General features: G+C 44.7%; 1 protein-coding gene and 1 long non-coding RNA gene across 2 annotated transcripts; both read left to right on the top strand.

The window, feature by feature from the left end:
* The first annotated feature begins 25,037 nt into the window (after positions 1 to 25,037).
* Positions 25,038 to 26,949, top strand: LOC123399080. The gene is made up of 2 exons (XR_006610316.1): positions 25,038 to 25,731; positions 26,717 to 26,949. It is a non-coding gene; the product is annotated as an uncharacterized LOC123399080 (long non-coding RNA).
* Positions 26,950 to 47,892: 20,943 nt separating this feature from the next.
* Positions 47,893 to 48,612, top strand: LOC123399079 (agamous-like MADS-box protein AGL61). The gene has a single exon (XM_045093500.1). It carries the CDS (start codon positions 47,893 to 47,895, stop codon positions 48,397 to 48,399), a length of 507 nt encoding a protein of 168 aa, XP_044949435.1. The 3' UTR covers positions 48,400 to 48,612.
* Positions 48,613 to 72,089: the final 23,477 nt, after the last annotated feature.

Here is a 72,089-nt window from a genome sequence, read left to right as displayed (position 1 = left end):
CATGATCATCATCATTAACTTCCTCCTCAACCGGCGTCGCAATGACAAAGGTTTCCCCTTGCCCTGCGCCACCATCCAGAGGGATGAAAGGTTCGACAACCTCGTCAAGTTCTATCTTCCTCCCACTCAATTCTCTCTCGAGAAACTCCTTCTCGAGAAAAGCTCCGTTTTTAGCAACAAACACTTTGCCCTCGGATTTGAGATAGAAGGTGTACCCAACTGTCTCTTTTGGGTAACCTATGAAGACGCACTTTTCCGCTTTGGGCTCCAGCTTTTCAGGCTGAAGCTTTTTGACATAAGCATCACATCCCCAAACTTTAAGAAACGACAACTTTGGCCTTTTGCCATACCACAGTTCGTATGGTGTCGTCTCAACGAATTTTGGTGGTGCCCTATTTAAAGTGAATGCAATTGTTTCTAATGCATAACCCCAAAATGATAACGGCAAATCAGTAAGAGACATCATAGATCGCACCATCTCTAATAGAGTACGATTACGACGTTCGGACACACCATTACGCTGTGGTGTTCCAGGCGGTGTTAACTATGAAACAATTCCACACTGTCTTAAGTGAGTACCAAACTCGAAACTCAGATATTCACCCCCACGATCAGACCGTAGGAACTTGATCTTCTCGTTACGATGATTTTCCACTTCACTCTGAAATTGCTTGAACTTTTCAAATGTTTAAGACTTGTGCTTCATCAAGTAGACATAACCATATCTACTTAAATCGTCAGTGAAGGTGAGAAAATAACGATATCCGCCGCGTGCCTCCACGCTCATCGGACCACACACATCGGTATGTATGATTTCCAACAAGTCACTTGCACGCTCCATTGTTCCTGAGAACGGAGTCTTAGTCATCTTGCCCATGAGGCATGGTTCGCACGTGTCAAGTGAATCAAAGTCAAGTGACTCCAAAAGTCCATCAGCATGGAGTTTCTTCATGCGCTTTACACCAATATGACCTAAGCGGCAGTGCCACAAAAATATGGCGCTATCATTGTTAACTCGAACTCTTTTGGTCTCAATGTTATGTATATGCGTATCGCTATCAAGATTCAATATGAACAATCCTCTCACATTCGATGCATGACCATAAAAGATGTTACTCATAGAAATAGAACAACCATTATTCTCTGACTTAAAAGAGTAACCGTCTTGCAATAAACAAGATCCAAATATAATGTTCATGCTCAACGCAGGCACTAAATAACAATGATTTAAGTTCATCACTAATCCTGACGGTAACTGAAGTGACACTGTGCCGACGGCGATTGCATCAACCTTGGAACCATTTCCTACGTGCATCGTCACTTCATCTTTCGCCAGCCTTCGTCTATTCCGCAGTTCCTGTTTCGAGTTGCAAATATGAGCAACAGAACCGGTATCGAATACCCAGGCACTACTACGAGAGCCGGTTAAGTACACATCAATAACATGTATAACAAATATACCTGATTTTTCTTTGCCCGCCTTCTTATCTGCCAGATACTTGGGGCAATTGCGCTTCCAGTGAACCATACCCTTGCAATAGTAACACTCCGTTTCAGGCTTAGGCCCAGCTTTGGGTTTCTTCGTCGGATTGGCAATAGGCTTGCCGCTCTTCTTCGAATTGCCCTTCTTGCCTTTGCCGTTTCTCTTGAAACTAGTGGTCTTATTCACCATCAACACTTGATGCTCTTTACGGAGTTCAGACTCTGCGACTTTCAGCATCGCAAATAACTCGCCGGGAGACTTGTTCATCCCTTGCATGTTGTAGTTCAACACAAAGCCTTTATAGCTTGGCGGCAGTGATTGAAGGATTCTGTCAGTGATAGCTTCTTGCGGGAGTTCAATCCCCAGCTCAGCTAGACGGTTTGAGTACCCACACATTTTGAGCACATGTTCACTGACAGATGAGTTTTCCTCCATCTTGCAAGCATAGAATTTATCGGAGGTCTCATACCTCTCGATCCGGGCGTTCTTCTGAAAGATAAACTCCAACTCCTGGAACATCTCAAATGCTCCATGACGCTCAAAGCGATGTTGAAGTCCCGGTTCTAAGCCATACAAGACTGCACATTGAACTATTGAGTAGTCCTCCTTACGTGCTAACCAAGCATTCTTAACATCCTGATCAGCCGTAGCGGGTGGTTCATCTCCTAACGCAGCATTAAGGACATAATCCTTCTTCCCAGCTTGTAAGATTAGCTTAAGATTACGAGCCCAGTCTACAAAGTTGCTTCCATCATCTTTCAACTTAGCTTTCTCTAGGAACGTATTAAAATTCAGGATGACTGTCGCGTGAGCCATGATCTACAACACAAATATATTCAAAGTGGACTTAGACTATGTTCAAGATAATTAGAGTTTAACTTAATAAAATTATTCGCTAAACTCCCACTCAAAAAGTACATCTCTCTAGTCATTTGAGTGGTTCATGATCCACTTACACTAGCTCAAGTCCGATCATCACGTGAGTTGAGTATAGTTTCAGTGGTAAGCATCCCTATGCTAATCATATCATCTATATGATTCATGATCGACCTTTCGGTCTCATGTGTTCCGAGGCCATGTCTGCACATGCTAGGCTCGTCAAGCTTAACCCGAGTGTTCCGCGTGCGCAACTGTTTTGCACCCGTTGTATGTGAACGTTGAGTCTATCACACCCGATCATCACGTGGTGTCTCGAAACAACGAACTGTAGCAACGGTGCACAGTCGGGGAGAACACAATTTCGTCTTGAAATTTTAATGAGAGATCACCTCATAATGCTACCGTCGTTCTAAGCAAAATAAGGTGCATAAAAGGATTAACATCACATGCAATTCATAAGTGACATGATATGGCCATTATCACGTGCTTCTTGATCTCTATCACCAAAGCACCAGCACGATCTTCTTGTCACCGGCGCCACGCCATAATCTCCATCAACGTGTTGCCATTGGGGTTGTTTTTCTACTCATGCTTTTACTACTAAAGCTACATCCTAGCAAAATAGTAAACGCATCTGCAAGCACAAACGTTAGTATAAAGACAACCCTATGGCTCCTGCCGGTTGCCGTACCATCGACGTGCAAGTCGATATTTCTATTACAACATGATCATATCATACATCCAATATATCACATCACATCGTTGGCCATATCATATCACAAGCATACCCTGCAAAAACAAGTTAGACGTCCTCTAATTTTGTTGTTGCATGTTTTACGTGGTGACCAAGGGTATCTAGTAGGATCGCATCTTACTTACGCAAACACCACAACGGAGATATATGAGTTGCTATTTAACCTCATCCAAGGACCTCCTCAGTCAAATCCGATTCAACTAAAGTTGGAGAAACCGACACTTGCCAGTCATCTTTGAGCAACAGAGTTACTCGTAACGATGAAACCAGTCTCCCGTAAGCGTACGAGTAATGTCGGTCCAAGCCGCTTCAATCCAACAATACGAGTAAGGAGGGCAGCAAAACGCACATCACCGCCCAGGAAAATTTTTGTGTTCTACTCGAGAAGACATCTACGCATGAACCTAGCTCTGATACTACTGTTGGGGAACGTCGCATGGGAAACAAAAATTTTCCTACGCGCACGAAGACCTATCATGGTGATGTCCATCTACGAGAGGGGATGAGTGATCTACGTACCCTTGTAGATCGTAAAGCAGAAGCGTTAGTGAACGCGGTTGATGTAGTGGAACGTCCTCACGTCCCTCGATCCGCCCCGCGAACAATCCCGCGATCAGTCGCACGATCTAGTACCGAACGGACGGCACCTCCGCGTTCAGCACACGTACAGCTCGACGATGATCTCGGCCTTCTTGATCCAGCAAGAGAGACGGAGAGGTAGAAGAGTTCTCCGGCAGCGTGACGGCGCTTCGGAGGTTGGTGATGACCTTGTCTCAGCAGGGCTCCGCCCGAGCTCCGCAGAAACGTGATCTAGAGGAAAAACCGTGGAGGTATGTGGTCGGGCTGCCGTGGAAAAGTCGTCTCAAATCAGCCCCAAAACCTCCGTATATATAGGTGGGAGGGAGGGAACCTTGCCTTGGGGCTCAAGGAGCCCCAAGGGGGTCGGCCGAGTCCAAGGGGGGAGGACTCCCCCCCCCCAAACCGAGTTGTACTTGGTTTGGTGGGTGGGAGTCCTTCCCTTCCTTCCCACCTCCCTTTTTTTCTTTCTCTTTGATTTTTATCTCTATGGCACGTAGGGCCCTTTTGGGCTGTCCCACCAGCCCACTAAGGGCTGGTGCGCCACCCTTATGGCCTATGGGCTTCCCCGGGGTGGGTTGCCCCCCCCCCCCCCCGGTGAACTCCCGGAACCCATTCGTCATTCCCGGTAACTCCGAAAACCTTCCGGTAATCAAATAAGGTCATCCTATATATCAATCTTCGTTTCCGGACTATTCCGGAAACCCTCGTAACATCCGTGATCTCATCCGGGACTCCGAACAACATTCGGTAACCAACCATATAACTCAAATACGCATAAAACAACGTCGAACCTTAAGTGTGCAGACCCTGCGGGTTCGAGAACTATGTAGACATGACCCGAGAGACTCCTCGCTCAATATCCAATAGCGGGACCTGGATGCCCATATTGGATCCTATATATTCTGCGAAGATCTTATCGTTTGAACCTCAGTGCCAAGGATTCATATAATCCCGTATGTCATTCCCTTTGTCCTTCGGTATGTTACTTGCCCGAGATTCGATCGTCAGTATCCGTATACCTATTTCAATCTCGTTTACCGGCAAGTCTCTTTACTCGTTCCGTAATACAAGATCCCGCAACTTACACTAAGTTACATTGCTTGCAAGGCTTGTGTGTGATGTTGTATTACCGAGTGGGCCCCGAGATACCTCTCCGTCACACGGAGTGACAAATCCCAGTCTTGATCCATACTAACTCAACTAACACCTTCGGAGATACCTGTAGAGCATCTTTATAGTCACCCAGTTACGTTGCGACGTTTGATACACACAAAGCATTCCTCCGGTGTCAGTGAATTATATGATCTCATGGTCATAGGAATAAATACTTGACACGCAGAAAATAGTAGCAACAAAATGACACGATCAACATGCTACGTCTATTAGTTTGGGTCTAGTCCATCACGTGATTCTCCTAATGACGTGATCCAGTTATCAAGCAACAACACCTTGTTCATAATCAGAAGACACTGACTATCTTTGATCAACTGGCTAGCCAACTAGAGGCTTGCTAGGGACGGTGTTTTGTCTATGTATCCACACATGTAAATGAGTCTTCATTCAATACAATTATAGCATGGATAATAAACGATTATCTTGATACAGGAATTATAATAATAACTATATTTATTATTGCCTCTAGGGCATAATTCCAACAGCTATATGGGTGAAATGATGATAGCATGCCAACTTTCAACATTTTCAGAGTTCATTTGTAGTGCTTTTCAATTTCAGGGTCAACTAGCTCAAAAAAATAAGTAAATGCACGAAGAATACCAAATGAAGTCAGAAATTGTTGAAATTTTGTGATGTGCTTTTCAATGGTGCATTTTGAACACACAAAAAGTATGGAGTTCAAATAAGTTCAAAAAAATGAAATCCCTTTGTAAGAGATGAGTTCTTGTTCGAAACCCTGATACTTCGAGAGAGATTGTCTGTTTTGTACACGAAGTGCATCCAGTTTTTGTCGTAGCCCTCTCAACTTTTTAACACATGCTATGTGGGTGAAATGATGATAGCATGCAACCTTTCAACATTTTCAGAGTTCATTTGTAGTGCTTTTCAATTTCAGGGTCAACTATCTCAAAAAAAATAAGTAAATGCACGAAGAATACCAAATGAAGTCAGAAATTTTTGAAATTTTGTGATGTGCCTTTGAATGGTGCATTTTTAACACACAAAAAGTATGGAGTTCAAATAAGTTCAAAAAAATGAAATCCCTTTGTAAGAGATGAGTTCTCGTTCGAAACCCTCATACTTCGAGAGAGATTGTCCGTTTTGTACACGAAGTGCATCCAGTTTTTGTCGTAGCCCTCTGAACTTTTTAACACATGCTATGTGGGTGAAATGATGATAGGGTTCCAACTTTCAACATTTTCAGAGTTCATTTGTAATGCTTTTCAATTTCAGGGACAACTAGCTCAAAAAAAATTAATAAGTAAATGCACGAAGAATGCCAAATGAAGTTAGAAATTGTTGAAATTTTGTGCTGTGTCTTTGAATGGTTCATTTTGAACACACAAAAAGTATGGAGTTCAAATAAGTTCAAAAAAATGAAATCCCTTTGTAAGAGATGAGTTCTCGTTCGAAACCCTGATACTTCGAGAGAGATTGTCCGTTTTGTACACGAAGTAAACCCAGTTTTTGTCGTAGCCCTCTCAACTTTTTAACACATGCTATGTGGGTGAAATGATGATAGCATGCAACCTTTCAACATTTTCAGAGTTCATTTGTAGTGCTTTTCAATTTCAGTGTCAACTATCTCAAAAAAAATAAGTAAATGCACGAAGAATACCAAATGAAGTCAGAAATTGTTGAAATTTTGTGATGTGCCTTTGAATGGTGTATTTTTAACACACAAAAAGTATGGAGTTCAAATAAGTTCAAAAAAATGAAATCCCTTTGTAAGAGATGAGTTCTCGTTCGAAACCCTAATACTTCGAGAGAGATTGTCCGTTTTGTACACGAAGTGCATCCAGTTTTTGTCGTAGCCCTCTCAACTTTTTAACACATGCTATATGGGTGAAATGATGATAGCATGCCAAATTTCAACATTTTCAGAGTTCATTTGTAGTGCTTTTCAATTTCAGGGTCAACTAGCTCAAAAAAATAAGTAAATGCACGAAGAATACCAAATGAAGTCAGAAATTGTTGAAATTTTGTGATGTGCCTTTGAATGGTGCATTCTAAACACACAAAAAGTATGGAGTTCAAATAAGTTCAAAAAAATGAAATCCCTTTGTAAGAGCAGTTGTCGTTCGAAACCCTGATACTTCGAGAGAGATTGTCCGTTTTGTACACGAATTGCGTCCAGTTTTTGTCGTAGCCCTCTCAACTTTTTAACACATGCTATTTGGGTGAAATGATGATAGCATGCCAACTTTTAAATTCTAAATATTACTAACCTTAATATTCTTTTCTTCTCCTTTTTCTTCTTTTCTTCTCCTTTTTCTTCTTTTCTTCCCTGAAATATGATAATGAAAAGTGTTTGAAATTTGGCATGCTTTCATCATTTCACCCACATAGCATGTGTTAAAAAGTTGAGAGGGCTACGACAAAAACTGGATGTACTTCGTGTACAAAACGGACAATCTCTCTCGAAGTATCAGCGTTCCGAACGAGAACTCGTCTCTTACAAAGGGATTTCATTTTTTGAACTTATTTGAACTCCATACATTTTGTGTATTCAAAATGCACCATTTAAAGGCACATCACAAAATTTCAACAATTTCTGACTTCATTTGGTATTCTTCGTGCATTAACTTAAACTTTTTTTAGGTAGTTGACCCTGAAATTGAAAAGCACTACAAATGAACTCTGAAAATGTTGAAATTTGGCATGCTATCATCATTTCACCCATATAGCATGTGTTAAAAAGTTGAGAGGGCTACGACAAAAAATGGATGCACTTCATGTACAAAACGGACAATCTCTCTCGAAGTATCATCGTTTCGAACGAGAACTCATCTCTTACAAAGGGATTTCATTTTTTTGAACTTATTTGAACTCCATACTTTTTGTGTGTTCAAAATTCACCATTCAAAGGCACATCACGAATTTCAACAATTTCTGACTTCATTTGGTATTCTTCGTGCATTAACTTATTTTTTTTTAGGTAGTTGACCCTGAAATTAAAAAGCACTACAAATGAACTCTAAAAATGTTGAAATTTGGCATGCTATCATCATTTTACCCACATAGCATGTGTTAAAAAGTTGAGAGGGCTACGACAAAAATTGGATGCACTTCGTGTACAAAACGGACAATCTCTCTCGAAGTATCAGCGTTTCGAACGAGAAGTCATCTCTTACAAAGGGATTTCATTTTTTTGAACTTATTTGAACTCCATACTTTTTGTGTGTTCAAAATGCACCATTCAAAGGCACATTACAAAATTTCAAAAATTTCATATATGGTGGACACTAGCTCACCTATGGTATATGGTGGACATTCTTCTTCTCTCATATATGGTGGACACTAGCTCACCTGATTTTTCAACCGTCGATGATGGTCGCTACTCCTACTTCCCCTAGTGCATAACCAATATCTAGCACAAGGAGAAGAAGGAGAAACGACCCCCCACAGCAACAGTCGACATTCTTCTTCTCTCATGTATGGTGGACACTCCCTCACCTGATTTTTCGACCGTCGATGATGGTCGCTACTCCTTCTTCCCCTAGTGCATAACAAATATCTAGCACAAAGAGAAGAAGGAGAAGCAACCCCCACAACAACAATCGGCATTCTTCTTCTCTCATGTATGGTGGACACTCCCTCACCTGATTTTTTGACCGTCGATGATGGTCGCTATTCCTTGTTTCCCTAATGCATAACAAATATCTAGCACAAGGAGAAGAAGGAAAAGCGACCCCCACAACAAAAGTGGTTCCGCGGCACGCCACGTGGTTCCGCTGCCCGCCACGTGGGACTAATGGTCTTTCATTTTTAAATGATTGTTTTAATCAAAAACAGATTTGTTACAAAAGGGATTTCATTTTTTGAACTTATTTGAACTGAAGACTTTTTATATATATATGTGGTCGAAATGCATGATACCATGAAGTTAGAAAGGGCTAAACCATTCAAAAGTAGCAAATGAAGTTAGAAAGGGCTAAACCATTCAAATTTGGAAACTATAATGGCACAAACAGAAACTAGACATATATAAATTGGTCCAAGTAGTACATGATACTAGTCCAAACAGTACACAATAATAGCTATCATAGATATATATATTCGAGGTGACGCTGGCCATAGTTGACGACTCGAATCAGAATGTCCACCTTATTCGAGGTGACGTTGGCCATAGTTGACGACTCGAATCTTGCGGTACAACTCGTATGAAACGTATGCATCTTTTGCCGCATACTCAATGTTGATACGATCAAGTGGGGCCTTCTCCCAAAGTTTGTGCTGAGACTTTGGGAAATTGGTCTTCATATCACCATATTCCTCATCGATCAAGGCAACTGCCATATGAGTCATCGAAGTCCTGACATGTCGAAGCCTGAATACCGTTTGGAGATCAATGAGGCAACCAGTTGGTTTCTCAATACCGAAGCTGTACCTCATCTTCAGCTTGTCGTCCGTTATGTCAACGGTAGCAAAAGTGATGCCGCTGCGAAGGAAGTCCATGAGTTCTGGACAATGCTTGTCACTACTGCAACAGAAACAAATTAAAATGGAACAAATGTTACATACTGCTACAATAAGGAAACATGTTTCACTACAACTAAAGAGAAAATTATCTTTAGGATTCAAATAGAACATATGCAATGGAACCTAGAGAGATCACTATAGCTATCCAATGGAACCTAGAGAGATCACTAGCTATATGCAATTTTCATGACTATGACATATCATATTGCTATCCAATGGAACCTAGAGAGATCACTAGCTATATGCAATTTTCATAACCTTGGATCAAAGAACACCGCATAAAATTGTATCACTACAACTATGATTTCAATGGAACATATTGAACCAATCAGATTTTTCAGATAGTGGAACACTATTCCAATCAGATTGTGTTCCCTTCAACTAATCAAAATTGTTTCACTACAACTATTTGAAGCGAACCAACTATGATTCCAATGGAACATATTAAACACTAGTTGATTCTAATACGATTTTTCAGATTATGGAACACTATTCCAATCAGATTGTGTTCCCCTTCAACTAATCAAAATTGTTTCACTACAACTATTTGAAGGGAACCAACTATGATTGAAACAAATAAACTTACAATGTCATTACCTTGGATCAAAGAAAGCCTCAAAACTTACCTCGCCCATTGGAAGATCAAGACATGGTGTGCGAAGCATAGTTGGATGACGGCAACACCGCATTGATCGGCCGTGTACTCCAGATCAACCCCCAAGAACTTCTCATGATCCATTGCGTCGTCAAGCCATCGTTCCTTCAATTGTTCAAGAAAATACGACATCTCCCTGCTCTCGTTCGTGTACACGACATCGAGCTTGGTCTTGCCATGTGCGAGCACCTCTCCAAAGCGAGTTGGCATGGTGGAAGAAGAGAAGGGAAGAAGAGAGGAGAAGAACAGAGCGAGAGCGAGAGAGAAGAAGAAACAGAGAAATGGTGACTCTGCTTCGGTTCGTGCTTTTCATCGCCCGAACGACGCGGGATGCAAACCGTTTGGGCCTTTAGTCCCGGGTCGTGCCACCAACCGGGACTAAAGAGGTATACCAACGGTTGCCACCACTACGGCAGGCCACGTGTTAGGCCTTTAGTCCCGGATTGAGCCACCAACCGGGACTAAAGGGGGATACGAACGGTTGCCACCACCACTGCCCACCGCGTAGCCCTTTAGTCCCGGTTTGGAACACGAACCGGGACTAAAGGCTCCTTACGGGCCGGGACTAAAACCTCGAGGGAGGCATTGAGAATTGGGGCGACGTGACCGGGCCTTTAGTCCCGGCCCAGAGGCAGGCTGGGACTAAAGGATCCCGGCCAAAGGCCCGTTTTCCACTAGTGAATGCAACATGTGTGCATATATATTGCATAGCCTACCGCCATGCTTTTTGGTGATAGGATTGCATAGCCTACCGTCAAAGATTGTGACGATAGGGTATTTTTTAGTCAAACGAACGTAACGACACAGTCAAGTCCTATCGTCAGAGAACTCAACGATGGGTTGTTATACGTGGTGTCATTAATTCTAGCGGTAGTAAAAATGACAAATCCTAAAATTTTCTTAGACCAGGGTCAGATCTTCCTAAACTTTGCAAAAGGGGTTAAAACACGAAAATCGGCTGGCAGGAGCAAGGTCCACGAACACTGTTTGCATACACCTGCAGTGGAAAGCTATTTCAGTTCTGATTGAATTCACATTATTCAGAGCATCTTCAACAGCCGTGCTAAAACAGCGCCGCGCCGCACAATTGGCCTTTTTAACGCGCGCAATAGCAAAATGGGCTTCAGCGAACGCGCGATAAACACGCGCGTAGCATATAGAGTATAGCGCATTGTCTCAATCGTCATCGCGCGCTGCGCATTTGGTGCGCCCGCTTCCGCGCGCCGCACACTCGAGCGCTCGCACCGCACTCTCTCCATCGCGCCACCTTCGCCCCGCCCAGCGTCGACGCCGGCGAACTGACCCGATGAATGCCCTCGTCGGCACCCCCCCCTCTCCCCTTCCTACACACGCGACCCCTCCGCGGCCCCCACGACCACCGTCGCTGCCGCAAACCCTAGCGCGGGGAGCTTTGGCTTCGCCTCCGTCGGCACTCCTCCAAGCGCCGGCGTCGCGCGCCGCCTTTTCATGCCGCCACGGATGACCTCAGCGGCGAGTGGCCTCAGGCCGGCGCCCGCCGTGAAGCCACGTGCCCCCCTCTTGAAGCTCCCAAATGCAGCACGGCCGAAGAAGGGCAAGGTTTCCGCAAAGAAGAACAAGGCTGCGGACGGCTCCGGCTCCTCCAAACTTGTTTGTGTGATTTAAATTATACCATGTCTTTGTTTTGATGTTTGAAATTCATTTTGTGTTTAAAATGTGTCCAAATACAACATATGGCAAGCCACGGCTGATCGCGCGCGCTCGAGCTACATGCATGCTACATTTTACCACGTCTGTTCTGTTGAAGCGACACCAAAACTGGCGAACGACGCTCTGCAAACCGATTTTTAATTGGCCGTGGGTTGGACTGATGTTCGAGATGCTGTCAGTAACTTGCAGGTTGAATTAAGTTGCCTGATTCTGCAGTGCAAGTACGTACGTAGTAGACCTTTGTGAGCAAGTTCACAGGTTTGTTTCCTTGACGTGCACGAATAAAATGAACTGAAAATTTCAGGGGGAGCAGGACAGGTGAAGTGACAACACAATGCTCGGTGTGTAGCACTCCCTACTATCTCTAACTAGCTAGCTAGCTAGGACGGTGCAGCTCACTCCTGCGACTGCCAACCTAGAGCAAGGTAGGAGGAGGCTAGAGCTTGAAGCTCCAACTTAAAGGCTTAAAGCTGGCAATGCCCAGCCCAAGCATCTTTACGCTCCACCTCCTCTCTCTGTGAGTATTAACCACCCCTCCTCCGGCAGCACACATCCAAGGCTCTGAACTCTGATCTACAGCCAACGCCGCTTCCCGCTCCGCCCTTCACGATGCCACTGGCGCGCACCCACCGTCTCACCGCCGCCGGCGTCCTCTCCGACCGCCCGGAGTACCAGGACGTGTACAAGACCGCGGAGGTCCCCGCGGCCGCCACCGCGGCCCGTCGCGTGGCCGACGCTCCGGCACGAGGCGTATCACCAAGTCCAGTCTCCGTGCAGGCGCTCCACCCGATGTGCTTTGCCCACGCCTACGTACATGTACAACGGCCCGCGCCGGACTCCATCGGCGGGAGCGGGAACGCGGCGACTTTCATCCACGACGCCATCAACTCCACGGCCCCGGACCTGCCGCGCCGCTTCAGCCTCCTCGGCTCCGCCCACGGAACCATGGGCCTGCGCTTCCGCACGCCCGCCGACCGGGAGGCCGCCATGCGCTGCCAGCCGTTCGCCTCGCGGGACGGCAGCGGCACGGTGGAGCTCGTGCCCGCGTGCGGGACGGCCATCCTCGACGACTACCTCGCCCACAACATACCCGAGCACCTCGTCCGCGACGTCAACGACGTTCTCCTCCACGTCGGCCTGCGCGACTACCCGGCCGAGCAGCGGACGCACAAGGGGATCGACGCCAACTGCCGCGGCTTCGGGTGGGTCGTCGAGGTCGACCCGGCCTGCTTCGCGGCGCCGGACCTCTCCACCGTGCACGCCGTGCTCTGCGTCGGCCACCCTCGCGAGGTCCCGCGTGAGCTCCGGATCGGTTACGCCGACGGCTCCACCAGCGTCGTGCCGGTGGACGTGCTCGCGGTCTGGGATTGGCCCCTGGCCTTCCGTGGTGCCCATGGGAGGTACGTGCGCTTCTTCCAGCTCCATGACGCGGTGGCTCGGGCAGGCTCGGGATTACAGGCGCTGTAGTCCTTGTCTTAAGGCTGCATGTCATGCCATTGGCCGCAAAACTATAGTATACTAGGCTCGGGAGTAATGATGTTACGAGTCCAAGTTCTTAATAGTGATATATTAGGCTAAACTAATTAGCGTCAGTTCTCCAAATCTAGCCTCTAGGTCAGTGAGTGAGTGAGCGTGTGTTGTTTATCCAGTCCTAGACTATCTGGAACACTAAGTTTGGGAAATAGGGGAGGCTGCTGATGCATGTTTAGTGTAGCGTGTTTGGGGCTTAATTTGCGGTGGAAGCCACCTAATCATTGTAATCAAGCATCTTTTGTTGTGAAATGGAGGTGTTATAAAATTTCTGTTTGTGTGCTTCAATGCTTGACGGCCAAAGTAGGAATAAATGTACGTGCCCGTCAAAAATCAATCACAGAAGCTACAAAAATTACTCATAATCAGTACAAAAAACATATATATGAAAATTCATATACATGTGTCTACTTTCATATCATGAACAAGCAACAAAGGTGACGCAAACAAGTCTCAAATAACATCCCAGTCATGGTTCAAAATATATCCAATACCAGTGTTCACACATTAATGTTCAACTTATGTTTCGTAGAAGCTGAACTTAACAAGAGTTGTCACAAGGTCCAAAAGACACATGCTACTAGTTGACTCTTGATGCTCAACTTAACAGGAGGAGTACGTTGTCATCATGTCCGAAAGACACATACTGCTAGTAAGCTAGTTGATTCCTGAAGCTCAACTTAAACAAAGTTTGTCACCAGGTCCAAAAGACACACACTAGTTGCTTCCTAAATTGAGGGTAGAAGCAAGTGACAAATAAAGGCCACATGAACCTTGTTTATACCAGTGGCATTCCTAAGTGCGTTGGAGTACCAACGCCAGTCCGTCCAGGCAAGGCTGCCACTACGACTCCGCCGCAGGCGACGTTGGTAGTCGCAGTGGCGTGCCACAGGAGACGGAGCACCTCCTTTGCGAGCAGCAGTCGGCCGCGACAAGCTGTCTCGGCCCTCCTGCGTCGTTCTGTCGTTGGAGGGACCACGACAACGCAGTTGTCGATGACGGGGCGGCCACACATATGAGGTGATCATCCGGTGTAGGGTTTATGTTATATTTTAATTATTATTTTTTTGGAAAATGGTCGAAATACCAATCTTTTTCAGTAAATTATAATCGAATTTGAAAGAATTTTGCCGAGTTAAATGAATTTCTCTAGTTAGTTTGAATTGTTGTTGAAATGTATTGGGCAGTGTTGGGTGGCGGCCTTCCACATCTTGTTTGCGGACGCAGTTCAGACTAAAAAAACATTTGCAGGAGAAAAATAGTGACGAGCATTGAAGATGCCCTCAGATCACTATTTCAGTGATTTAAATGCTTTTATATTTCTTAAAAAAAAACAGATGACATTATTGATTGTTTAGGTACGTTCATACATATCTATAATCGAATTTGAATGAATTCTGCCGCGTTGAATGATTTTCGTCTAGTTAGTTTGAATTGTTGTTGAAATATATTGGGCAGCGTTAGGTGGCGGTCTTCCACATCTTGTTTGCGGACGTAGTTCAGACTAAAAAAACATTTGCATGAGAGGAATAGTGACCAGCATTGAAGATGGCCTTAGATCACTATTTCAGTGATTTAAATGCTCTTATATTTCTTAAAAAAGAACAGATGACATTATTGATTGTTTAGGTACGTACATACGTATCTATACCTACTAAGAGCATCTCTAGTGGATGGTGTAAATTTGGATGTGTATATCTTCATATACATGTCCATATACACCTTGCTAAGGCCCTGTTTGGAACCATCCAGATTATATAATCCGGTTTTTATAATCTATTGTATTTTCAAACAGTACAGTTTATATTGTAGATTTTATAAACTAGATGACCAGATTATTATAATCTCATAATCTGTTCTACCCCAGCTAAAATGAGATTATGGATTACAAATGACGTGTTACCCTTGTAAACTTCAAGAGAATTACGCAGTGCCGCCGCCACTTTCCTATTTTTCCTTGTAAACAGAGCGCAAACATGTCATTGTACAATTTAAAAGCTGGTTTACAGTTTATATAATCTGGCCTCCAAACATGCCCATCTGGATTATTTTTATAAACCAGATTATATAATCTATGTTCATAGTCCAGATTATCATAATCTATTATGGTTCCAAACAGGGCCTAAATTATACACCTTCTAGTTTTTCAGTGGAACGTGTAAATTAGGACGTGTATATTCCAACGGCTATATTTTCAAACGGCTATATTTCCAACGCCTATATTTTCAAACGGCTATATTTCCAACGGCCATATTTCTGATCTATATAAACCACCCCTATCACCTTTCTTCCGGCACACTTCTACCTGTGACTTCTCTTCTCACCTAGATTTCTCTATCGTCTCTCACGCAACACAATGAACACATCCACTTGGGACATGGGTTCTTCGTCATCTTCATCTGGCGACGATGAACTCATACTTGCAGCATTCGCTGAGCGCGAGGAGGAAGAGAGGAAGAACGCTCGACGCCATGGCGGTTCCAAGCATGGACGCCAGTCAATCGATCGAGGAAGAGATGCCGGATTTCTTCTTCTCTGCAACGACTACTTCAAAGAAGTTCCTCGCTTTTCCGAACATTTGTAACCAAAATCAATGGTGTCCAAGAAGGCTTGGCCATCATCCATCTGCAAATAATCCATCCATACACAACTATTTTAGACCACAATCTGAATCAAATTGACAGCAATAGACAACAATAGACAGTTTCAGTCCCCTGCTTCCTACCCCTCCCGTCGCTGCATCTGCTCCCCTCCCGTCGCTGCATCTCCCCATCCTCCCGTCGCTGCATCCCCTCCCCCTCCCGTCGTTGCATCCCCTCCCCCTCCCGTCGCATCCCCTCCCCCCTCCTCCCATCGTTGCCCCTCCCCCCTCCTCCTGTCGCTGCCCCTTCCCCCTCCTCCCATCACTGCCCCTCCCCCTCCCCTCCCTACCTCTGCCTAGGCAGCCGGCCTTCCTCTCCCCCTCCCGTCGCTGCCCCTCCCCCTCCCCCTCCCGTCGCCAGATCTGGTGCAGGGCCCCTTCCTCTCCCCCTCCCGTCGCTGCCCAGGGAGCTCGCCCGGAGAGGATCTTACCTTGGGCGGCGGCCGGAGAACAAACGTGACGACGATCTAGGCGAGCTCCTCCGATCCTTCCTCCAGCGGGCACGGGACGAAGCAGCCTCTGCTTTTCATGAGCGTGGCTTCGTCGTGTTTACTTCAACGCCTGGTACCGTCGTGGCCTGGGCGTGGATGTTTTACACGCCCTTTTACACGAGTCACTAGAGGTAAAAAACTGTTGGCATGGTATATATTTGACATACACGTCCATATACACCTTCCACTAGAGATGCTCTAATAAAGCAAAGAGTGCTTCTGTCGTACATCATTAAATTTGCCCCTGAAGTTGACCCAAATTACCCACCAATGCCACCCATAACTGACAAAAGCGATTCGTTTTTTAAACTTCGATTCGGCTCTTCTTTCTAATTTAAAGAAGGCGGTTCCCCTATCTGATCCAAAGCGCGAGGCTAGCCGAATCGGTTTGGCGCTCGCCGTCCCACCCTGAAGACCCAGGTTCGATCCCAGTTTTATCTCACCTTTTCTTCGATTCCACATTCACCTAGTTTTATCCCACCTTTTCTCATACGGTGATGTGCATTTTCTCGAGCCTGATTGGGACGGCCTACAACCCTTTTTTTTCTTTTTTGCATTTCTTCTACATTTTTTTCTCTTTTCGCTTTATTTAGATAAACTTTGCACAAATGTTAATCATGGATTAAAGAAATGTCAACTTTGTAGACAAAAAAGTTCCCATATATACAAAAAAATGTACAGTGTGTATGGATAATAAATAATATATTTTTGTTTTATTTTAAAAAATATTGATCGTGTATTTAAAAAACTTTAAATGTGCATTGAAAAATGTTTTCAGTGTATAAAGAAAACATATATACAAAAATATATAATGTGTATGGAACAAAGTAGACATAAAAAATAGAACTTTTCAGAAATGTTAATCGTGTATTTGAATAATGTAAAACATGTATATAAAAATGTTCATGATGCATACAAAATATGTAAAATGTGTATTAAAAAATTAGACATCAAAACTAAATAATGTTTCTGATGTCGCACGCAAAAAATGTACCTAATGTATAAAAAATATGCAATGTTGTTTATACAAGCTTTACGTAAACAAATGGCTTAGCTTTGATTTTTCATATATATAAACTGTTTTGCTAATTATTTTTAAAAAAATATCGATGTTGATATGCAACCTTGAACATTTGGTATGCATGTACTTACAAATTGATTTTTTTTTATGAAGCTGCCTAATATGTTTGCAATCAAAATAAGACTTCACTTAGATTACAAATGCAAACACATATATCAGCAAGATAAAAATAATGCTCTTATGCATATGCTACCATTAATTAACAAAACATATTTTGCCATTTTCATGATAATGCAAATATTTGTGTGGCATCATCGAGGAGAACAGAGACCATGCAACTTGAAACATCAAGCAAGATCATATCCATGTTTACTTATTATATGTTCATTAATAATATAAGTTCACAAGACATGGATTTAAATTGTTTGGAATACCTGCACTCAATATTCTTCCATGCTTTTATTTCTTGATTTGTTCATTAAATATGCATCGAGTTGGTGTATACTTCCTCTCTAATTAAGTATATACTGAACATATTGAATCTTTTTCTAAGAGAGAGAGAGAGGAAGAGAGATCTTAGGACTGACCATAATCAAACACGTTTTCATTGTATGAGCATTGAGGCCACTATCGACAATACAAATATGATGCCATGTGAAACTGAAAAACGTGGACCTATGAAGGTCTTAAGTCGTGGTTATTGGGTTAAAAGTGTGTGTTATTTTCTTTTCCGTTAAAACGCACAGGCTCTTTTGCTAGTATTAACCAATCCTAAAGGCAGTTAATACCATTCTCTTGACGACATAATAACATGGACCTGTTAACACTATCTCAGCTGTATTTAAATAGTTTTTATTAAGCACCCCAATTCTGGTCCACGTGATAATATGAAGGTCATTGCTGGAACAGCCGAAGGCTAGTCAAAGTGATAAAATATTTAGACTAGTATATCATAAATATAAGCAAACTTATCTTAGAATACGTTATATTACAAATTAAGACCCTCTATAACCAAATTTGACAAACCAACCTGCTAAACATCCACGGACACTAACCAGTCAAACCTTAAATTATTCTTCTCAGAGTCGGAATACTCAATTAGCAATACCTTAAACCCATACAAACACATATAACTACGACGCTGCACAACACATGTCGTCAGGTAACTACATACAACATGTCATCAGACTATTAAAATTTGACATGTTTGATTATGATCAACAAGATCATCCACAGCTTCCCTTTTCGTAGAAGACTCGATTGAAGACTAAGTACGAATTAAGCCGGATATGCTCTTCATCGAAGTTGTTCGATCCGTTGCTGTCTACTCAAACTGTAGACATCAGTAAAAATAATAAATCATTTATTTTCCAGCTATTGCGTCCGCAAACTTAGGATCTAGAATCAAATCTGGCATGACCGGATATGGCGGTTGGAAGGAGAAACAGCAAATTAGCGCCGACTTGAGCGTACAACGGGAAAAACAGAATCTGTAAGTAGCGACATTTCTGGGATTAGACCGTCTACCAAATTACAGAGGCCATCCTTGACCCTCTTTATTCTCTCTCTTCCACCTAATAAAAAAGGGAACCGTTTAGGACCGATGCGTCGGCCGAAGCTTCCGCCGGATGCAAGTCAGGCTTGCATCACACGCGCCACGCAACTACGTCCTGGGTGAGACACGTGAATTTCGTGGGTCAACGGGGACCGCTTCTTATCTTCTCAACACACGTTTTTTCATCCCCTACCTCCACATGCATCCCCTTCCCGCGCCATGTTTCATCCCCTACCTCCAGATGCATCCTTCCTTGTTGTTCATACACCCTTCGTGGCAACACTGTCGTTCCATGATCGTGTTCTTCGCCATGGCCGCACCGTCGTCCCATGGCTGCGCGTGAGAGAAGTTGCAACCGGTAACGAGAAATGCTACAACCGGCGACCAAGATAGCTTCAAAAGAGCTCAAAAAAGCTGCATCCATTTTTCAACGGGGAAGCTTCAACCGTTGAATTGAAAAGTTTCATCCCGCTTTATAGAAAGCTTCAACCGGCTTCATAAAAGCTTCAACCCGTGGGTTGCCGGCGACGGCGAATTTGCGACCGGCGATGGCATATAGCTGCAACGTATGATCAAGGAGCTGCAACCGGCGTCTAGTTTTGCTGCAACCTGCATTTTCCCATGCTACCACCAGCATCAAGTTTTGCTACAACCAGTATCAACAGCTTCAACCAGTTCTTTGAATTGCTACAACCGGTGGCAATGCAAGCTGCAACCAACATCGCTGCTCGATTTTGCTGGAACGGACTCTCGTTTTTGCTGAAACAGGCGACCGAGATGTGGCATGAGGCGTGAGCAACGACGAGCATCGCGGTGCTGTAAGCATAGAGCTCGTCAGCGAGCAACGACAAGGGGCGGAAACCAGAGACGAACGACGGTGAGAGGAGATGAAGAGGCGAGGCTATGCGAGGGGGCGGTGCGTGCAGGGGCGGCGCAAAGGAGCGAGCGCGTGCCAAGCTCGCAGTTGGGGGATAAGATTTAAACGGTCAAGGATGCGCTAATCTAACGGCCGTATGGGCCGAATCGCTCGCGCAGGTGCGCCCAATAGAAAATCTCAGGTTTTCTCTCTAAAACAAACTGGAAGTCTCACGTGGCATGCGTTATAGACGGCTGAATGGATGCCGTTGTACATGCCCAGGTTCCTGAGCCTCCCCCATGACTTGGGGCAGCTTGTAGGCGAGCCAGGCGTCGAAGTCCTCGTGCGACGACGGCGCCTCGACGGAGAGGAGGCGGAGCATCTCGGCGGGCGTGGGGCACCCGGTGTACTCCTCCACGACCGCAATGGAGGCGCCGTCCAGCGGGCCCAGGCGGTGGGCGCAGCCGCCACAGAGCGTGGCCCGGGCGCCGGCGATCTGGCAGCGGATCGCGGCGCGGACGACGCCACAGGCGTCGCACAGCGGGGCGCGACAGTGGAGGGCCGCGAGCTGGCTGGTGCGGTGCAGGGCGCTGTCGCACTCGAGGCAGAGCCGGGCGCCGTCGGCTGGGCAGTAGACGATGGCGCGCTCGGTGACGCAGTTGGTGCAGGCGAGCGACGGGGGCTGGTGCGGCTGGTGCGCCATTGCGATGGCGCGTGCATGCCAGTAGCGCATCCTCACTGGTGCGCGTACGTGCGAATGGCGGGTGGACGGCGGACAGGTGGGGCGGCGAGAGGTGGGACAAATCTATATACTATTAAAGGAGGATCGAACGTCGTGATGGTTCAACGTACCGATGGTTCGACCTCCCAGCGATCCCACCTCGTCCCCGAACAAAAAAAACGAAACGACCTCGCGACCCCAGATCTCTCTCCCCCACCCCCTCCCTCGCAACCACCCCCTCTCCCCCGTCGTTCTCCATCCCCGGATCTCTCTCCCCCCCCCCTCCCTCGCAACCACCCCCTCTCCCCCAAGACCTGGCGCCGCCTCCTTGTCCGTCGGAGCGCAGTCACGCATCAGGGTTGGGGGTTCTGCGAGCAGCACCCGCCCCGCGAGCTTGCGGCCGCCCCCGTGCCGCTCGGTGTCGGCCCCGCTCCCGTGCCGCTCGGTGCCGGCCCCGCTCCCGCGCCGCTCGGGCCGTCGCCGCCTCTCTCGCCGTCGACGAGTCACTGTGGCGGCGTCGGTGGCGGCCAGGCACCTCGTCCGCGTCCCACCATGCCGGAGCCCACCAAGCCCCTCTCCCCCACCCAAGCCGCGGCCTCTGCCTTGGCTCCGCCTCCTCGCCATCGTCATCTCCACCCTCGTCCACCTCCTCTCCCCGCCACCTCAGCCAGCCCCCTCCCCGCGCTTCTCCGTCATCATAGACGCCGGCAGCACCGGTACCCGGGCCCACGTATTCTCCTTGGGGCCCGATGGCCGACCGGATCTGGCGAGCTCCGCCGTGATGCGCGTCTCCCCGGGGCTCTCCTCTTTCGCCGCGGACACGGCGCGCGTGGCGGAGTCGCTGCGGCCTCTGATGGAATTTGCCAAGGAGAAGGTAGGTGGCGAGGGGGCCGCCGCGGCAACAGAAGTGCGGCTGATGGGAACCGTCGGCCTGCGGCTACTCGAGGAGAGCGTCCGGGAGGCGATATTGGTGTCCTGCAGGAACGCTCTCAGGGCCTCCGGGTTCCGGTTCGAGGACTCATGGGCCAAGGTGATCCCAGGTACTACTGTCGGTTTCTTCACCTTACTAAGAAAATGAATTGCAAAAACCAGTAAGCCTCCAGCAACATGTTCATTTCTTACTGGTTGATAACATCAACAAACTGAGCAAATCATGGGGCATGGAGAACATTGATTGAGTGATACAAATACTGCAGTAGTTTTTCAGGATGTGCTCCCGTAAACCCAGTAAGCCTCCAGCAACATGTTCATTTCTTACTGGTTGATAACATCAACAAACTGAGCAAATCATGGGGCATGGAGAACATTGATTGAGTGATACAAATACTGCAGTAGTTTTTTAGGATGTGCTCCCGTAAACCCCCCCCCCCCTTCATTCTTCTGGCACGGAAAGACGAGCGGCAACGGACTGGTCGCAGACCCGCTGTTAACGTAATGGACGAGGGGAATGGTAGGGCCATGGGTGGAGCACGTAGACAGAGGAGGTTGCATACATGTATTATTGTTTGAGGTTTGCCTTTTACCTAGAGGAATACTTATAGCACTGAATTTATGAATGCAGACTATGTTTACTTATTGTCGCAATCTCATGTATAGGTTGTGCTGATTCTTAAATTGCCAAAACACCCATTGATTGAAATCACCCTGGTTTGCTTTTTTGTTGTGGAAACTTGTTGTATGTGTGAATTTATTTGTACTCTCGGTCTCAGGGCGCACCGAGCCTACAAAATGTTGAATGATCATGTTGTTGCTATAAGCATTCCATTTGATTATGTTTTCACCTGAGTTCATGATAAATTGAACATGAACATCAATTATCTGTACCGCTGATTCTATCTTATTTTGGTTATGTTGATGGCAGGACCAAGTGGGAAAACACCACAAATAATTTCAACTCGGGAAAGAGCATCAAGAGGATGAACTCGCTCGGTGGCTTGTACTACGTTTTGTGGTAGAGCAACATAGAAATCTCCGTTTCTTCATTACTTTTTTCTGATGATTTATTTGCCATATGTTAGATTGGCGAGAGATGGGGTACCAGGAGGAGGCGGCATCAAAATCAGTGTGAGTGACGATGACGGTGTACATGATGAGCTAGGTGGCATCGGCCACCACAACAATGTTCTACTCGTAGGCCATGCTTTCTCAGCTCGAGAATGCCAACAACTCAGTCCTTTTGTAGTCGTGTATTCATGTTCATCGACAAGTTGTCCATACAATACCTTGGCGCCAACAACCACGGCCATGATGATGCCGTTGTGCTGGCCGACGACCCTGCTTCCATGCGCTCAGTAGTCTACTGATTTGAGATGACCGTGAGGACTGCTGGGCTCAAGGGGTTGCTTCCACATGTGGTGGCAACCTGGGTGAGCTGCCTTTTGGTGGCTCTTTCTGCTATTTGGTATCTATAGCCTGATTTTAGTGCTCTGACAGCAATTAGCGATGCTAAAGTTGAGGCCAAAAGGAATTGTAAGAAGAAAGGAGTTGTAAGAATCGTTCCTTAGAAATTGTACACTAAACTGCTTGTGCATTTCATGCAGGTTGGCACTCATCTTGGAGCAGAACTAAATGGAAATCAGCAGCAAAACACAATCTGCATAGTGGTAATCTAATCCTAGAATCAAGCTGCATTTATTATACATTTATTAGTGGTTTCATGGTTTTATATTTTCTGTACTATGTTTGACTGTAATATATAACCTGAGATTTTAAGTGTGCGCATAGTCGATATGGGTTACAATTGAAACTTACATTGGTTCAACTGAATAGAAAAGGTGTCTTCTGATTGTACTAGAAATTATTAAGAGATATATTAACTTCATTATGTAGCAATCTGTTAATTTAGAAGTGATATCTTCCCCCCGCTTTGAAGTGAATGCAAGGTGCTATTAGTGTGTTGTTTCAGCATTACTAAACTGTCTCTATGGCCTTCAAAGCAACTCTAACTTGTTTGTTTTATTTTGGTTAACCTATTTTGATTGAAACCATTTGTTACCCGAAGTAATCGTACCGTAATGTTGGAACTACAGGCACATATTTGCGACACTATCATTCATCGCTGAGACCTTTATCTTTCTTTATGTTCGAATGGATGCCCTTGACCTAGATAAATGGAAGACAACCCAAGCAAGGTGAATCCATAATTTATTTTTTGCAGTGCCAACAAAGTACTTGTCATTTCACATTTTTGAATTGTTCATAATTACCTTAAAACATTTCTCAGAGCCATACTTTGTTACTTTGCTAGCCTCGAGACCTCAGTTGGTATTTTCGGTGTTATCATTTCACTCATTTTGCTGGGACGGGCAGCATTTGTTTTCAATCTTTCAATTCTTTCAAACTTTATGAGTGGGAATTCTGAAAAAGCTTCAATCACATTCAAGCATCAGGTTGCTTCTAAATCTATGATTTTGACTCGTTCCCATGCTTTGTTTCAGTTCAAAGGCGATCTGCAATCTTCCATAGTAGAAATCCACTGAATGATCTAACTCCAAATTCTTTGATCATGTTAAGGTCTAGAATTCCTCATGAACCAATCATATTATTTATTAGATCATAATAGATGCTTCTACTATAGTCTACTCCCTCTGAGCCATAATAGAAATTCTTGGAAGTAACTCCAAATTCTTTGATCATAATAGATGCTTCTACTACTATTCACAGTTTTCTTGTGTGGATCTTTTTGTGTTCACTTATAAGTACAGTAAGTAGCAGCAATGCTGCAAAAGATACATGCCATGCGTTTCCAGTTACATGGTTTAATTGCTCAAGTCATTTTCTTCAGGCCATTGCCGCTCTCAAGAAAGGCGCCCATCTACTCAAGTGTGGGAAGAGAGGGTAGCCCAGGTTCTGCCCTTTCAGGCTATCATGTGTGAGTAGCCTCTTTGGCACTACGGAATACTACCAGCACAAGAATTTGCACGTTCTTTCACTACCTCATACACAATATATTTTGAACCGTGCCATGTTAATAGACAAATCCAAATCTAGCTTAAGTAGCAGCTGTTGAAGAAAAATGTAGTTGGCAATGTGCTAATTTCTGACACCATTTCTCTCCTTTTGCATATTTTAGGAGTTGAGCGAGAGATTGTCTCTTTGCAAATGGAGGTATGTAGTAAGTGAAGGGCCTTTTCTTTTTCTTTCCAAAAGGCAAACAATGGGCAGATTTCACAAACTATTTGTGGTGTTTTCCCACTTGGTCCTGCCATCAACATAACCAAAATAAGATAGAATCAGCGGTACAGATAATTGATGTTCATGTTCAATTTATCATGAACTCCTCAGGTGAAAACATAATCAAATGGAATGCTTATAGCAACAACATGATCATTCAACATTTTGTAGGCTCGGTGCGCCCTGAGACCGAGAGTACAAATAAATTGTAGTTGGCAATGTGCTAATTTCTCACACCATTTCTCTCCTTTTGCATATTTTAGGAGTTGAGCGACAGATTGTCTCTTTGCAAATGGAGGTATGTAGTAAGTGAAGGGCCTTTTCTTTTTCTTTCCAGAAGGCAAATAATGGGCAGATTTCACAAACTTGGTTGGTTGGGTTGAATCCACTGTTCTCACATAGTATGAGTAAACTGATTGATACAAACAATATGCTATTGTCTTTGAGCCCATAGGATTTTTTTCTTTTAGGAGTGTGATAGTAGTTCCATTGTCATACTGAACTAGAATAGAATGGATGTCAAGCTGCCACCACACAATAGAGGCAAGACAAGACTGACTCGGTTGAGATTAAGTAGCGCTGCCATTGTTGATATTATTCTATTATTATGCTTCTGGTGTGCAATGGACCAGACAGCGGGGGTTTGCTCCTGAGATGTTTTTGGATAGTACCAAAAATAACTTTTCTGGAAAATAGCTCACTATTATTTGTTTTTGGATCTTCGTTCAGGATTTAAAGCAACAAATTGCAAATCTGATCAGTGCCATATGTTGTTGATACTTCATTTTGGACCTTCTGCTTAAATTTATGCCTTGGTTTTCTTCGATAAAATTGCATTAAATTACACCAAGTGAAAATTGTGCTAAAATATGCTTATTTTTGCAACTGAAATGCTAACTTTCCGCTGAATTGACCAAGCCGACGGCCAAGCACAGATAGATGGAGACCAAGAGGCTATTATTCAAGATCGAACTGAAAGTGATGACGGAGGCTCTGATTGAATCTACTGGCAAGGTGGATCCGCAAACATCTGCATGGACTAAGAGGTAATAGGCATTTACTTATAAGAGGTCAATGGGCTGTAGCAAAGCCAGAGTTGCGATGATGTCTTGGTTATTGTAGTTTCATATGATCCCCTGAGGCACTGTGAGAGTAGCCCAATTTTTTGGTTTTCCTTGCCTGGACTATGATAAAGTAAATAGAACTGGAAATATTGTGGTGGATATGACTGTTGTAGTTGTACTGCCATGTGTTGGATCTTGCATTTCCCCTGAATTAGTTTCTGATTACACGTAAAAAAAACTAGACAGACGTGCAAAAATGGTTGGTATTTCATATATAAGAATTTTGCTTCATGTTGCTGAGTAGGGAATCAGCCATCGGATAGAGCCACATGCCCTGAAAGAGTAGGCGCGCTGGAGCAGACAATTAGGGGGTATGCAGATAAATTGGGGGACCATGTAGTTGAGCGTGCTATTGGATTAACTTTCGACTCCTTGTGTGAAGCATATGATTTTTACAACCTTGATCCATGGGAGCATGGTTTCGATATCAGGTATGGCATGCCGGTCGGCTTGTTTGTCGGGGTCCACTTCCAAAGCACTGTCTGTGACACACCTATGTCAAGTGCACACATAGTTTTCAATGTTTCAGTAAAGAGTCATCGATCGGGCATCAAGTAATACATTTATCATTGACTGAAGATTCCACAGTTTACACACGATATCTGACCAAGTGTGTCACTGCTCATGGAATTTTCAGAGTTAGTAAGAGGTCATCGGTCCAACAAAGCTAGGATATTGATCATTTTAAATTAGATTGTAGGTCATGGAGAGTGTATGAAAAAATTACTGCTCATGGATATTGATCATTTTAAATTACTGCTCATGGATATTGATCATTTTAAATTTTTGGAGGTAGAATATGGCGAAGATTAGAAACACACGATTTCATCATGTCATTTGAGAGCTTGATTAAGTTTATACAGTATATTTTATGGAGTATGCTAACTCTTTGCTCCACTGAAATTAGGACACCCTGTCCCAGCAAGCTTGGCACACTCTCCGCTCCGCTGAAATTGCAGGACAACCTGTCCAAATAGGGAGGAGCTCCCCAGCTCCATTACTCAGAAAGAAGGATGATGGTTGTCAAGTTAAGGGTTACAAGCATAGCGTAAGGCAGAAACAAAAACTAAGAAATCGCTGAGGCAACCACGTCTATCTATTTTATTACATGAGATGAAAAGAGAAATTTGCACACTATTAGGGGACTTATTTTTGAGCAGCTTCCATCTTCAAGCATAGCGCACCACAGGAGATCCGAGTGCCTCCAGAACAGAGATTGGGCTTAGTACTCCAGCGTTTTGTGTTCTGCTAAGCATCTTGAGATCAGGCCGATCGAGCTAGGTGTCATCTACTTCCACCCAATCTGCAGGGATCCTCTTAACAACTGTTGGAGATGGAGGCAGAACTCTTCTATCTTCTCCAGCATGTGGTCCTTGAAGAGTATTCACCATTTCTTTATTGTCCTTAAGAGCTGCGACCATATCTGTTTAATTGATAGCTAGACAACCAGCAGGTGATGTGGGCGAGCCTGCACCGCTCAAGGAGTACGAGCAGTGTGTCATGGTGTGGAACTCTCACAAATAGTCAAGCGGGGAAGAGGAAGTGTGCTCGTCCAGCACAAAATGTCGCCGTCTCTGCTAGCTGCTGGTGAATCGTCAATGTACATTTTAAAAAAGATATCAATGTACATAAGTTTATTGTTCCGTAGCAACGCACGCGCATTCAACTAGTAAGTCTAAAAGAGAAAATAAGAAAAGAAAAAAGGGAAATTCTATCGAGAAGCGCCGCATCATCGACATCCCGTGCGGCGGCTCTCTTCGTCATGCATGCATGCATGCAATGATGTTATCAAATTCATTTTAAATGACTGGATTTTAAAAACTTTTATCTCTTAAACCGTTAATTCGACCGATGATCCGTTTTCGCCGTTGACTTTGTTTCGACGAAATCTTCAAAACTAGATCCCATGTCGATATGTTTCGAAAACTTCTTTTTTCTCGTACTTACTACATTTATTGCACTTACTTGTCATATAAGTAAGCATTTATTGCACTTACTTGTCATATTAGTAAGTACTTACTTGTCTGATAAAAAATAACTTAATCGCTAAATTTTTAGAAATTACGTATAAATATGACGTCTCGACATAATCCAAATGGCATGCACAAACAACTTTTTTTATGCGATACGCGCAAAAATATGACAACTCAACATATTTAAAACCGGTAACCACAAAAAATTGTTTTTGTCATCATTTGTAAATATGACAACTCGGCATAGCTAAACTAAAAAAAACACAAAATAGTTTTCTGGTAAAGTTGTATGTAAATATGACAAGTTAGCATATTTAAATTGACAAACACAACCTATGACATGCTTTTGTATCATGTATAATGAAAACGGTTACAAGGCTTTATACGAAACAACATCAAAAAGTGTCAATTAAGTTATTTTTCTCAGGCAAGTAAGTGGTTAATAATATGACAAGTGGGTCAAAAAATATGGCAAGTATGAACGAAAAAAAATAGTTGACGGAACATGTCAATATGGGATCTAGTTTCGAAAAACTCGTCGTGAGAAAGCCAATGGTGAAAGCGGATCATCGATTGAATTAACGGTTTTGTAGATAAAACTTTTGAAATTTCAAACATCAAAGAGAATCTTGATGACATCGTTGCATGCATGTAGAAGTTTTCATTATACATTATGATATCATTGCATGCATGCATGCATGAGAGAGATACTTCACGACATACTAATTTGACATTAGATGAGTGATTAATAGGGTCTTAATTTTTGCATTGAAAAATGATTAACTAAGCCGCCGCACCGGAAGACGCGGGTGCGGCGCCGCTGTCTAGTAATGTCCAAGAAAAAAAGTGAAACAAATGTCAACACCGATAGATTAACAAAGCGAAGATGACCAGCAAATGCTGGACCCTTCCGAGATGTACCACCACGCTCCTAACACTCTGAGACATCGTGTATCGAGTAACATCTTTAAGAAGGAATGTGACGACGGCAAACACTGCTGTACGGACTAGTCCTAGGGCTTCCTCTAGTATACGGAGGGTGGTGGGGGAGGGGCATACCCGAAGCCCTTCAGGAAGGCCTGACAATGCTCGCACGCATCACCGCGTGGGAGCTGGATGAGGCATCAAGGTTTTCTTCCGTCCCAAACACCCACCAACACCAAAAAGGCAACGTAGTGTACCGTTTAAGCTGTCTCCCACCAGCATGCGCCACCATGGTCACTGAACCAATTTTGTCATCTCATTGAGTCCATCGACACGAGACCTGGAAGACAGACGACACTAGTAGAAAAAAGGCCTTTGGTCTGGACCCTTTAGTCCCGGCCTGCCTCTGGGCCGGGACTAAAGGCCCGGCCACGTCGCCCCAAATCGCACGAGGCTTTGGTCCCGGACCGTAAGGAGCCTTTAGTTCCGGTTTGTGTCTCGAACCGGGACTAAAGGGTTTGGAGGATTTAGTCCCGGTTCGTGTCTCGAACCGGGACTAAAGGGTTTGGAGGATTTAGTCCCGGTTGGTGTCTTGAACCGGGACTAAAGGGTAGACCTTTAGTCCCGGTTCGTGACACGAACCGGGACTAATGGTGTTCAGAATTTTTTTTCTGTTTTTAAATTCTTGTTTGTAGTTTATGTTTTAAATTGCTTATATCTTTTAGGATATTTGATATTTTTTATTGATTCTTTTTGCATTAGATTCAAATTTTGTCTAGTTTCTGTTTCTGCCATTAGTTTTCAAATTTGAATGGTTTAAATTTGAATTTGTTTAAATTTGCTTCAAACCCAGTTCTTGAATAACTTGAGTTTACAAATAGTTTTTAATTTAATTCTTTTTGCTCCCACTCATGTGTTAGATTGTTGTCACAGTAAGATTTATTTTGTTATTTTTAGAATAATTTAAATTAGGATTTTCATTAAAGAAATATTGTTTTGCTTATATAGTTGTTTTAGTCATTTAATTGTTGTTTTTTATTATTTTTAGTTAGTTCTTTCTGTAGATTTTAACATGTTGTAGTATGGTGCATATTTAATGCACAAAAAAATCTACAGTTCAATTAATTTTTAAAAAATGCCTTTGTAGCAGATGGGTTTCGTTTGGAACCTTGATACTTTGAGTTTTGTAGAAAATAAACAAAACTGATAAAATTTTCAAAAAATAAACAAAAATGATAAAATCTTTAAAAAATAAGATCATTTGAGATGTTGTTAGGTTTTAGTGTCTAAACGGTATAGAAATTTTGAGATATGAATTTTGACCGTTTTTGTAAAAAAAGGAAAAAAATAAACGGCCATAAATTTTGCATACGACGTCCAAAAAAAATTAATATATAAAAAAAACTAGAAAAAATTGGTACTCGATTTCACCCGGTGAAGTTTTCTCACATGCTCAAAATTCCAAATGGAAAAAAGTTATTTCAAAAAGAAGTTTTTTCCAAAAAAAAGAAAAATAATTTTATTTAAAAAAATTAGGTTGTTTTCATTGAAATTCACTATTATTGTTACTTATTAAGTTTATTTTAATAATTGTTTGTAATTCAAAAAATTAAATCATGTGACATGACATCAAGACCCAAGTTGTTTAGGATTGATAGCTTATTATTGTTAGGAAAACAATAAGTGCACACTTAGCAACTAGGGGCGATAGAATCAGAAAGTTAAGCGTGCTCTGGCTGAAGTAGTGAAATGATGGGTGACCGACCGGGAAGTTAGACGATTTGAAATGAGTGATCCTTTAGTCCCGGTTCGTACTAAAGGTACTCCCTCCAAGACGGCTACGTGTAGCACCTTTGGTCCCGGCTTGGAACCTTTACTCCGAGTTGGTGAACCGAGACTAAAGGCTCTATCCCCACTAGTGCGAGTTGAGAATGGGCTTGATGCATCCACAACGCATCGGACGGGAGGGACAGTCATATAGTGTTTTGCACCTCACACAATAATCTTCACACGGTCTGACCGAGTACTCATAAGTCATAACCGTGTTTGGCATACATGCATGCTCCTGTATGTTGCATTCATCCATACGCATTCATGTGTTTTGGCTAGTATCAGATTAGGTTAGAGCATCTCCAATAGCCGTGTTATATATATAAGCGTCACGCTGGAAAAAGAAAGTTTATTGCGCGCGTGCAGCCGCTTCGGACGCTCCAGTGAAGGCACCAAAAACGCTCACAGCATAAACGGTTCAGCACTAGGGGTGAAACGGCATCGCGCGCCTCATATTTCGTGCGCCCGCTATCGCGAGCTGCACACTCGAGCGACCGCGCTTCCACTCCGCTCCCACCCCGCACCGCCGCCGTCGAAACCGCTCGAGACAGCCGCGCCGACATCCCCCTCACCCCCCTACACCCGCGATCCCTCCGCCACCGTCTCCGCCGCTGCACGCGCCGGCGCAAACCCTAGCCCGACGAGCTTTGGTCTCGTCTCCGTCGGAGCTCCTCCGATCACCGGTCTCGCGCGCAGCCTTTTCATGGCGCCACGGACGACCTCGGCGGGTGGTGGCGCACCGGCGCCCACCGTGATACATGCACCCCTCTCGAAGCTTCCAAATGCACCGACGGTGAAGAAGACCGGCAAGAAGGTGTCCAGAAAGAAGAACAAGGCGGCAGATGGCTTCACTAGGCCGCTGAAGAAGAAACTTGCACGTCGTGCGATGCATGCGGCGGCGATCGAAGCACCGGCGAGCTCGTTTCTACTGCCGCCGGCCAATGCGCACAACGTGTTTGATGGAAGGCCCGCAAGGTATGTTTCCACCCACTTTTTTCGTTGTTGCTTTTACATGAATAGATATATATGGATAGCTTATATTTGTTTTTTGTATATACTTTGTAGTTTCAATGATGAGACATACATGACTACTATGGGTCCAAAAACAAGACATGGCCATTGGAGGCATGAGAGCTACTATGGGAGGCATGGGTGACATGGGAGGCAAGATTGGCTTCGGAGCTACCATGGGCGGCATGGGAGGCATGGTGGCTTCGGAGCTACCATGGGGGCATGGGAGACATGACTTTTGTGTCTCTTATGGGAGGCTTGGGAGCACCTCCGGATGGAGACATGCCTTCCGGTGTGGCTCCTCACATACCTTTGCATGATGCCGTTGAAAATCTTGCCAACACCTACCGAGCTCCACATGATGATGCGCGCGCATCAATGAAGACGAGGAGGAGGAAGAATCGTCTTCGGATGAGGATGAAGAAACGGAGGAAGAGGAGGACCAAGATAAGGCATGATTGTTGATGTGTCATTTCTTTGTCAGATTTTTTTATGCCATGAACTTGGCTAGTTGATGTGGCATGATTGTTGATGTGTCGTGGAATTAAACTATGCTATGTATTTTTCTTATGTTTGAAATATTCATATTACCTTTAAACTGAACAAGTTGCAAGTGTCGTCTGCTCGTGCCTGCTGGGTTATAGTGCGTCCACTGGAGCGGCTCGCGCGCGCAATATTTTGCCGCCACCGCTGGAGCGAGCGCACTCCGGCGCGCACAAATTTCCTATTTCGGCACTGCAAAATGGTTTTTGCACGCGCGGCGGTTGGGCGCGTGTTGGAGATGCTCTTACTAAGGACATCTCCAAGACGGACCCGCAAATCATCTGCATCCATTCAGTTCGGACCGCGGAAGCCATCCACCGTCGTCTTGTATCGGTCTATGGTGCGGTTGGAACGCGATTTGTTTCGCAATTTAGAGACAAACATGAGGGGGCTTTATGAAAGTCCAAACACGATTTCTTCCTTAAATTGGAGACAAATGTTGGAGAGCTTTACGTGAGTCTGGACGCGAGAAACGTCGCTATCCAACACCTCCGGTCCACCCAATCCCCCCTCCTCGACTCATTTCCTTGCACTTCGTCCCTTCTCCCCCTTGCTTTGCATCCCCACCCTTCACCTCCATTGCCGCTGCTCTTTGTACGCCTTCGGCCATCACAAAGGCATTGTCGGCCGTACGTAACCAGCACCGACGCGCCCGCTCACCGTTACGACGTAGATTTCCATCCTGGAGCCGTTTGTGCCCACGTACACTCCACTCTGGTCGAGGACCTCCATGGCGGACACCACACACTCGCAGGTGTTCGGTCAAATATCATTGAGCTTATTTTCAAATGTGATGTCTTTTTAGAGTTCAGAGGATGGTCAGCTACTCGACCATAGAGGATGAGTTGTTGTGCGATGTGTGGATGGTCGTATCCGTGGATTTTGTAGGCAGGACCAGAGGGGGGCCCTTCTGACAGCAAGTGCACGAAACATTTCACGCACGAAAGTACATTGTGCACTATGACATGTTTATCATTCAACCACACAATGTGAGGTTGTTATTGTATCGATGGCACACTCTCTAGTTCAATGTCCCCAAGTTTAGAGGCGTGGTTCGTTAGCTCGAGGCAAGGTATGCACGCAACAGAGGACGGGATTGTAAGTTTTTTGCTTCCTTTTTGCTCAAAGTAATTGATTCATTTACTCAATGTTGGTCTACACATTATATGTAGCCCGCACGCGCTGTCGTGGCATACCATGGGACAAAGGGACTGACTTAATTAACACTTCTTTACCTGCAACAAACAACAACTTCTTCATCCATCCTTTCACCTTTTTCCAGACACGATCTATGAGATATCTAAAAGTACCATTTCTGGACTGTCCCATATTGATTGCAATCCCAGGCAATGGTGCCAGAACAATGCTTGATGTCAACTGTTCTTCCCCTTTGCAACGGTACCAGAAGAATGCTGCTAGCACTCCCCGGCAACGAAACTAGAAGAATGTTGTTGATGGCCCACCAGCGCATGGGTTCGCAGCAGTTTTTGAGGGTAGAGTATTCGACCCAAATTTGTTGATTCGCACGACGGGAGGTGAGATAATACTCTCAAGTATTAGCAGTTGAATTGTCAGATTCAACCACACCAGAAAGATTAGTATCTGCAAGCAAAGTAGTAACAACAAAGTAGCGAGTAACGGCGGTGTAACGAGCAATAGCAGCGGCAAGGAAAAGCAGTAGTGACAGCAGTAGCAAGTAGCAACAGTAGCAAGCAACAGTAGCAGCAGAGCAAGACAAGTAACATCAGTAACAACAGTAGTACCAGCAGCAGTAGAGCAAAACAAGTGACAGCAGTAGCAACAGTAGTAGCAGCAGAGCAGCAAAACAAGTGACAACAGTAGCAACAGTAGTAGCAGCAGCAGAGCAAAACAAGTAACAGCAGTAGGACAAACTCGTAGGCAATGGGTCGGTGATTTGTTTGGATGATATTCATCATGCAACAGTTATAACACGGAGAGATATGAGGCTAGCTCCCGTTCGTCAATGTGATGTAGGCATGCATTCCGTGTGTCGTCATACGTGCTTAGGGAAAAGAACTTGCATGACATCTATTGTCCATCCCTCCCATGGCATCGGGGTCCAAAAGGAAACTACGGGATATTAAGGTTCTCCTTTTAATAAATAACCGGACCAACACATTAGCACTTGGTGAACATATAAACTCCTCAAACTATAGTCATCATCGGGAGTGGTTCCGATTATTGTCACTCCAGGGTTGTCGGATCATAACACATAGTAGGTAACTGCAACTTGCAAGATCGGATCTAAAACACACATATATTGGTGACAACATAATAATTTCAGATCTGAAATCATGGCACTCGGGCCCTAGTGACAAGCATTAAGTGTTGGAATTATGCCCTAGAGGCAATAATAAATATAGTTATTATTATAATTCCTGTATCAAGATAATCGTTTATTATCCATGCTATAATTGTATTGAATGAAGACTCATTTACATGTGTGGATACATAGACAAAACACCGTCCCTAGCAAGCCTCTAGTTGGATAGCCAGTTGATCAAAGATGGTCAGTGTCTTCTGATTATGAACAAAGTGTTGTTGCTTGATAACTGGATCACGTCATTAGGAGAATCCCGTGATGGACTAGACCCAAACTAATAGACGTAGCATGTTGATCGTGTCATTTTGTTGCTACTGTTTTTCTGCGTGTCAAGTATTTATTCCTATGACCATGAGATCATATAACTCACTGACACCGGAGGAATGCTTTATGTGTATCAAACGTCGCAACGTAACTGGGTGACTATAAAGATGCTCTACAGGTATCTCCGAAGGTGTTAGTTGAGTTAGTATGGATCAAGACTGGGATTTGTCACTCCGTGTGAACGGAGAGGTATCTCGGGGCCCACTCGGTAATACAACATCACACACAAGCCTTGCAAGCAATGTAACTCAGTGTAAGTTGTGGGATCTTGTATTACGGAACGAGTAAAGAGACTTGCCGGTAAACGGGATTGAAATAGGTATGCGGATACTGATGATCGAATCTCGGGCAAGTAACATACCGAAGGACAAAGGGAAAGACATACGGGATTATACGAATCCTTGGCACTGAGGTTCAAACGATAAGATCTTCGTAGAATATGTAGGATCCAATATGGGCATCCAGGTTCCGCTATTGGATATTGACCGAGGAGTCTCTCGGGTCATGTCTACATAGTTCTCGAACCCGCAGGGTCTGCACACTTAAGGTTCGACGTTGTTTTATGCGTATTTGAGTTATATGGTTGGTTACCGAATGTTGTTCGGAGTCCCGGATGAGATCACGGACGTCACGAGGGTTTCCGGAATGGTCCGGAAACGAAGATTGATATATAGGATGACCTCATTTGATTACCGGAAGGTTTTCGGAGTTACCGGGAATGTACCGGGAATGACGAATGGGTTCCGGGAGTTCACCGGGGGGGGGGGGGGACAACCCACCCCGGGGAAGCCCATAGGCCTTGGGGGAGACACACCAGCCCTTAGTGGGCTGGTGGGACAGCCCACAAGTGCCCTATGCGCCAAGGAGAAGAAAATCAAGAGAGAAAAGAAAAAAAAGGAGGAGGTGGGAAGGAAGGGGGACTCCCTCCCACCAAACCTAGTCCAACTCGGTTTGGGGGGGGGAGAGTCCTCCCCCTTGGACTCGGCCGACCCCCTTGGGGCTCCTTGAGCCCCAAGGCAAGGCCCCCTCCCTCCCACCTATATATACGGAGGTTTTAGGGCTGATTTGAGACGACTTTTCCACGGCAGCCCGACCACATACCTCCACGGTTTTTCCTCTAGATCGCGTTTCTGCGGAGCTCGGGCGGAGCCCTGCTGAGACAAGGTCATCACCAACCTCCGGAGCGACGTCACGCTGCCGGAGAACTCTTCTACCTCTCCGTATCTCTTGCTGGATCAAGAAGGCCGAGATCATCGTCGAGCTGTACGTGTGCTGAACGCGGAGGTGCCGTCCGTTCGGTACTAGATCGTGGGACTGATCGCGGGATTGTTCGCGGGGCGGATCGAGGGACGTGAGGACGTTCCACTACATCAACCGCGTTCTCTAACGCTTCTGTTGTACGGTCTACAAGGGTACGTAGATCACTCATCCCCTCTCGTAGATGGACATCACCATGATAGGTCTTCGTGCGCGTAGGAAATTTTTTGTTTCCCATGCGACGTTCCCCATCAATAAGCCCATAGTGCATCGTCAAGTTTGCTAGACCAGTTCTTTCGAGATCTATTGACGGTCTTTTGTAGGACCAACTTGATCTCCCTATTACTCAACTCCACTTGACCACTAGACTGAGGATGATAAGGAGATGCAACTCTATGGTTGACATCATACTTAGCTAGCATCTTGCGGAAAACACCATGACTGAAGTGTGAACCGCCATCAGTCATCAAGTATCTAGGGACTCCAAATCTTGGGAATATGACTTCTTTAACCATCTTAATAGAGGTGTGGTGATCAGGTTTTTTAGTTGGGATAGCTTCTACCCACTTAGTAACGTAATCCACAGCAACTAAGATGTGAGTGTACCCATTGGAACTCGGGAAGGGTCCCATATAATCAAAGCCCCAAACATCAAATGGTTCAATGACAAGTGAATAGTTCATAGGCATCTCTTGATGCTTACTAATGTTCCCTATCCTTTGGCATTCGTCACAAGACAAGACAAACTTACGGGCATCCTTGAAGAGAGTGGGCCAATAGAAACCTGATTGCAATACCTTGTGGGCAGTTCTATCTCTAGCATGGTGTCCTCCGTAGGCTTCAGAATGACACTTCTGCAAGATCTGTCCCTGTTCATGTTCAGGCACACAACGTCTAATAACACCATCTACTCCTTCCTTATAAAGGTGAGGATCATCCCAAAAGTAGTGTCTCAAATCAAAGAAGAATTTCTTCTTTTGTTGATAGGTGAAACTAGGTGGTATGTATTTGGCTACGATATAGTTTGCATAATCGGCATACCACGATGCACTATCTGAAGTGCGGATGACATTTAATTGCTCATCAGGAAAGCTATCATCAATAGGTAGTGGGTCATCAAGGACATTCTCTAGCCTAGACAAGTTATCTGCTACGGGATTATTAGCACCCTTTCGGTCAACGACGTGCAAATCAAATTCCTGTAGCAGGAGAACCCATCTGATCAGCCTAGGCTAAGCGTCCTTCTTCTCCATGAGGTACTTAATAGCAGCATGATCAGAGTGAATAGTAACTTTGGAGTCAACTATGTAAGATCTGAACTTTTCACATGCAAACACGACTGCTAAAAATTCTTTCTCCGTAGTGGCATAGTTTCTTTGGGCACTGTCTAGAGTTTTACTAGCGTAGTGAATGACATTCAACTTCTTGTCAACTCTTTGTCCTAGAACAGCACCAACAGCATAATCACTAGCGTCACACATGATTTCAAAGGGCAAGTTCCAGTCAGGTGGTTGAACAATAGGTGCGGTTATCAAAGCCTTCTTAAGTATTTCGAAAGCTTCCTCACAATCCTCATCAAAAACAAAAGGAACATCCTTCTGCAAGAGGTTGGTAAGAGGCCTAGAAATCTTAGAGAAGTCTTTAATTAACCTTCTATAGAAACCAGCATGACCTAGGAAACTTCGTATACCTCTGATATCTATGGGGCAAGGCATTTTCTCAATTGCATCAACCTTAGCCTTATCAACTTCAATGCCTCTCTCAGAGATTTTGTGTCCTAAGACGATACCTTCATTAACCATAAAGTGGCACTTCTCCCAATTCAATACGAGGTTGGTTTCTTCGCATCTCTGTAAGACTCGATCAAGGTTGCCGAGGCAATCATCAAAGTAAGACCCGTAAACGGAGAAGTCATCCATGAAAACCTCGACAATCTTTTCACAAAAGTCAGATAATATAGCCATCATACATCTTTGGAAGGTAGCAGGTGCATTACATAAGCCAAAAGGCATACGTCTATAGGCAAAGGTACCGAAAGGGCAGGTGAAAGTGGTTTTCTCTTGATCAGATTGTGCAACAGGTATTTGCGAGAAACCTGAATAACCGTCTAGAAAGCAGAAGTGTGTGTGCTTTGATAGCCTTTCTAGCATTTGGTCGATAAACGACAAAGGATAATGATCTTTCCTGGTTGCCTTGTTCAGTTTCCGGAAGTCTATCACCATTCTATAGCCGGTAATAATCCTTTATGGGATTAGTTCATCCTTATCATTAGGAACGACGGTGATACCTCCCTTCTTAGGTACGCAATGTACTGGACTTACCCAATCACTATGAGCAACAGGATAAATGATTCCTGCTTCCAGAAGCTTTAATATTTCTTTTCTAATGACCTCTTTCATCTTAGGATTTAATCTCCTTTGATGATCAGCAATTGGTTTAAAGTCGGGATCGGTTTTAATCTTGTGCTGACATAGAGTAGGACTAATACCCTTAAGATCATCAAGAGTATATCCAATAGCAGCGCGGTGCTTCCTCAGAGTTTCTAGTAACTTCTTCTCTTCACGCTCTGAGAGGAGAGCACTAATAATGACAGGATATATCTCCTTCTCATCAAGATAGGCATACTTAAGAGTATCAGGCAACTGTTTAAGCTCGAACACAGGATCACCCTTTGGTGGGGGAGGATCCCCAAGTAGTTGAACAAGCATATTATTCTTGAGAATAGGATATTGTTCTAAGACAATTTTATCTATCTCATCTCTCTCCTCCATATGCATATCATTTTCATGCTCAAGCAGATATTGCTCTAAAGGACCCGTAGGAGGTACGACAATAGAGGCAAGAGCAATGATTTCATCTCTACCAGACGACTCTCTTTCATGGGGTTGTCTTCCAAACTTGGAGAAGTTAAATTCATGAGACATGCCCTCGAAACTTACTGTGACAGTCTTCTTAATGCAATCAATGTGAGCATTTACATTGTTGAGAAAGGGTCTACCGAATATGATGGGACAAAATCTATCTTGTGCAGTGCCAAGGACGAGGAAATCAGTAGGATACTTCATCTTACCACACAGGACTTCTACGTCTCTCACAATTCCTAGAGGGCAGATAGTGTCTCTATTAGCTAGCGTAATAGTGACATCAATGGGTTCTAACTCAGCAGGTGCAATCTCATCTTTGATTTCATCATATAGAGAAGGGGGTATTGCACTAACACTAGCTCCCATATCACATAAACCATGGTAACAGTGATCTCCTATCTTAACAGAAACAACGGGCACGCCATCTATAGGTCTGTGTTTGTCTTTCACGTGAGGTTTAGCAATTCTAGCGGAGTCCTCACAGAATTTGATAACATGCCCATCTATGTCTTTGGCTAAGAGATCTTTGATAATAGCAACACTAGGTTCAACTCTAATCTCCTCAGGGGGTGCAAGTGGTATAATGTAACCCCTACATATCATAGTTGGAGCTTTAGAATAATCCTTTATCCTAGCAGGGTACGGTGGTTTCTCAGTGTAAGCACAAGGAACAACAGGATCACTAAAAGCTATGATTTTCTCCTCAACTAGATTGGTTTTGGCCATGTTGCTTTCTAAAGGAGGATGATATTTAAACCACTTCTCTTTGGGAAGATCAACATGAGCAGCAAAAGATTCACATAGAGAAGCTACTATCTCAGAGTCAAGTCCATACTTAGCGCTAAAATCTCTAGAAGTGTTTGTCTCAACAAAAGATTTAACGCAATCAAACTGGAAATTCATACCTGACTCCTTACCTTCCTCCAGCTCCCAACCTTCAGAGTTGCGTTTGATTCTCTCCAATAAATTCCACTTGTGATCAATATCCTTCTTCATAAAAGAACCGACACAAGAAGTGTCAAGCATGGTACGATCTTCATGAGAAAGCCGAGCATAAAAGTTTTGAGTGATGATTTCTCTTGAGAGCTCATGATTGGGACATGAATATAGCATTGATTTAAGCCTCCCCCAAGCTTGAGCTGTGCTTTCCCTGTCACGAGGCCAAAGGTATAAATAAAGTTCCGATGTACTAAATGCATAGGATAGAACTTTTGATGAAATTCCAATTTCAACCGATTGTAGCCCCATGATCCAGTATCATCACATAGCCTATACCATGTCAACGCCTTATCCTTCAAAGATAAAGGAAAGACTTTCTTCTTTACCTCATCCTCGGGCAAACCTGCAAGCTTAAATAAACCACAAACTTCATCTACATAGATTAGATGCAAGTCTGGATGTGAAGATCTATCTCCTGTGAAAGGATTAGCCAGTAGTTTCTCAAGCATACCCAAAGGAATTTCATAAAAGATATTTTCAGTAGGTACCTCAGGTTGAGGAGCAACTCCTCGTGCTTCCGTTCGTGGTGAAGATACCCCGAACAAACTCCTCAAAGGAACAGTTTCCATAGTGACAAGTGACAATAAATTTCAGCACAGTATATAAAGGTTTCCTTACCAATTTCCACTTATCAAAGACGCTTCACTCCCCGGCAACGGCTCCAGAAAAGAGTCTTGATGACCCACAAGTATAGGGGATCAATCATAGTCCTTTTGTTAAGTAAGAGTGTCGAACCCAACGAGGAGCAGAAGGCTCTGATAAACAGATTTCAGCAAGGTAATAACTGCAAGCACTGAAAGTAGCGGTAACAAGTGATTGTGTAGCGAGGTGAAACGTAGCGAGCAAAAAGTAACAAGTAACAAGTAGTAGCAACGGTGCAGCAAGTGGCCCAATCCCTTTTGTAGCAAGGGACAAGCCTGAACAAAGTCTTATAGGAGGAAAAACGCTCCCGAGGACACACAGGAATTTTTGTCATGCTAGTTTCATCATGTTCATATGATTCACGTTTGTTACTTTGATTGTTTGATATGTGGGTGGACCGGCACTTGGGTACTGCCCTTACTTGGAAAAGCATCCCACTTATGATTAACCTCTCTCGCAAGCATCCGCAACTACAAAAGAAGAATTAAGACAAAGTCTAACCATAGCATTAAACTAGTGGATCCAAATCAGCCCCTCACGAAGCAACACATAGACTGGGGTTTAAGCTTCTGTCACTCCAGCAACCCATCATCTACTTACTACTTCCCAATGCCTTCCTCTAGGCCCAAATATGGTGAAGTGTTATGTAGTCGACGTTCACATAACACCACTAGAGGAAAAACAACATACAACATATCAAAATACTGAACGAATGTCAAATTCACATGACTATTATCAGCATGACTTATCTCATGTCCTCAGGAACAAAAGTAACTACTCACAAGACATAATCATAATCATGACCATGGGTGTAATGAATAGCATCAAGGATCTGAACATAAACTCTTCCACCAAGTAATCCAACTAGCATCAACTACAAAGAGTAATCAACACTACTAGCAACCTTACAAGTACAAATCGGAGTCAGGAGACGAAGATTGGTTACAAGAGATGAAATAGGGATTGGAGAGGAGATGGTGCTGATGAAGATGTTGATGAAGATGCCTCCCCTCAGACGGGAGGAGTGTTGGTGATGACGATGGCGATGATTCCCCCCTCCGGGAGGGAAGTTTCCCCGGCAGGATCGTCCTGCTGGAGCTCTAGATTGGATCTGCTCAAGTTCCGCCTTGTGGTGGCGACGAAACCACGAAAAAGCTCCCTATTGATTTTTTTCCGGACCAGGACGCTTCATATAGCAAAAGAGGGGGGCTAGTGGGCCGTCAGGCAGCCCACAAGCCTACCCTGCGCCACCAGGGGGTGGTGGCGGTGGGCAAGCTTGTGGAGCCCTGGTGGCCCCCCTCCGGTAGTTCTTTCGTCCAGTATTTTTTATATATTCCCAAAAAATTCCACGTAAATTTTCAGGGCATTTGGAGATGTGCAGAATAGTGGACTAGGATTTGCTCCTTTTCCAGTCCAGAATTCCAGCTGCCTGAATTCTCCCTCTTCAAATAGACCTTGCAAAATAAGAGAAAAACTGCATAAATATGGTACCACAAGTAATATAACAGCCCCAAAAGGAATAAATATCAACATGAAAGCATGATGCAAAATGGACGTATCACCGGATCATAACACATAGTAGGTAACTACAACTTGCAAGATCGGATCTAAAACACACATATATTGGTGACAACATAATAATTTCAGATCTGAAATCATGGCACTCGGGCCCTAGTGACGAGCATTAAGCATGAAAAAGTAGTAGCAACATCAATCTCAGAACATAGTGGATACTAGGGATCAGTCCCCATGAAAACTAACTCGATTACATGATAGATCTCATCCTACTCATCACCGCCCAGCGAGCCTACGAATAGATTACTCACGAACGACGAAGAGCTTCATGGAATTGGAGAGGGAAGAAGGTTGATGATGACGATGGCGACGATTTCCCCTCTCCGGAGCCCAAGCCGGACTCCAGATCTGCCCTCCAGATGAAGAACAGGTGGTGGCGGCGCCTCCGTATCGCAAACGCGACGAAAACTTCTTATTTTTTTCTGGGACGAAAGGGATCTTATAGAGCCGGAATTGGGGGCAGCAGAGCCGTGTGGGCCCCACAAGCCTGTCCACCGCCACCAGGGGGGTGGTGGCGGAGCCAGGGCTTGTGGCCCATTGACCCACCTACTGAGGTGGAACTTGGCGTAGATATTTTTTATATTTTCCAAAACTGCTCCCCGTAAATTTTCAGGACGTTTGGAGAACTTTGATTTCTGCACAAAAATAACACCAAGGCAATTCTGTTTAAAACAACATCAGTCTAGGTTAGTTCCATTCAAATCATGCAAATTATAGTCCAAAACAAGGGCAAAAGAGTTTGGAAAAGTAGATACAATGGAGACGTATCACATATCAGTTGGCATACCCAAATACTTGTCACTCAGAGATTCGTTCTGAACATTTAGAGCATCTTCGACATTATTGTGAACCTGTTGGGGACAATCTTTACTATAGAAAATATAAGACTTCTCATTATTCATTGGTTGTTTGAATGCATTGCAATAAATATTCAACAAGTTTGATACCACATTTGCACCCTCAACACTCGCCTTGAAAAGCAACAGGTTCTCATCTACAAACAGAAGATGGTTAACGGCTGGAGCTGTAGGAGCCATCTTAATACCACCAAGTAATGATGTCTGAGAACGGGATTTTAAAAGGCACGAGAGGTCCTCCAATGTCATAAAAACAAGTGAGGGGAAATTGAATCTCCTTGTCGAATTCCTCTAGTAGGCTTGAACTAGTCAAGTTTTTCTCCATTGAAGAAAACTCAGAAAGATATTGACATCATCATGTTCATCATTGTTTCTATCCAGACATTAGTTAAGCCTTAGCTTCTGCATAATGGCCCTTAGGTACACCCACTCCAAACGACCATAAGCCTTCATCATATCAACCTTTAGAGCACAAGAGTTGTTTGACTTTGCTTTAGACCGCTTCATAAAATGCAGACACTCATAGTCATAAATAATACTAGATCATAGATGGCGCGCGTTGCCGCGCCCATCCATTTCTTCATTATACTTTTACGGATTTTTGTAAATATATGATGACATGACATATGAATGTTAATTATGAAATAAGGTTCATGGAATTTGAGGGTATCATTGGATTATCAAAACAGAGCACTGGTACTTGTTTATCAGTGCAATGTGTGTACTGCAGTCGTAATATCAGTCACTAAAATCTGACGAACGTGCTAGAATTTGTAGCTACAACATCATATTGTATGGTAAAAGTTCCACTCAAAATGACATACAATCATCCTGAAACAATGTCCCTTAGCACTTTTCTTTTTTTGAAACTGGAACACATGTATTCCATTAACCATAAAGCGCAGCGCGATCGCTGGCTACAATACCATGTACGAACACATGTCCGTGAGCACTTAATAAATAGTAAAACACACATCAACTTGTTTGATCTTGGTGTTCCTTATTTATTGTCCTTCTATTGTTGTGATGGCTGCTCATTGTGCTTGCCCATTAGAAGGCACACTTGGTTTTTATTTTACAGAATTGACATCTTATTAACAGTTTATCAATTGTTCGTTTTCTAAACCTTGGTCCTTGCTGCTGAACTTGGTATGTCAAGAATTGACAAGAAATATTTTTAAAAGGATGATAAATTGGTGAAAGGAAAATACTTTTATTTATTATATACCAGAAATTATATTGAGCAGCAGATAATTGCAAACCATTATATTGAGTATGTAAAAAATCCTTATTTTGAAGATTGAAGAATAATATCAACCAAGAAGCATTTAATCATGAAATGCAGATTATCAAATACTCCCTCTAAAAAATATACCAGCGTTTAGCACTCTTATATTTCTTTACGGAGGGAGTAAGTGCTTGTCATAAGAACAACAGGAGAACTGGAGAAGTATACACAAAGAAATAAAAACTGCTCCATCCCTTTAATATTCGAAGAAATACCTTGTTTTTTCCAGTTCTTTTATATTCACAGCAGATAACAAAAATGTATGTAATGAAAATGGACCATCACATTACTTCATTATATCTAGCATGGCCATTCTTACTTGTCTTTAGAAATGTTGGATTAACCTTCATGATTTTATAAGAAAACCTTCACTGTATAATCTCAGTTAGATCAGTGTGGGTCGTGTTTATCCATATGTAGTTCTCATAATCTGTCATACTAAATGTTGCATTTATATGTCCTAATAAGATTAGCAGGGATAGTTATTGATAATGTTTTTTTGCAAAAATTAAGAGACATAAGTAGGTTTATAATCTGAATAGTGAACAACAACAAAAAAGTGAGCCACGGAAACTAAGATATCTATTTTACTTTATAAATTGAACACCACAAAGGGAAACAACAAAATTTTCTAAACAAAACTTCATTTCGGCATTTACATGCTTCACTTTAGAAAGATTAGTATATGAGTATTTTCATAGAATCACAATCCATTATGCATAACATGTCGCACAAGGAGGATGTCTGCAGTCCAACTACATTTATGTTATTGCTTGGTCATGCATTTTATAAGTGAACTGTGCACAACTTTATAGTCCCTCTTAGAACCAACATGACCAAACAAAAAAAGGTAAGAACACAGTTACCTCATGCATTCAACATAAATTTGTATTGTCACCTAGCTCTGTATCTAGGTGTATCACTTGTGCTTGCCACTCGAAGTTTTGAATCCAACAGTATCTACACAAATTGAATCCATAAATGTTTAGAAGTTATAAGCTCAAGATTAATATTATGGCATCTATTTTTTCTTGTTAGAAGTAGTAGTTTACATGAAAATAAGCCAGATTATGACAAACGGAGATACACCGCATCTAAACCTGAGAATGGTTTCATACTTGAACCATACTCATACATTTATCTCTCAAAACCATACTCAAACCATACCCATTTGATGTCATTTTCAGCCCAACCAAAACTAAACCCATTATTTTCTCCACCCAAACCAACTTAAACCCAATACATAACCTTGGGTTTAAAACCAATACATAACTATGGGTTTGCTTTAATGTACATATAATTGCATAAATTGACAAGTTAAGAAGCAAATGAGATAGAAAAGGCATTAGTGCATATACAACAGTTTAAGAACAAAGTTATCCTTGAGATACAATCAACACACAACAAAAGGCAAAAAAATGGCCACGTCTGAATAGCTCACTAACAAGTGTACTAAAACAAAATTACTTAGGCAAAGCATAGGCAAACACTTCTGATTTTCATATGGTATTTCCCCATAATACATAATTACACAGTGCATTACAATATGCATGCGGATCAAAATTATTCATTCTCGGTCATCGTTGGTTATTGCACATAACCAATGCCTAAAAACCGGTTTGGACCCATAGTTTATAACCAAACTGTTTAAACCCATAACCAACTATACCCAAACTAGTTTCTCCACATACCCAACCAAAACCAAACTAAAAAAAAGCTCAGCCCAATAAAACCTAAACCAATCAAACCCAAAATAATAACCGAACCATTACACCCGGTTTTTTAATAACCATTCCCAGGTTTAACCGCATCATAGGCAACCTGAAGGTAAAGATTCACGGACTGAATCACATGATAGAAGCAAAATCTGAAAGATCTCCCGGACAATACATCACCTAAATATAGGGATTATATCGCTTAACGGTAACTGATGATTTTGCATCCCTATAATATGAGTCCTCGAGAAGCTTTATACCTAGTTGTAAATCGACCAAACATGCATAGAAACATACAAAAAAAATAGTGGAAGATTGATGGGGATTGAGATGAAGTTGAGAAGCGGAAAAGTCATACCTAGAATAACGTTAGTTTGAGACCCTGATTTTCCCCCGGCCCCCTTGCAGTTGATCTCCTCTCTACCATCAGCAGCAACACCATTGTGTGTGTCCTTCTAATGTTTAGAAATGAGCCTCTCCTTTTCCTTCATCATGCCCTCATTTGTTGCCTATTTTCAATTCATTCATCTCTCCCATTGCTAGAATTGAACCAGTCAGTACTGAATCATTGACGAGCATCAGAGACCTGAAGAAGAGGAAGATAAAGAGCAAACCTAGAGGAATAATAGGTTTGCCATGGAATCACCACACGGGGAGCAGCACCGGATCACACAATTGAGTACCCGGGAAGAGTAAATCGGACCCGAGATCCCGTTGAAGCCAGGGACATGCAAGTACATCGATGAAATGAGGCATGCCATTCGGAAGAAGATGGATCGACCGACCCCCGATTCACACGCATCTCGCACCTCCTTGAATCCAATCACGCAGGTCGCGTCGACCAAGTCCCACCGCGGGCGCGTCGGCTGTACCCACACCCCACGCCTGCGGATGATCTCCTCACGTGACTGACGGAGGCTGAATCCCTCAACCGCCTGCGCTTGTTCTCCTCGCATGCCTGGTGCAAGCTGAATGCCTTGGAACCCGACGTCGAATCGATCCATGCGCACGAGCTTATCCTCTGTTCCCCTGGTCGCGCGGATCCCCTCCTCTTCTTCATCGCTCGCTTTGGTCGACCAAAGATTTTTTTATGACCGCAGCGACGCTTCCGTCGGTGAGATAAATGGGCTGCGCAAACGGGCCTAATTTATCAGAGGCCTTCATTTCGGCCTCTGGAGCAGCAGCCCACAGGACAGTTGGGCCAGATTACACATATTACGGGATAGATGGCTTTGCACATAAAATCTGACTGCCAGGAATGACCGGATCACGAAAACGAACGATCAAAAACGCTGATCGCTGAGAGAGCTCCGTTTAGACTCAGTTTTACTGTCCTTAACTATCAGTTATAAGCCTTCCTGACACAAATGTAGACCGCTCCTCAGAGATAATATCTTTTTTTTTTGGGACGGCTATATGATAGAATCAACTTCAGTTTATTTGCAACAACTTTTGAGGCGAGCTTGTATAACACGTTGTAAAGACTAATAATCGGTCTAAATTGCGAGGAAAGTTGGATTCATTACCTTTGGTATTAAAACAAAATTATATCATTTATTATACTTTCTGCACTCTCTTCTTCCCTAATAATTCTCAGTACTGCCTTCGTGATTACCTACGGTTCTTGGGCCAGGCCCACGCGCGGCGACTGACAATAATCCGAGTTGCTCCGTAGCACCTCCACCCGACCGCTGGCTTCTCCATCAAGATGCTGGCTGGCGGCGGCGTTCAATCCGACTCAGACGCGAGATCAAATCAAGAAGCCACCGCGCTCCTCTCGAGCCCTAGACCTAATCGGTTCTTTTATATACTCCTATACTGTACTAGTGCTACGGTGCGTCGCAGAATCAAGAACCCAAAAAACAGAGGAGGAGCTGCAAGCTTCCAACACCGCCGCCGCCTTCCCTCGCTGCTGGATCGATCGATCGATCGCGACGATGGTTCGGCCGCGCGGCACGACGAGCACGGGGCGGCACCGCATCGAGATGAGCCTCAGGCCGGACAAGAACAGCCGGCAGGTCACCTTCTCCAAGCGCCGCGCCGGCCTCTTCAAGAAGTGCTCCGAGCTCTCCATCCTCTGCGGCGCCCGCGTCGCCGTCGTCGTCTTCTCCGAGGCAGGCAACGTCTTCGCCCTCGGCAGCCCCTCCATGGAGGCCGTCCTGCGCCTCCACGACAGCGCCCCTGTTCCTGCCGCTGACGTCGACGACCGTGAGGTGCTGGAGGAGATGTTTCGGGCCAGGGAGGCGACCGCGGAGCAGGTGGCGTCTGAGGTCGCGCGGATGAATTCCATCGCGGACAAGGTGGTCAAGGCCCAGATGGGGAGGCGGTACTGGTGGGAGGCCGACGTGGAGGCGCTCGGGGAAGATGAGCTGCCGGAGTTTGCCAGGGCGCTCGACCGGCTCAGGGCCAACGTGCGCCGCCACGCCGACAAGCTACTCCCCTGATTCTTTTGGATTGCTAGATTAGCTGCAATTGTGCATGATTTTGTTATGAACTCTCGGTTAGTTGGAGAGAGGAAAATAACAGGGTTGGAATTGGGAGTTGAAAGTTGAAACATCAACATTTTGCCAGAGCAAGTCAATCCAATCACCATGCCTTTCTCTATGATGAAGTTCTGTCTTTTGTTTTATGTAGGCCAGGTTCTTTGCTACCGTACCTTAATCGTAGTTGGTTTTGTTATGAATTTCAATTGGAGAGAGACAATTAAGAAGGCTGGAACTTGAAACAGTTTGCAGGAGCAAGTCAATCCCTACGATCCTGTTTTTCTCTATGTTCTCTGAACATTAGCTACCAAATGAGTAGTACTACTCTGCAAATAGTACCAGAATTGGTCAGTTTGGATGCTTCTCTTGCAGTCTTGCTCAAGTCCACGTTTTCAGACAAGAACGAATATATATCCTGAAGATGCAGTTTTCTGGTTGATAAAACGAATGCCTGCCGATGTAGTTGGTAGAAACAGCTTCCCTACCAGGGCGTGATCGGAGGTTGTAGGGGTGTTCTGGTGGATGGCGAGGCGGCTGGCGCGGCCGAGTTCCGTCAGCCTGCTGCCGCGGACGGATGGCCCGAACTGTAGAAGGCACATGTCGCGGAAGCGTTCCCATGGCGGCATCCCGTCCTCGTCCTGCTCGAGGGCATCGTACCACGTCTGTGCCGAGCCCCGAAGATGGTACGAGGCAATTCAGGTGCGGTCGGACGCGAGCGTCCGTTGCCCCGGAAGAACTGGTTGAGCCAGTTCAGGGGGTCGCCGGTGCTGTCGTAGGTGGCGAACTTAAGCTTAGAGAAACGCGGCGGGTGTTGGTCGTAGCAGGCGGCCATTGGTGGCTCGGCCGCGTAGAGCAGTTGCGCCGACTGACCCGGGAGGACGGGCTGCAGCGGCCCGCCGTGGAACAGGGGGCCATCAACGCGAGCGTAGAGTCCCACCGGTCCGGCGGAGCCGGCGAGTGGATCAGCCGGGTGCACCGCGGCTGGGGCCGGTAGGGACGGCTGCATCGTGGCCGGCGTGTAGATAGGCTCGGTGAGCCAGGCCGGGAGCGGGGACGGTGACGGAGGGAACGCACCATCTGGATTGGTGCGCCCGGGGTCGGAGGCGGCCCACTCTGCGCGGAGGTGGACCCCGGGTGCTGCGCCGACGCGAGGCTTGGTGGAGGCGCCACGGCAGGGAAGAAGGCCGCATTTGGCTGGTGCAGCGCAGGGTTCCCCGCGAGGAGCGCAGATGCCCGCCATGGCATGGCCGAGCTCCAGCAGCGCGGCGGTAATCTCCGCGGGGGAGAGAACCAGGCCGACCGAGAACGGCGGAGGGCAGGCGGCCTTGAGAGGCGGGCCGGTGACGGCTGCGGCGGCGGCCGAAGTGGCCATCGGCGTGGTGGCCAGCAGCAGTGGGGCGGACGCCGGCTGGAAGCGAGCGGAGGGGCAAACATGGACGAACCTGTGCAAGCGGATACCAAATTGGTAGGAACAGCTTCCCTACTAGGGCGTGATCGCAGGTTGTAGGGGTGCTGCGGTGGATGGCGAGGCGGCTGGCGCGGCTAACGGCGCGGGGGTGTCGTGGTCGAGAGAGAGAGAGAGAGTTTGGCGCGGCTAGGGTTAGGGCACCGGCTCCTTCTAAAAGCCGATAAAAATAGATTGATCTTGCTTAATCTCAAAGGTGTTCATTACATGACCATATATAACTCATCTAGGCTATCAACTATAATAAACTGGGCTAAGCCCCTAACACTATAAGATAACTGGGCTAGGTTGGCTAACTGAGCCTTCTCCGGTTATAATGTAAACTGGTCATAACAGTAGTTTACAAGTGTCAATCTTTGGTGAGAGTGGATTACTCTTGCTCTTATTTCACTCCGTGTGTAGTCCATAGTAAAATCTTTAAAACGTCTTATATTAGGGAGTAGTTCAGGATCAGGGGCAGGGTAATGCCCATTTATTCTGTCTAGAATACGCACAGTCATATGTTTGTCGTTTTCATCTACATTCAGCTCTCAAGTGCACATTTCATTCATGTCAAGGCTATCTGAAAAGCAAGGGAAATCATGATTCATTGGCAAATCGGACAGATTTTAGCAAGATTACATACGACAAAAGGAAAATAAATAAATGATAGGCATGGCACGCGGTGCGATTAAACATGATTTATCTACACAATGCATTATAATAGAAAAAAAATCATCGTCCATGAGATGCAATGATAGGCGTGGCACGCGGTGCTAGAGATCTTTGATGCGAGGGAGAGGCCCTCTTATTTGAAGTTTGATATGATTTTCCCTTGATGACGGATGTCCATGAACATGCAAACGTCCACCGCGTCCCTAAACCCTTGAATTTGGGTGTTGCTTCTTTCTCAAGTCCCCTCATGTTCCTCCAGACGTAGGACTTCATTGAAATCTCTAATGCATAACCAAGGGAGGTCCCTCAGAGTGTTGATCCCTTTTAAAACTTCCCACGCCTGGTGTCGTAGATGTGTTTTTGCCTCCCCATAGAATAGGGTCATTCTCCACGCCTCAACATCCGGCTCCTCTATACAACAATCAATGTGATAAACAAAATAACCAATGATATCAATCTTTATTGGGTTGTTCCAAAAGAGCCCTATACCTCCACTTCTACCTTGATTACTCACCGCAAAACTATTATCATAAGCAATACTAGCATCTAAGTTTTCTACCCTCCTCTTATCAATCCGAGTTTCAACAATACACATATGGGTAGGGGCAAAATCATTCACGAGCTTGCAAAGTTCTCTAACTGTCGCAGCATTACCCGCACCACGGCAGTTCAAGCTAAGGGCACTCATTGTGCGCGGCGACACTCCACAGAGGAGCCCGCCGATGTTGCTTCATGTGTGTTTGAGATCTCATTCCCTTCCTTCCTATCATCTGACATCTTCTTTTATCTCTGACAAATCACCCTTGGTCCCCTTCTTTGGCCTCTTTCCATCCTTCCTAGGGGGAGACATAGACCGGTGGGAGAGGGGGAACTAAGGGTTGTTCCTCCCTGACCAACATAGTTGTCATAGACATCCCCACTGCGCTTGCCGAGTTATTCTTAGAGACTCGCTTGTTGGATGTTGGATTGCTCTTCGGCGCTACCTATGTCTCCTGGTTTTGGTTCTCGACTATCTCATTATCCTGTTTCTCGGTCCCTTCGGGCCTTGCTTCTGTTGGGGAACGTCGCATGGGAAACAAAAAATTTCCTACGCGCACGAAGACCTATCATGGTGATGTCCATCTATGAGAGGGGATTTCCGATCTACGTACCCTTGTAGATCGCACAGCAGAAGCGTTAAGAAACGCGGTTGCTGTTGGGGAACGTCGCATGGGAAACAAAAAAATTCCTACGCGCACGAAAACCTATCATGGTGATGTCCATCTACGAGAGGGGATGAGAGATCTACGTACCCTTGTAGATCGTACAGCATAAGCGTTAGTGAACGCGGTTGATGTAGTGGAACGTCCTCACGTCCCTCGATCCGCCCCGCGAACAATCCCGCGATCAGTCCCACGATCTAGTACCGAACGGACGGCACCTCCGCGTTCAGCACACGTACAACTCGACGATGATCTCGGCCTTCTTGATCCACCAAGAGAGACGGAGAGGTAGAAGAGTTCTCCGGCAGCGTGACGGCGCTCCGGAGGTTGGTGATGACCTTGTCTCAGCAGGGCTCCGCCCGAGCTCCGCAGAAACGCGATCTAGAGGAAAAACCGTGGAGGTATGTGGTCGGGCTGCCGTGGAAAAGTCATCTCAAATCAGCCCTAAAACCTCCGTATATATAGGTGGGAGGGAGGGGACATTGCCTTGGGGCTCAAGGAGCTCCAAGGTCGTCGGCCGAGTCCAAGGGGGAAGGCTCCCCCCCCCAAACCGAGTTGGACTTGGTTTGGTGGGTGGGAGTCCTTCCTTCCCTTCCCACCTCCTCTTTTTTTTTCTCTTTGATTTTCTTTCCTAGGCGCATAGGGCCCTTTTGGGCTGTCCCACCAGCCCACTAAGGGCTGGTGTGCCACCCTAAAGGCCTATGGGCTTCCCCGGGGTGGGTTGCCCCCCCCGGTGAACTCCCGGAACCCATTCGTCATTCCCGGTACATTCCCGGTAACTCTGAAAACCTTCCGGTAATCAAATGAGGTCATCCTATATATCAATCTTCGTTTCCGGACCATTCCGGAAACCCTCGTGACGTCCGTGATCTCATCCGGGACTCCGAACAACATTCGGTAACCAACCATATAACTCAAATACGCATAAAACAACGTCGAACCTTAAGTGTGCAGACCCTGCGGGTTCGAGAACTATGTAGACATGACCCGAGAGACTGACCTGGATGCCCATATTGGATCCTACATATTCTACGAAGATCTTATCGTTTGAACCTCAGTGCCAAGGATTCATATAATCCCGTATGTCATTCCCTTTGTCCTTCGGTATGTTACTTGCCCGAGATTCGATCGTCAGTATCCGCATACCTATTTCAATCTCGTTCACCGGGAAGTCTCTTTACTCGTTTCGTAATACAAGATCCCGCAACTTTCACTAAGTCACATTGCTTGCAAGGCTTGTGTGTGATGTTGTATTACCGAGTGGGCCCCGAGATACCTCTCCGTCACACGGAGTGACAAATCCCAGTCTTGATCCATACTAACTCAACTAACACCTTCGGAGATACCTGTAGAGCATATTTATAGTCACCCAGTTACGTTGCGACGTTTGATACACACAAAGCATTCCTCCGGTGTCAGTGAGTTATATGATCTCATGGTCATAGGAACAAATACTTGACACACATAAAACAGTAGCAACAAAATGACACGATCAACATGCTACGTCTATTAGTTTGGGTCTAGTCCATCACGTGATTCTCCTAATGACGTGATCTAGTTATCAAGCAACAACACTTTGTTCATAATCAGAAGACACTGACTATCTTTGATCAACTGGCTAGCCAACTAGAGGCTTGCTAGGGACGGTGTTTTGTCTATGTATCCACACATGTAAATGAGTCTTCATTCAATACAATTATAGCATGGATAATAAACGATTATCTTGATACAGGAATTATAATAATAACTATATTTATTATTGCCTCTAGGGCATAATTCCAACAGTCTCCCACTTGCACTAGAGTCAATAATCTAGCCCTCACATCATCATGTGAATTACATTGTAATAACTCTAACACCCATACAGTTTTGGTGTTGATCATGCTTTGGCCGTGGAAGAGGTTTAGTCAGCGGGTCTGCTACATTCAGATCCGTGTGCACTTTGCATATATTTACGTCCTCTCCCTCGACGTAGTCGCGGATGAGGTTGAAGCGTCGTTTGATGTGTCTGGTCTTCTTGTGAAACCGTGGTTCCTTTGCTAAGGCAATGGCACCCGTGTTGTCACAGAACAAGGTTATTGGATTCAGTGCGCTTGGCACCACTCCAAGATCCGTCATGAACTGCTTCATCCAGACACCCTCCTTAGCCGCCTCCGAGGCAGCCTTGTACTCCGCTTCACATGTAGAATCTGCTACGACGCTTTGCTTGGAACTGCACCAGCTTACCGCACCCCCATTAAGAATAAATACGTATTCGGTTTGCGACTTAGAGTCGTCCGGATCTGTGTCAAAGCTTGCATCGACGTAACCTTTTACGGCGAGCTCTTCATCACCTCCATACACGAGAAACATCTCCTTAGTCCTTTTCAGGTACTTTAGGATATTCTTGACCATTGTCCAGTGATCCACTCCTAGATTACTCTGGAACCTACCTGCCATACTTATGGCCAGGCTAACATCCGGTCTAGTGCACAGCATTGCATACATGATAGAACCTATGGCTGAAGCATAGGGGACGGAGCGCATATGCTCTCTATCTTCATCAGTTGCTGGGCACTGAGTCTTACTCAATCTCGTACCTTGTAAAACTGGCAAGAACCCTTTGTTGGACTGTTCCATTTTGAACCTCTTCAAAACTTTATCAAGGTATGTGCTTTGTGAAAGTCCTATCAGGCGTTTTGATCTATCCCTATAGATCTTAATGCCTAGAATGTAAGCAGCTTCTCCTAGGTCCTTCATAGAGAAACTCTTATTCAAGTAATCCTTTATGCTCTCTAAAAACTCCACGTTGTTTCCAATCAGTAATATGTCATCCACATATAATATTAGAAACGCCACAGAGCTCCCACTCACTTTCTTGTAAATACAAGATTCTCCAACCACTTGTATAAACCCAAATGCTTTGATCACCTCATCAAAGCGTTTGTTCCAACTCCGAGATGCTTGCACCAGTCCATAAATGGATCGCTGGAGCTTGCACACCTTGTTAGCATTCTTAGGATCGACAAAACCTTCGGGTTGTATCATATACAACTCTTCCTTAAGGAAACCGTTAAGGAACGCCGTTTTGACATCCATCTGCCAGATTTCATAATCGAAAAATGCAGCTATTGCTAACATGATTCTGACGGACTTAAGCATCGCTACGGGTGAGAATGTCTCATCGTAGTCAACTCCTTGAACTTGTGAAAAACCCTTTGCCACAAGTCGAGCTTTATAAACGGTCACATTGCCGTCAGCGTCCGTCTTCCTCTTAAAGATCCATTTGTTCTGAATAGCCTTGCGGCCCTCAGGTAGTGCCTCCAAAGTCCACACTTTGTTCTCATACATGGATCCTATCTCGGACTTCATGGCTTCTAGCCATTTGTTGGAATCTGGGCCCACCATTGCTTCTTCATAATTTGCAGGTTCATTGTTGTCTAACAACATGATTGATAAGACGGGATTACTGTACCACTCTGGAGCAGCACGTGGTCTCGTCGACCTGCGTGGTTCGACAGAAACTTGAACTAGAGTTTCATGATCATCATCATTAACTTCCTCCTCAACCGGCGTCGCAACGACAGAGGTTTCCCCTTGCCCTGCGCCACCATCCAGAGGGATGAGAGGTTCGACAACCTCGTCAAGTTCTATCTTCCTCCCACTCAATTCTCTCGAGAGAAACTCCTTCTCGAGAAAAGCTCCGTTTTTAGCAACAAACACTTTGCCCTCGAATTTGAGATAGAAGGTGTACCCAACTGTCTCTTATGGGTAACCTATGAAGACACACTTTTCCGCTTTGGGTTCCAGCTTTTCAGACTGAAGCTTTTTGACATAAGCATCACATCCCCAAACTTTAAGAAACGACAACTTTGGCCTTTTGCCATACCACAGTTCGTATGGTGTCGTCTCAACGGATTTTGATGGTGCCCTATTTAAAGTGAATGCAGCTATTTCTAATGCATAACCCCAAAACGATAACGACAAATCAGTAAGAGACATCATAGATCGCACCATCTCTAGTAGAGTACGATTACGACGTTCGGACACACCATTACGCTGTGGTGTTCCAGGCGGTGTTAACTGTGAAACAATTCCACATTGTTTTAGGTGAGTACCAAACTCGAAACTCAGATATTCACCCCCACGATCAGACCGTAGGAACTTGATCTTCTTGTTACGATGATTTTCCACTTCACTCTGAAATTCCTTGAACTTTTCAAATGTTTCAGACTTGTGCTTCATCAAGTAGACATAACCATATCTACTCAAATCGTCAGTGAATGTGAGAAAATAACGATATCCGCCGCGTGCCTCCACGCTCATCGGACCACACACATCGGTATGTATGATTTCCAACAAGTCACTTGCACGCTCCATTGTTCCGGAGAACGGAGTCTTAGTCATCTTGCCCATGAGGCATGGTTCGCACGTGTCAAGTGAATCAAAGTCAAGTGACTCCAAAAGTCCATCAGCATGGAGTTTCTTCATGCGCTTTACACCAATATGACCTAAGCGGCAGTGCCACAAAAATATGGCGCCATCATTGTTAACTCTAACTCTTTTGGTCTCAATGGTATGTATATGCGTATCGCTATCAAGATTCAATATGAACAATCCTCTCACATTAGGTGCATGACCATAAAAGATGTTACTCATAGAAATAGAACAACCATTATTCTCTGACTTAAAGAGTAACCGTCTCGTAATAAACAAGATCCAGATATAATGTTCATGCTCAACGCAGGCACTAAATAGCAATGATTTAAGTTCATCACTAATCCTGATGGTAACTGAAGTGAAACTGTGCCGACGGTGATTGCGTCAACCTTGGAACCATTTCCTACGCGCATCGTCACTTCATCTTTCGCCAGCCTTCGTCTATTCCGCAGTTCCTGTTTCGAGTTGCAAATATGAGCAACAGAACCGGTATCGAATACCCAGGCACTACTACGAGAGCCGGTTAAGTACACATCAATAACATGTATATCAAATATACCTGATTTTTCTTTGGCCGCCTTCTTATCTGCCAGATACTTGGGGCAATTGCGCTTCGAGTGACCCATACCCTTGCAATAGTAACACTCCGTTTCAGGCTTAGGTCCAGCTTTGGGTTTCTTCGTCGGATTGGCAACAGGCTTGCCGCTCTTCTTCGAATTACCCTTCTTGCCTTTGCCTTTCTCTTGAAACTAGTGGTCTTATTCACCATCAACACTTGATGCTCTTTACGGAGTTCAGACTCTGCGACTTTCAGCATCGCAAACAACTCGCCGGGAGACTTGTTCATCCCTTGCATGTTGTAGTTCAACACAAAGCCTTTATAGCTTGGCGGCAGTGATTGAAGGATTCTGTCAGTGATAGCCTCTCGCGGGAGTTCAATCCCCAGCTCAGCTAGACGGTTTGAGTACCCAGACATTTTGAGCACATGTTCACTGACAGACGAGTTTTCCTCCATCTTGCAAGCATAGAATTTACCGGAGGTCTCATACCTCTCGATCCGGGCGTTCTTCTGAAAGATAAACTTCAACTCCTGGAACATCTCAAATGCTCCATGACTCTCAAAGCGACGTTGAAGTCCCGGTTCTAAGCCATACAAGACTGCACATTGAACTATTGAGTAGTCCTCCTTACGTGCTAACCAAGCGTTCTTAACATCCTGATCAGCCGTAGCGGGTGGTTCATCTCCTAGCGCAGCATTAAGGACATAATCGTTCTTCCCAGCTTGTAAGATTAGCTTAAGATTATGAGCCCAGTCTACAAAGTTGCTTCCATCATCTTTCAACTTAGCTTTCTCTAGGAACGTATTAAAATTCAGGATGACTGTAGCGTGAGCCATGATCTACAACACAAATATATTCAAAGTGGACTTTAGACTATGTTCAATATAATTAGAGTTTAACTTAATCAATTTATTCGCTAAACTCCCACTCAAAAAGTACATCTCTCTAGTCATTTGAGTGGTTCATGATCCACTTATACTAGCTCAAGTCCGATCATCACGTGAGTTGAGTATAGTTTCAGTGGTAAGCATCCCTATGCTAATCATATCATCTATATGATTCATGATCGACCTTTCGGTCTCATGTGTTCCGAGGCCATGTCTGCACATGCTAGGCTCGTCAAGCTTAACCCGAGTGTTCCGCGTGCGCAACTGTTTTGCACCCGTTGTATGTGAACGTTGAGTCTATCACACCCGATCATCACGTGGTGTCTCGAAACGACGAACTGTAGCAACGGTGCACAGTCGGGGAGAACACAATTTCGTCTTGAAATTTTAGTGAGAGATCACCTCATAATGCTACCGTCGTTCTAAGCAAAATAAGGTGCATAAAAGGATTAACATCACATGCAATTCATAAGTGACATGATATGGCCATCATCACGTGCTTCTTGATCTCCATCACCAAAGCACCGGCACGATCTTCTTGTCACCGGCACCACACCATGATCTCCATCAACGTGTTGCCATCGGGGTTGTCGTGCTACTCATGCTATTACTACTAAAGCTACATCCTAGCAAAATAGTAAACGCATCTGCAAGCACAAACGTTAGTATAAAGACAACCCTATGGCTCCTGCCGGTTGCCGTACCATCGACGTGCAAGTCGATATTTACTATTACAACATGATCATCTCATACATCCAATATATCACATCACATCGTTGGCCATATCACATCACAAGCATACCCTGCAAAAACAAGTTAGACGTCCTCTAATTTTGTTGTTGCATGTTTTACGTGGTGACCATGGGTATCTAGTAGGATCGCATCTTACTTACGCAAACACCACAACGGAGATATATGAGTTTCTATTTAACCTCATCCAAGGACCTCCTCGGTCAAATCCGATTCAACTAAAGTTGGAGAAACCGACACTTGCCAGTCATCTTTGAGCAACGGGGTTACTCGTAGCGATGAAACCAGTCTCTCGTAAGCGTACGAGTAATGTCGGTCCAAGCCGCTTCAATCCAACAATACCGCGGAATCAAGAAAAGACTAAGGAGGGCAGCAAAACGCACATCACCGCCCACAAAAACTTTTGTGTTCTACTCGAGAAGACATCTACGCATGAACCTATCTCTGATACCACTGTTGGGGAACGTCGCATGGGAAACAAAAAATTTCCTACGCGCACGAAAACCTATCATGGTGATGTCCATCTACGAGAGGGGATGAGAGATCTACGTACCCTTGTAGATCGTACAGCAGAAGCGTTAGTGAACGCGGTTGATGTAGTGGAACGTCCTCACGTCCCTCGATCCGCCCCGCGAACAATCCTGCGATCAGTCCCACGATCTAGTACCGAACGGACGCCACCTCCGCGTTCAGCACACGTACAGCTCGACGATGATCTCGGCCTTCTTGATCCAGCAAGAGAGACGGAGAGGTAGAAGAGTTGTCCGGCAGCGTGACGGCGCTCCGGAGGTTGGTGATGACCTTGTCTCAGCAGGGCTCCGCCCGAGCTCCGCAGAAACGCGATCTAGAGGAAAAACCGTGGAGGTATGTGGTCGGGCTGCCGTGGAAAAGTCGTCTCAAATCAGCCCGAAAACCTCCGTATATATAGGTGGGAGGGAGGGGACCTTGCCTTGGGGCTCAAGGAGCCCCAAGGGGGTCGGCCGAGTCCAAGGGGGAAGGCTCTCCCCCCCTAAACCGAGTTGGACTTGGTTTGGTGGGTGGGAGTCCTTCCTTCCCTTCCCACCTCCTCTTTTTTTTTCTCTTTGATTTTCTTTCCTAGGCGCATAGGGCCCTTTTGGGCTGTCCCACCAGCCCACTAAGGGTTGGTGTGCCACCCTCAAGGCCTATGGGCTTCTCCGGGGTGGGTTGCCCCCCCCGGTGAACTCCCGGAACCCATTCGTCATTCCCGGTACATTCCCGGTAACTCCGAAAACCTTCCGGTAATCAAATGAGGTCATCCTATATATCAATCTTCGTTTCCGGACCATTCCGGAAACCCTCGTGACGTCCGTGATGTCATCCGGGACTCCGAACAACATTCGGTAACCAACCATATAACTCAAATACGCATAAAACAACGTCGAATCTTAAGTGTGCAGACCCTGCGGGTTCGAGAACTATGTAGACATGACCCGAGAGACTCCTCGGTCAATATCCAATAGCGGGACCTGGATGCCCATATTGGATCCTACATATTCTACGAAGATCTTATCGTTTGAACCTCAGTGCCAAGGATTCATATAATCCCGTATGTCATTCCCTTTGTCCTTCGGTATGTTACTTGCGCGAGATTCGATCGTCAGTATCCGCATACCTATTTCAATCTCGTTCACCGGCAAGTCTCTTTACTCGTTCCGTAATACAAGATCCCGTAACTTTCACTAAGTCACATTGCGTGCAAGGCTTGTGTGTGATGTTGTATTACCGAGTGGGCCCCGAGATACCTCTCCGTTACACGGAGTGACAAATCCCAGTCTTGATCCATACTAACTCAACTAACACCTTCGGAGATACCTGTAGAGCATCTTTATAGTCACCCAGTTATGTTGCGATGTTTGATACACACAAAGCATTCCTTCGGTGTCAATGAGTTATATGATCTCATGGTCATAGGAATAAATACTTGACACGCAGAAAACAGTAGCAACAAAATGACACGATCAACATGCTACGTCTATTAGTTTGGGTCTAGTCCATCACGTGATTCTCCTAATGACGTGATCCAGTTATCAAGCAACAACACTTTGTTCATAATCAGAAGACACTGACTATCTTTGATCAACTGGCTAGCCAACTAGAGGCTTGCTAGGGACGGTGTTTTGTCTATGTATCCACACATGTAAATGAGTCTTCATTCAATACAATTGTAGCATGGATAATAAACGATTATCTTGATACAGGAAATATAATAATAACTATATTTATTATTGCCTCTAGGGCACAATTCCAACAGTTGCGATGTAGAGGAACGTCCTCACGTCCCTCGATCCGCCCCGCGAACCGTCCCTCGATCAGTCCCACGATCTAGTGCCGAACGGACGGCACCTCCGCGTTCAGCACACGTACAGCTCGACGATGATCTCGGCCTTCTTGATCCAGCAAGAGAGACGGAGATGTAGATGAGTTCTCCGGCAGCATGACGGCGCTCCGGAGGTTGGTGGTGATCTTATCTCAGTAGGGCTCCGCCCGAGATACGCAGAAACGCGATCTAGAGGTGAAACCGTGGAGATATGTGGTCGGGCTGCCGTGGCAAAGTTGTCTCAAATCAGCCCTAAAACCTCAGTATATATAGGGGGAAGAGGGGGAGCCTTGCCTTGGGGTCCAAGGACCCCCAAGGACTTCGGCCGAGCCAAGGGGGGCAACCCTCCCCTTCCAAACCGAGTCCAACTAGGTTTGGAAGGAGGAGTCCTTCCCCCTTTTCCCACCTCCTCTTTTTTTTTCTTTTCTCTTTGATTTTCTTCCTATGGCGCATAGGGCCTTCTTGGGCTGTCCCACCAGCCCACTAAGGGCTGGTGCGCCACCCCCAAGGCCTATGGGCTTCCCCGGGGTGGGTTGCCCCCCCCCCGGTGAACACCCGGAACCCATTCGTCATTCCCGGCACATTCCCGGTAACTCCGAAAACCTTCCGGTAATCAAATGAGGTCATCCTATATATCAATCTTCGTTTCCGAACCATTCCGGAAACCCTCGTGACGTCCGTGATCTCATCCGGGACTCCGAATAATATTAGGTAACCAACCATATAACTCAAATACGCATAAAACAACGTCGAACCTTAAGTGTGCAAACCCTGCGGGTTCGAGAACTATGTAGACATGACCCGAGAGACTCCTCGGTCAATATCCAATAGCGGGACCTGGATGCCCATATTGGATCCTACATATTCTACGAAGATCTTATCGTTTGAGCCTCAGTACCAAGGATTCATATAATCCCGTATGTCATGCCCTTTGTCCTTCGGTATGTTACTTGCCCGAGATTCGATCGTTAGTATCCGCATACCTATTTCAATCTCGTTTACTGGCAAGTCTCTTTACTCATTCGGTAATACAAGATCCCGCAACTTACACTAAGTCACATTGCTTGCAAGGCTTGTGTGTGATGTTGTATTACCGAGTGGGCCCCGAGATACCTCTTCGTCATACGGAGTGACAAATCCCAGTCTTGATCCATACTAACTCAATGAACACCTTCGGAGATACCTGTAGAGCATCTTTATAGTCACCCAGTTACATTGCGACGTTTGATACACACAAAGCATTCCTCCGGTGTCAGTGAGTTATATGATCTCATGGTCATAGGAACAAATACTTGACACACAGAAAACAGTAGCAACAAAATGACACGATCAACATGCTACGTCTGTTAGTTTGGGTCTATTCCATCACATGATTCTCCTAATGATGTGATCCCGTTATCAAGTAACAACACTTGCCTATGGCCAGGAAACTTTGACCATCTTTGATCAACGAGCTAGTCAACTAGAGGCTTACTAGGGACAGTGTTTTGTCTATGTATCCACACAAGTATTGTGTTTCCAATCAATACAATTATAGAATGGATAATAAACGATTATCATGAACAAAGAAATATAATAATAACTAATTATTATTGCCTCTAGGGCATATTTCCAACAGTCTCCCACTTGCACTAGAGTCAATAATCTAGTTCACATCGCTATGTGATTCCAACGAATCCAACACCCATATACTTATGGGGTCTGATCACGTCTTGCTCATGAGAGAAGTTTTAGTCAACGGTTCTGAAATTTTCAGATCCGTGTGTTCTTTACAAATCTTTATGTCATCTTATAGATGCTGCTACTATGTGCTATTCGGAAATACTCCAAATATCTACTCTACTATACGAATCCGTTTCACTACTCATAGTTATTCGGATTAGTGTCAAAGCTTACATCGACGTAACCCTTTACGACGAACTCTTTAACCACCTCCGTAATCGAGAAAAATTCCTTAGTCCATCAGTTACTAAGGATAGATTTTGACCGCTGATCAGTGATTCAATCCTGGATCACTGTGTGTACCTCTTAATAGACTTGCTGCAAGGCACACATCAGGTGCGGTACTCAGCATGGCATACTTTAGAGTCTACGGCTAAGGCATAGAAGACGACCTTCATCTATTCTCTTTATTCTGCTGTGGTCGGGTTTTGAGTCTTACTCAAATTCACACCTTACAACACAACCAAGAACTCCTTCTTTGCTGATCTATTTTGAACTCCTTCAAAACTTGTCAAGGCATGCATCTTTTTGAAACTTCCATTAAGCGCTTTCGATCTATCTCCATAGATCTTTGATGCTCAACGTTCAAGTAGCTCAATCCAGGTATTCCTTTGAAAACTCCTTTCAAACAACCTTGTATGCTTTACAGAAATTCTACATTACTTCTGATCCACAATATGTCAACCACATATACTAATCAGAAATTCTATAGTGCTCCCACTCACTTCTTTGGAAATACAAGTTTCTCATAAACCTTGTACAAACCCAAAATCCTTGATCATCTCATCAAAGTGTATATTCCAACTCCGAGATGCTTGCACCAGTCCATTTAAGGATCGCCGGAGCTTGCATACTTGCTAGTATCTTTAGGATCGACAAAACCTCATGGTTGTATCTCATACAATGTTTGCTCAAGGAAACCGTCGAGGAAACAATGTTTTGATATCCTACATGCAATATTTCATAAATAATGCAGCAACTACTAACATAATTCTAACAGACTTTCAGCATCGCTACGAGTGAGAAAGTCTCATCATAGTCAACTGTTTGATCTTGTCGGAAACATCTTTGCGACAAGTCGAGCTTTTCTTAATAGTGACTTATCACTATCATCGTCTGTCTTCCTTTTAAAGATCCATCTTTACTCAATAGTCCTATGACCATCAAGTAGTTCTTCCAAAGTCTACACTTTGTTTTCATACATGGATCCTCTCTCAGATTTCATGGCTTCCAGCCATTTGTCAGAATCTGGGCCCACCATTGCTTTCTCCATAACTCGTAGGTTCACTGTTGCTCAACAACATGACCTCCAAGACAGGGTTACCGTACCACTCTGTAGTAGTACGCGACCTTGTCAACCTACGAGGCTTGTAGTAACTTGATCTGATGCTCGATGATCACCATCATCAGCTTTCACATCAATTGGTGTAGGCGCCACAGGAACAACTTCCTGCGCCCTGCTACACACTGGTCGAAGTGATGGTTCAATAACCTCATCAAGTTCTACCACCCTCCCACTCAATTCTTTCGAGAGAAACCTTTCCTCGAGAAAGGATCCGTTTCTAGAAACAAACACTTTGCTTTCGGATCTGAGATAGGAGATGTACCCAACTGTTTTGGATATCATATGAAGATGCATTTATCCGCTTTGGGTTCGAGCTTATCAGACTGAAACTTTTTCACATAAGTGTTGAAGCCCCAAACTTTCAAGAAACGACAGTTTAGATTTCTCTAAACCTCATTCTATACTGTGTCATATCAACGGAAATACGCGGTGCCCTATTTAAAGTGAATGCGGTTGTCTCTAATGCATAACCCATAAACGATAGTGGTAATTCGATAAGAGACATCATAGCATGCACCATACCAAATAGTGCGTGGCTATGACGTTCAGACACATCATCACACTATGATGTTCCAGGTGGCATGAACTGCGAAACAATTTCCACATTGTCTTAACTGTGTACCAAAACTCGTAACTCAGATATTCATTTCTATGATCATATCATAGAAAGTTTATCCTCTTGTTACGACGAACTTCACTCCGAAACAGAATTGAACTTTTCAATATTTCAGACTTGTGATTCATTAAGTAAATACTCTTGTATCTACTCAAATCTTCATTGAAGTAAGAACATAATGACATCCACTGCGTGCCTCAGCACCCATTGGACTGCATACATCAAAATGTATCACTTCCAACAAGTTACTATCTTGTTTCATCTCAATGAAAACAAGGCCTTGCTCATGTGGTGTGATTTGCATGTCACTAGTGATTCAAAATCAAGTGAGTATAAAGATCCATCAGCATGGAGCCTCTTCATGCAATTTATACCAACATGACTCAAGCGACAGTGCCACAAGTAAGTGGTACTATCATCATTACCTCGTATCTTTTGGCATCAATATCATGAACATGTGTAACACTACAATCGAGATTCAATAAACCATCGAAGGTGATTATTCAAGAAAATAGAGTAACCATTATTCTCCTTAAATGAATAATCGTATTGCAATAAACACGATCCAATCATGTTCATGCTTAACGCAAGCACCAAATAACAATTACTTAGGTTTAACACCAATCCCGATGGTAGAGGGAGCGTGCGACGTTTGATCATATCAACCTTGGAAACACTTCCAACACGTATCGTCACCTCGCCTTTAGCTAGTCTCCGTTTATGCCGTAGCTTTCATTTCGTGTTACTAATCACTTAGCAACCGAACTGGTATCCAATACCCTCATGCTACTAGGAGTACTAGTAAAGTACACATCAACATCATGTATATCAAATATACTTCTTTCGACTTTTGCCAGCCTTCTTATCTACCAAGTATCTAGAGTTGCTCCGCCTCAGTGACTGTTCCCCTCATTACAGAAGCACTTAGTCTCGGGTTTGGGTTTAATCTTGGGTCTCTTCATTAGTGCAGCAACTGTTTTGTCGTTTCACGAAGTATCCCTTCTAGCCCTTGCCTTTCTTGAAACTTAGTGGTTTTACTAACCATCAACTATTGATGCTCCTTCTTGATTTCTACTTTCGCAGTGTAAAACATCGCGAATCACTCAAGGATCATTGTATCTATCCTTGATATGTTATACTTCATCACGAAGCTCTCACAGCTTGGTGGCAGTGACTTTGGAGAACCATCACTATCTCATCTGGAAGATTAACTCCCACTTGATTCAAGCGATTGTCGTACTCAGACAATCTGAGCACACGCTCAACGATTGAGCTTTTCTCCTTTACTTTGTGGACAAAGAATCTTGTCGGAGGTATCGTACCTCTTAACAAGGGCACAAGCATGAAATCACAATTTCATCTCTTTAGAACATCACTTATGTTCCGTGACGTTTCAAAAACATTTTCGGCGCCTTGCTTCTAAGCCATTAAGTATTTTTGCACTGAACTATCGTGTAGTTATCAGAAACGTGTATGTCGGATGTTCACAGCATCCACAGACGACGCTCGAGGTGCAGCACACCGGGTGGTGCATTAAGGACATAAGCCTTCTGCGCAGCAACGAGGACAATCCTTGGTTTTAAGTTTGCTACTATCAACTTTCAACTAAATTTTCTCTAGGAACATATAAAAACAGTAGAGCTATAGCGCAAGCTACATCATAATTCACAAAGACCATTAGACTATGTTCATGACAATTAGTTCAATTAATCATATTACTTAAGAACTCCCACTCAAAAAGTACATCTCTCTAGTCATTTGAGTGGTACATGATCCAAATCCACTATCTCAAGTCCGACATCACGTGAGTCCAGAATAGTTTCAGTGGTAAGCATCTCTATGCTAATCATATCAACTGTACGATTCATGCTCGACCTTTCGGTCTCATGTGTTCCGAGGCCATGTCTGCACATGCTAGGCTCGTCAAGCTTAACCCGAGTGTTCTGCGTGTGCAACTGTTTTGCACCCGTTGTATGTGAACGTTGAGTCTATCACACCCGATCATCACGTGGTGTCTCGAAACGAAGAACTGTCGCAACGGTGCACAGTCGGGGAGAACACAATTTCGTATTGAAATTTTAGTGAGAGATCACCTCATAATGCTACCGTCGTTCTAAGCAAGATAAGGTGCAAAAAGGATTAACATCACATGCAATTCATAAGTGACATGATATGGCCATCATCATGCGCTTCTTGATCTCCATCACCAAAGCACCGGCACGATCTTCTTGTCACCGGTGTCACACCATGATCTCCATCAACGTGTCGCCATCGGGGTTGTCGTGCTACTCATGCTATTACTACTAAAGCTACGTCCTAGCAATATAGTAAACGCATCTGCAAGCACAAACGTTAGTTTAAAGACAACCCTATGGCTCCTGCCGGTTGTCGTACCATCGACGTGCAAGTCGATATTAACTATTACAACATGATCATCTCATACATCCAATATATCACATCACATCGTTGGCCATATCACATCACAAGCATACCCTGCAAAAACAAGTTAGACGTCCTCTAATTTTGTTGTTGCATGTTTTACGTGGTGACCATGGGTATCTAGTAGGATCGCATCTTACTTACGTAAACACCAGAACGGAGATATATGAATTGCTATTTAACCTCATCCAAGGACCTCCTCGGTCAATTCCGATTCAACTAAAGTTGGAGAAACTGACACCCGCCAGTCATTTTTGAGCAACGGAGTTACTCGTAGCGATGAAACCAGTCTCTCGTAAGCGTACGAGTAATGTCGGTCCGAGCCGCTTCGATCCAACAAAACCGTGGAATCAAGAAAAGGCTAAGGAGGGCAGCCAAACGCACATCACCGCCCACAAAAACTTTTGTGTTCTACTCGAGAAGACATCTACGCATGAACCTAGCTCTTGATGCCACTGTTGGGGAACGTCGCATGGGAAACAAAAAATTTCCTACGCGCACGAAGACCTATCATGGTGATGTCCATCTACGAGAGGGGATTTCCGATCTACGTACCCTTGTAGATCGCACAGCAGAAGCGTTAAGAAACGCGGTTGATGTAGTGGAACGTCCTCACGTCCCTCTATCCGCCACGCGAACAGTCCCGCGATCAGTCCCACGATCTAGTGCCGAACGGACGGCACCTCCGCGTTCAGCACACGTACAGCTCGATGATGATCTCGGCCTTCTTGATCCAGCAAGAGAGACGGAGAGGTAGATGAGTTCTCCGGCAGCGTGACGGCGCTCCGGAGGTTGGTGGTGATCTTATCTCAGCAGGGCTCCGCCCGAGCTCCGCAGAAACGCGATCTAGAAGTGAAACCGTGGAGATATGTGGTCGGGCTGCCGTGGCAAAGTTGTCTCAAATCAGCCCTTAAACCTCCGTATATATAGGGGGAAGAGGGGGAGCCTTGCCTTGGGTCCAAGGACCCCCAAGGACTTCGGCCGAGCCAAGGGGGGCAACCCTCCACTTCCAAACCGAGTCCAACTAGGTTTGGAAGGAGGAGTCCTTCCCCCTTTTCCCACCTCCTCTTTTTTTTCCTTTTCTCTTTGATTTTCTTCCTATGGCGCGTAGGGCCTTCTTGGGCTATCCCACCAGCCCACTAAGGGCTGGTGCGCCACCCCCAAGGCCTATGGGCTTCCCCGGGGTGGGTTGCCCCCCCCCCCCCCCCGGTGAACACCTGGAACCCATTCGTCATTCCCGGCACATTACCGGTAACTCCGAAAACCTTCCGGTAATCAAATAAGGTCATCCTATATATCAATCTTCGTTTCCGGACCATTCCGAAAACCCTCGTGACGTCCGTGATCTCATCCGGGACTTCGAACAACATTCGGTAACCAACCATATAACTCAAATACGCATAAAACAACGTCGAACCTTAAGTGTGCAGACCCTGCGGGTTCGAGAACTATGTAGACATGACCCGAGAGACTCGTCGGTCAATATCCAATAGCGGGACCTGGATGCCCATATTGGATCCTACATATTCTACGAAGATCTTATCGTTTGAACCTCAGTGCCAAGGATTCATATAATCCCGTATGTCATTCCCTTTGTCCTTCGGTATGGTACTTGCGCGAGATTCGATCGTTAGTATCCGCATACCTATTTCAATCTCGTTTACCGGCAAGTCTCTTTACTCGTTCCGTAATACAAGATCCCGCAACTTACACTAAGTGACATTGCTTGTAAGGCTTGTGTGTGATGTTGTATTATCGAGTGGGCCCCGAGATACCTCTCCGTCATACGGAGTGACAAATCCCAGTCTTGATCCATACTAACTCAACGAACACCTTCGGAGATACCTGTAGAGCATCTTTATAGTCACCCAGTTACGTTGCGACGTTTGATACACACAAAGCATTCCTCCGGTGTCAGTAAGTTATATGATCTCATGGTCATAGGAACAAATACTTGACATGCAGAAAACAGTAGCAACAAAATGACACGATCAACATGCTACGTCTATTAGTTTGGGTCTAGTCCATCAAATGATTCTCCTAATGATGTGATCCCGTTATCAAGTAACAACACTTGCCTATGGCCAGGAATCTTTGACCATCTTTGATCAACGAGCTAGTCAACTAGAGGCTTACTAGGGACAGTGTTTTGTCTATGTATCCACACAAGTATTGTGTTTCCAATCAATACAATTATAGCATGGATAATAAACGATTATCTTGAACAAAGAAATATAATAATAACTAATTATTATTGCCTCGAGGGCATATTTCCAACAGCTTCATAGATCACATGGGTTTGTTGTGGCTGCTTGGCATTGAAACACCAGCTCTCGTTTGGGTTGTAAGGCTCTCGGCCTCTGCCATGACCCCCTGATAACCCACAAGTATAGGGGATCGTAGCAGTTTTCGAGGGTAGAGTATTCAACCCAAATTTATTGATTCGACTCAAGGGGAAGCGAAAGAATATTCTCAAGTATTAGCAGCTGAGTTGTCAATTCAACCACACCTGAAAGATTTAGTGTCTGCAGCAAAGTATCAGTAGCAAAGTAGGGTGATAGCAGCAGTAGCAACAGTAACCAGTAGCAGCAAAGTAACAGTAGTAGCGGCAAAGTAACGGAGCAAGGACCAGTAGTAAAAGACTCGTAGGCATTGTATCGGTGATGGATGATTATGCCGGATGAGATTCATCATGTAACAGCTATAACACGGAGAGATAAGTAACTAGCTCCCGTTCGTCAATCTAATGTAGGAATGTATTCTGAATGTAGTCATACGTGCTTAGGGGAAAGAACTTGCATGACATCTATTGTCCATCCCTCCCGTGGCAGCGGGGTCCCAATGGAAACTACGGGATATTAAGGTTCTCCTTTTAATAATGAACCGGAACAATGCATTAACACTTGGTGAATACATGAACTCCTCATACTATGGTCATCTCCGGGAGTGGTTCCGGCTATTGTCACTTCGGGGTTCCCGGGTCATAACACATAGTAGGTGACTACAACTTGCAAGATTGGATCTAAAACACACATATATTGGCGACAACATAGGTTCAGATCTGAAATCATGACACTCGGGCCCTAGTGACAAGCATTAAGCATGGCAAAGTAGTAGCAACATCAATCTCAGAACATAGTGGATACTAGGGATCAATTCCCGTCAAAACTAACTCGATTACATGATAGATCTCATCCAACTCGTCATCGTCCAACAAGCCTACGATGAGATTACTCATGAACAGTGAAGAGCATCATGGAATTGGCGATGGAGGAAGGTTAATGATGACGATGGCGACGATTTCCCCTCTCCGGAGCTCAGAACGGACTCCACATCTGCCCTCTAGATGAAGAACAGGAGGTGGCGGCGCCTCCATATCGTAAAATGCGATGAACTCTTCTCCTTGATTTTTTTCCTGGCGAGACAAACTAAATAGAGATGAGATTGGAGGCGGTGGAGCCACGTGGGCCCCACAAGCCTGGTAGGCGCGGCCAGGGGGGTGGCCGCGCCTCTTGGGCTTGTGGCCCACTGGCTCACCTCCTTCAGTGGATCTTTGCGCATGTATTTTTCATATATTCCATAAAAATTCCTCGTAAATTTCCAGGTCATTCCGAGAACTTTTATTTCTGCACAAAAACAACACCATGGCAATTCTGCTGAAAACAGCGTTAGTCCGGGTTAGTTCCATTCAAATCATGCAAATTAGAGTCCAAAACAAGGGCAAAAGAGTTCGGAAAAGTAGATACGACGGAGGCGTATCAACTCCCCCAAGCTTAAAGCCTTGCTTGTCCTCAAGCAATTCAGTTGAAAAACTAAAAGAGACAAGAAAAACTTTGACGAACTGTGTTAGATCTTGTTGTTGCAACTATGTCTAACTCATATCTAGAGTTTCAGCAAGATCACAAGCAAACCACATAAGAAAATGATATGTAGGTCTCACGGTAAACTCATATCAATGGCATAATCAACTAGCGAGCAAATAATAATAAGTCTCGAACGTCAACACTTCAATCAAAACAATCATGAAGTAGTACGAACAGATGGTACCTCGCTAGCTCTTTCTGAGACCGCAAACCATAAATGGAGAGCACCTTCAAAGACCAAGGGCTGACTAAACATTGTAATTCATGGCAAAGAAGATCCAGTCACAGTCATACTCAACACAGTTAAAAGCAAAGCATAAAAATGACAGAGGTGCTCTCTTATTGGTGCTTTTGTAAGAGGAGGATGACTCAACAAGAACATAAATAGACAGGCCCTTCATAGAGGGAAGCATTGATTTGCACAGGTGTCAGAGCTCAAGCTTTGAAAACAGAGATAATAATTTTCGGTGGCATGCTTTCATTGTTAACGCAGTGACTAAGAGTTCTCAACATCTTCCATGCTACACATGTTGGAAATATGCCCTAGAGGCAATAATAAAATGGTTATTATCATATTTTCTTGTTCATGATAATCTTCTATTGTTCATGCTATAATTGTATTACCAGGAAACAGTAACAAATGTGTGAATAAATAGATCACAATGTGTCCCTAGCAAGCCTCTAGTTGGCTTGCTCGTTGATCAATGGATGATCATGGTTTCCTGATCATGGGCATTGGATGTCATTGATAACGGGATCACATCATTGGGAGAATGATGTGATGGACAAGACCCAATCCTAAGCGTACCGCTAGATCGTATTGTTCGTATGCTAAAGCTTTTCTAATGTCAAGTGTCTTTTCCTTCGACCGTGAGATTGTGCAACTCCCGGATACCGTAAGAGTGCTTTGGGTGTATCAAACGTCACAACGTAAATGGGTGACTATAAAGGTGCACTACGGGTACCTCCGAAAGTGTCTGTTGGGTTGGTACGAATCGAGATCAGGATTTGTCACTCCCTGTGATGGAGAGGTATCTCTGGGCCCACTCGGTAGAACATCATCATGAGCTCAATGTGACTAAGGAGTTAGTCACACAATGACGTGCTACGGAACGAATAAAGAGACTTACCGGTAACGAGATTGAACAAGGTAAAGGTATACCGATGATCGAATCTCGGGCAAGTGCTATACCGACAGACAAAGGAAATTGTATACGGGATTGATTGAATCCTTGACATCGTGGTTCATCCGATGAGATCATCGTGGAGCAAGTGGGAGCCACCATGGGTATCCACACCCTGCTGATGGTTATTGGCCGGAGAGGTGTCTCGGTCATGTCTGCCTGTCTCCCGAACCCGTAGGGTCTACACACTTAAGGTTCGGTGACGCT

The sequence above is a fragment of the Hordeum vulgare genome, chromosome 5H (assembly GCF_904849725.1).
Source record: "Hordeum vulgare subsp. vulgare chromosome 5H, MorexV3_pseudomolecules_assembly, whole genome shotgun sequence".
Taxonomy (NCBI): Eukaryota; Viridiplantae; Streptophyta; class Magnoliopsida; order Poales; family Poaceae; genus Hordeum; species Hordeum vulgare.
The sequence above is the reverse complement of the archived record's forward strand: the minus strand, read 5'-3'. Positions and strand labels throughout refer to the sequence as shown.

Excerpts from the sequence above, each read along its gene's own strand:
- LOC123399079 (XM_045093500.1), top strand. The coding sequence starts at position 47,893 with ATGGTTCGGCCGCGCGGCACGACGAGCACGGGGCGGCACCGCATCGAG.